Genomic DNA, 72,089 nt, shown 5'->3' with positions numbered 1-72,089 from the left:
TATATTGAATAAAATGAAAGCCGAACATGTCTTACATAAATAAATTCCCGTCTAATTTTTCCTACAAAATTAGGCTGACTAAAACAATCAACTTAACGGAGGGTGCTCAGGTGGATCAAAATTAAAAACTTAGGGTATCAAGTCTGATAACTTGAAAACCTGTGGTACTAAAATTGAAAAAGAAGTATACTTTAGGTATGAGAATTGAAATAATCCCTGAAGTTTATAAATAATTTGATTAGGATAATTTTATTTTTCATACCCAAAGCATACCTCCTTTTCAATTTTAGTACCCCAGGTTTCCAAGTCATCAGACCTGGTAGCCAAAATTTTCAATTTTTATCCATCTGAGTAACTTCTATTAGGTTGACCGTTAAAACAAACAGTCAACCCAATTTCAGAGGAAAATTAGGCGGGATTTTGTCTATATGAGGTGCATATTTGGCTGCTATTTTATACAACGCATCAAAAATTTCTATTTTAATTCAATTTTAAATTTAAGACAATAATGTAAAAAAGAAAAACCAATTTCTATTAAAAAGTGAGAGAATGGATCTAATGAAACTAACTGTATTTTAGCTCGCGCATACAAAGAATCATTCTATCCTTTCGTCCCTCGCTGCCTTAAGGCATGCCTTTATCCCTGCTCCTAAGCCTTTACTCCACCACGAACAGCGGAGTAAGCTCTCACGGCGGTCGTTCTTTCTTAAAAAAGCATTTTTTTCCCTTTTTATGGCTATTCAAAGCATCGAGAAAATGCTAATTCAAATCATTATGGAAATATCAATTAAAATGAAATAAAAATGCATGCTAAATGTGAAATAATATAAAGATAATTGTCTAGTAATAATTTAAGAAAACTATCAAAGTCTTACGTTCAATCACCACTAGTATTGTTCGCGAAAAATAGATAGAGCAAAATTAAATAAGTCACTCAAAGAGTATCAATGTACTTTTGAATCAAATAAAATTGCATATATATATACTTTGATATATTATACAGTTGTTTGTGCACGAAATATAAAAAATACATTTGAAGTATTGTTTTTGGTTGAGAGAATTTTGTTTATAAATAAACTTTCTATTTCACTAGTCACAAGAAAATCAAAACAAATATTTGTTAAAATAATTAAAAGAAAAGTATGGAAAACTATAGCATAACCCTCGATAATAGAGTATGACAATATTTGCATTGTGGCCCAGCAAAAAGAAAAAAAAAAGTACCTTTTTTGGTAAAATTGGTAATTTTTGATAGAATTTGGATTGAAATGTATTTTTTTTAAATTATTGTCCTCAATTATGAAATTAAAATCGAAAAGAATTAAAATAATTTTTTTTTTTTGTGTTGAGTAAATTGGAAGCCTAACATGTCTTTATATAGACAAATTCCCACCTAATTTTTCCTTCAAAATTGGGTTGACTATTAGTTTTAACAGTTAAATTAACGGAGGGTACTCAAATGAAAGAAAATAAAAAATTTTGAGTACTAAATCTGATAATTTAAAAACTTAGAGTACTAAATCTGATAATTATGTCTATGTACCATTTTGCTAAAGCTCTCACGTCCAATGTGCAATTTATGCATCAAATAAATAAACATGTTACAAAATCTAAGAATATATTTCTCAAAAGTATTATTTTTCTTCTTGTAAATATATTTTCAGAAAGGTATTTTATCCGTACGAAATATTAAATCCTTCTTGAAAAATTATTTAGATGAAAATATTAATTTTTTCTATGCAAATTTATTTATAGGGACTAAATTGTTTTCAAAATATAAATGTGAGGAATCAAATTAATTTACAGCAAAACCTTCATAAATTAATAACGTCAGGACCACATAATTTTATTAACTTAAAGATATATTAATTAATCGCTTGATTAATAATTTATTAATTTAAAGATTTTATGTTCATGTACAATGTGACTAATTAAATATAATACGTTCCCCTAAAAAAACCAAAATTGATCGTATTATCTAGTTAAAAACTTAATGCAAGTTCATGTAATGTAAGAAAATCACCTACTACATAAAAAACATCAAACATTTTTAATTGAATTAGTCAACAAATCAGAATCAACCAACCATAATTAGTTGGTCCAAATAAAAATCAACCAACCATGACTTCACGTCTAACAAGTATTCAAAAATCTTGTTGAGGATGAAATTGAAGATGATACAATAGCTTTGTAACTAATTACGAGGAATGAAGCATTCATAGCGTAACAACTTTTCACAATTTTTGGTTGCAATATGAGAATGCAATACCGAAGCTTTTAAATGCAGTAAGCAATGTTAGAAATGGAAAAATGAAATACAACTAGATTTATATTTTAAGAAGAAGCAAACAATAATAAAATCATATTGTACTAAGTTATTCTAGTTATATTTATAATTTTATAAAATTATTAATTTATAATATTAAATGGACTATAAATTTATATAAGGGTCTTTCGCAGAATTATTATTTTATTAATTTATGAAAATTAATAATTTAGAACTTGAATTCAAATTGAGGTTGAAAAATTAGTATTTTAAAAAAATTATTAATTTATCGAGTATTAATTTATAATGATTATACGTGGATGTGGTAAAACTTTTGCAATGAAAATTAGAGAAATTTGACGTCAAAAGTTAGAGAAAATTCGTTGAGTTGGGCTTACCAGCATTAAGTTTCTTATGAGAGAATCTGTGTAATAATCGGGTTCTTTTGCCTGCAATGCCAACAGCATCTCAACCATAGTTTTCGTCTTCCCCTCCGCCACCACGTCACCGCCACCTTCCCCGTCGCCGCCGTAACTCTTGAACCTTCTCTTACACCCTTCAACCAGCTCCTGCATAAAAGCATCCCTCTTTCTCTGCACCTCCACCAGCCCTTTCTCCACGCCGCCCACTCCCAACCACCTAATCACCGGCAAGAAGTCCCCCATATTCGACGTGTTCACCCGAAAACTATCCTCAACAATTTCCCTAAATCGCTGCGCTTCCTCCACCTCCCCCACGTTCTCTCCGTAGTACCTTTTCCCGGCTATCATTCTCATCATCACGTTCATCGTCAGCTCGAAGAACACCGCCTTCATGTCAACCATACGCCGCTGCTCCGCAGCCCGATTCAGGGTCCGGACCGTTGACTTGACCTCCTCCACACGAATGCCGTGAAGCATCTGGAGCCTGTGCGTGGACAAAATCTCGATTGATGAAATCTTACGCAGGTTTCGCCAGTGATCACTGTAAGAAGCCCAGACCAAGGAAGTGTAGTTGTTGCCCAGATGTTTTCCAGCAAGCAAGTGCGGACGGTTGGCGAAGATGACATCATTTCTGGTCAAACACTCCTCGGCGGCGGAGGGGGAGGAGACGACGAGAACGCTGCGGCCGCCGAACTGGAGGAGGACGACGGGACCGTAGCGGTCGGAGATCTTGGCCAAGGAACGATAGAGGGGTTTCTTGAGGAGATAAAGGTGGCCAACAAAGGGTAGCTTCAGAGCGGGGGCGGGTGGAAGATTCCTAAGTTTGTGGAAGAAATGCTGAGTGAAGACGTAAAGGGCAAAGATGACGGGAAGATACACAAACCATGGAGCAGCCATTGTTGAGGAGAAATGTGGTTCAACTGTTTTGGCGTGAGGATCAGGTAAAGTTTTATAATGATTATATAATTAATCGGCCCAATAAATGTTTAGTTGACTTAATGGGATCTCATCACTTAATCAATGTACAACGTAGGGAAAACAAATAACATGGAGCTAGGTAAAAGAATAACAATTAATGTTTGTTGGCTAGATTAACTATTATGACGTGTGAATCTTTCGTATTACGAAAAGACATTTAAATAATTTTTAATATAATAAATTAAACTAATTAAAAGAATAAAATTTTAAATAATATTTAATAGTCCTAATATCTCTAGAACTGCATACAATAATAAAGTCACGCCCCAAAAGTATATTTTTGCTCTATTATGGACCTAATCGAAATTTTAAAAATAATTTTCAAAATGAAAACCTGATAACCATAGCAAGCCTCAATTATATGACTGATCCTCGACGTGGATCATTTAAAACCAAGGTCTTGGACAAATATTTTATAATTACTACCAAATGCATAACCATACGTCATAGTCATGTCTAGTCTAAGGACTTCATGCTTGGTGCATAAACAAATTAGACAAATATCGAATGAAAAATGCCTTAATGTTATAAATGTGAAATAAAAAGATTATTTTTACAAGGATATTACATTGTACTTCCTAGTTTATATCCTATCAACTAGTTGGCACACCGAACACTAACCTAACAGGAATTAAGATCCTATCAACTAGTTGCACACCGAACACTATCCTAACAGAATTTAAGAGTGTGATAGTTTTTATTGTTGGTTCAATATTTTACAATTTTTTTTCTTTTAGGAAAATTATTAAAAACAAAAAAGAATTTGGAGGAACATACCTCCCAATGGCCTCCAAACCATTTGAGGAGGAAATATGGATATGGGCAGTACGTGGGCGCAGAAAGGTGTGTTTCTGAAATGGGGTCAAAAGTCCATTTCACGTGCCCTTCTCGTCAGCCCAACGCCTTAGCTACACTACTTGTCGCAGGAAGTCTACTGGCCAGGAGTTGTAGGGTTTAGACAAATGGTGTAGACGCTGATGTAGCACCTGCGGATTCTCCGTTCGACGTCCGTGTTGGATAGTGCCGACCCTCCAGCTGCCTTAGTTATTCACCCAGCCGCCAACCTAGCCATAATTGCAGCCCAACCTTCTTATGACAATCAGGAGGTAATAAACGTTAGGCATTGTTTGCAACGGCAATATTCGTTGCATTGATAGAACATTCAATCACAACTATTTACGGTAGCACCATTTTGTCACAAAAACAAAAATACAAGGAAACCGCTTTTGCGACGAATACTTCCTTATAACTCAATTTGTTCATTTATAATATCACACAAAAGTACAGTAAAACCTCTATTAATAATAACCTTGGGAGCATGAAATTTTATTAATTTAGAAAGATATTAATTTATCAATAAATTAATATTTTATTAATTAAAAGAGAGACTTTTTAAATTCATCAAATTTAGTACATATGTATTGAAAATAAATGAATTCATATATGTTTCATTCACTATATTCATGCATCAATCAATTCTTTGGAACTAATTAAATATATTTATGTATAATATTAATTTATTGTATACAATTAACTATTATATTCATAGACGCATGTATCAATTCATTGAAATTACTTAAACATACATGTTTACATTAATTCGCTGCACTTAACTAACTATTATAGCCAATTAAATATATTCATACATGATGAATAAAATATATACTATATAAATCTCAATATAAAAATAAAATAATTCATAACACCCAACCATGTCTTCTCATCTAAAAGGCGTCGCAATATCATCCATGAATGATCAAATGCGCAAAGCATTACAGACTTCATATTTTAGCAAATTATTATATATTTATAATTATAATATTTATGAATTATTAATTTAGAGTTTTAATGGGACCTAATATTTATAAAGGAATTTTCTGAAAAATTATTATTTTATTATCTTATCGAATTTGATGATTTTTTACAAAGGCCCAAGTCGGGACCGGAGGATTTTATTATTTTAGAGAGTTTATTAATTTTTACTATATATATATATATAAATGAATATATAAAAACAGAAGTTCTAAACCGCCACTCTTCCGTATCATACTTCATGGTAGTTCTAACAAGAAATCAATTGTCTCACGCAGTGACCATGGGTAAGTATATTCCACAACATTGCACAGTTGCTCTAAATCTGGGAAAGAAGCTTGGCTGCCACAGGCCGAGATTTGCAGTACGCCAACAATGGCTCCGCTTTCGGCATTGATAATCCCAAACCTTCAGTCATGTCAATCAATTGAATAAGAGATCCCAATCCGAACCCCACCATCCGTACGGCCAATGCCTCCCCGGGACATCCCCTCCTTCCTGAGCCAAACGGCATCAGTTTGAACCCATCCCGGTTCCCTTCCACCCCTTCAAATCTCCCTGGATTGAATTCTCTAGCGTTCTCCCAATTCTTGGGATCGTTGTGTATAGCCCACGCATTCACCAGCAGCATAGTGCCTGCTGGAACCCGGTAGCCTCCAACAGTGCATTGCTCTGAGGACTCATGAGGGATCAGCAACGGGCCTGCAGGATACAAACGTAACGTTTCGTTCACAATGCAGCGTAGGTATGGGAGCTCGGCGATGTCTGTTTCGTCTATCAAACGGTCGTGTCCGATGTGATTGTCGATCTCGAGCTGTGCCTTCTTGAGGACATGTGGATGGTTGAGCAGAAGAGATAGCGCCCATTCCATTGTTCCGGCTGACGTATCTGTGCCAGCTATTAGCAAAACCTATGGCATTTATAATTTGAGAAACTGAGTTCTGAACAGCTTGTACTTGAAAAAATAAATTTGAAGTTTCGGAGTCTTGGTAACAAATTATTTGAATAATTTTAAATTTAAAAGATCGTAAATCCTTTCATTCTAAATTTAAACTATAAGTTATTGAATATCGATCAATTACAAATTCTTCTAATACAGCATTGTTCGAAATTTCCCAAATTCTCCCGTCAAATCCAAATTCATAGATTCAAGATTAGCATTAGGTCCCAGTGGATCCTTGACCTACAACAGATTGGATTTTCTGTTTTATTTAATATTGGCATGCATATAAACGAAATTATTTTTTAGATGAAACATAAGGTAAATTATAAAGAGCACTTTTACGATTAATTTGGCATAATTGTAAATATCTATTATTATTTGAAAAATAACTAATACCCCTTAATTTTAGCAATCTTCCAACAACTAGTCTGATCTGTTAATCTTTATTAGTTTTTCTTTATCTATTTCTACGATAAACTGATCAAAATACCTTTGTAAAGTATAAATTATAATTTTGAATATTTTTTTAGATTTTCTAATTTTTTTCTTAACTAAGTGAACAAGTTTTTCTTTTACGATTTTTCAATTTTTTCCATCCACCTCGACCATTTTATTTAAGAATTTTTTCTTTTACCCCTCTTATATATATTTTTGGAGAACATCTAATTATACATAAAGTTCATTTAAATCAAATGTTGTAATGATTTCTCAATAAATTTAGTGACAGTGAGAAAAGGGCAAGTGAACATCAGACCTCCTAAAAAGTCAATTATTTGAACTTCATATGTGATTTCTTTGACCAATCAATGATTTCCCATTCTTGCTACCCAATCACTCTCTTTTTCTTTTTTCTTCCTATAGACCACATTGTCCATAAATGATAAGAAACAGCCACCTTGGGTAAGATTAGGTTGAATTATGTGGACATAGCTTAAAATTAGATTTAATTGTATAATTTTTGTAAAATCATAGTTACCCTTTTTGATGTGCTATTAGTATACTAAATTTTAAAAATTATTATGTAAAATTTCGTCATTAAATAATAATTATACTGATTGTAAATACAATTACGATTTTAAGAATATACTTGTAATTATATAAATAAGAGAAAATCACTAAAAACTGCAATCTTAGTCATGGTTAAAAACAAAATAGTCGTAGTAAATAGTAATTGACCACAGCCATATAACGATTGTTCGCCGTGGTATCAGCTAGGGTGGCTAAACATTTGTCATGGCTAAAAGCCATGGAAAATAACTTTTTCTTGGTAGAAAATTTATATTTTTGCATCAATCCTATTTAACCGTGGTCAATAAAAATTATTTACCATGGTTCGTAATCCATACCTATTAAAATTATAGCAATAATTATTTTTTTTAATGACAGTATTTAATTATATAATTAAATTTAATTTTAAAAAATGTAGATATAATATATCTAAAAATTTTCGTCAGCAACTTGTTATTGAAAACAAAATCTTATTAATTTCTAAGGTTTATAATAGATTAATTATAGTTCGTAGACAGAATTCTTTAATTTTGTACATGATAAAATCTAATTTGATATAAATAACTCAGGAATGTTAGGATCAACATTCATTTGGTTCAACCAATCAGCAGCCAATGTTTTAAAATACAGTTCGGATCAGTCCATCGGATTGGTTGAACCATCATCTGCTCCATAAATGGTCTGGTTCAGTTCATATAGTATCGTCTATGTTTAATAGTTATGGACTAAAAAATCGTAATAAATACCTATTATTGGCCATAATTAAATAATTTTAATGCACAAATTTAATTTATCCACACTGATCATGTGGTCCATTAATGGTCTAGTCCAATCCACAAAACACAACTAGCCTTACACTAGAGAGAAATTTATTATTGCCTACGTTTTTTATAGTTATGGAATTAAAATTTCGGTAATAACTATTATTAATCATTGTAAAATAATACTGATGCAAAATCTTGGTTTATCCACCTTGAAAAAATGTTTTTGACATGGCTAAGTTGTAGTCACACTCGTAAGAGCCACGACCAACAACAGTTCTGTGGCTGTGGTCATTGGTTGTTTACTACAACTATTTATTTTTTACTGTGACAATTAACCATAGTTAAATGTTATATTTCTTCTAGTATCAAAATTATTGTGTTTTCTTTAAAATTGCTTGAACCTTCGATTGAATCAATGACCTAATTGATCTGATCCCAAATCAAGTGACCGACCGATTTATGGACTTTTTTTTTAAATATTTAAAAATTAATACAATTTGAAATTGAACCCATGATATTTTGTATGAAAATTGTGACGAATACCAATAGACCAACACCCACATTAAAATAATTATTTTAATTATATATTAATAAATGAACAAACTCATTAAGCCCATAATCTATTTAAGTGTTATCTCCAATATTAAATCATAATAAATAAAATAAGATTTATAAATTATTTTAAGAATAGGGGATGCTCACTATTTATTGGTAATAAAATTTAATTATGATGATAATATGTAGTTTGTTTTTTAAGCAATTCTTCTACTTTTATTCTTGACCTAAAAACTTTATTATCTTGATTTTACTATCAGATTTTAAGATACTTTTAATTCCTAAAATTAACTAAAAAATTTAATTTAATGTTTTTGTATGTTTTATTATTTTAATATACTTTATATATTAATTTCACTACAAAGAAAAAGTTTTATTGGGACTGCTGACATTTATCCTAAAACTCGTCCCTAACTAAGACGGTTTTGGAACGACTTCAGACGGAACGCCGTGCTCTAGTACTCACTGGTTCGATCATGGTTCACCCGATGATTGAACTAGTGACTGTAGACCCGATCAATTTTTCAATTCGATCAATGGTTTGGGTTTTCAAACATTAATAGCAACACGACTCTCATTCTAAGAGAAGTTCAACGTTCTAATAGAAGTTTTCTCTAAGTGTCTATCCAGAAATTCTAATTCAGATCAGGTTTGGTTGAATTTGAATCAATTATACAACAAGTGTAGTATTTTGTGACTGATATACAATTTCGAAAAAATAACTAATCACTTAGCAAATATATCATACTTGCTTTTTAATTAGTTTGATTCAATCAAACTTGATTTAGGTAAGAATTTTCGGTACAGATCCTTCAATTAAGGGAGATCAAATCTAGGTTTTGTTTGCCTCAATGTTTTGTGTTATTTACCCTTCTTCATTAATTACTTTTGGAATTAAAGTAAATCAAAACCATGTTTTTCATGAAGAAAACATTTTGTTACTTTTAATCCCATCACAATTATTTTCATTTAATTAACCTACTTACCTATTATTTTTAATTTCCAATTTAATCTTAAAAATGAGGCCAGGTTTCATCATAATCAATTTATAAGAATTAATTATTTCATAATCAATTATTCATCCGACCAAACTAAGCCTAAACCCAAAAATTACACTTTATCTGGGTAAAGAATTTTTAGTAAAGAAAGTGAAAAGAACCCCAAAACTGATTAAGAGTGTCTTAGGCTAAATTTATATAAAAGATTTTATACGGTAAATTACATTTTTGGTCCCGTAAGTAGATTTGTTTTCAATTTTAGTCCCACACTCAAGCCAATTCGCACATTTACGTGTGGAACTAAAATTGGAAACATGTCTACTTATGATACCGAAATTGAAAACAAGTACACTTATGAGATAAAAAATATAATTTACCTTTATTTTGATTGTATTGACTAACGGAGAGAACAGTTGATGTTGTCAATTAGACGAAAATTCCTCAATACTCCTCAAATTAAAAAAAAAAACCCCACATATGGGACTCAATGTGCTAATTAGCCTGAGTGTAGGACCAAAATTAAAAACAGATCCATTTATGGGACCAAAAAAATATAATTTACCCGTTTTTATACATCTTGTAAAATATTTTATACAATGAATAAGATATTAAATATTGTTTCATTAATAATTTTTTGAGTTTTTGAATAAAATGAGATTATAGCATTTACAAATATTAATAACTATATATTAATAATAAATAAAAAAATTGAATAAAATTTGTTAACTTAAAAAGTTCCTTCTCTATCCAAATTAATTTGTAAACTTTTGAAATCTTATTTTCAAAACTTTACCAAAGATGAAAAGGGCAAAAATAGAAAGCGTGAATCAGTGGAGTCGAGCAACTTACCAGCATTAAGCTTCTTATGATCGCATCTGTGTAATACTCGGGTTCTTTTGCCTGCAATCTCAACAGCATCTCAATCATGGTTTTCGTCTTCCCTTCCGCCACCACGTCCCCGTCGCCGCCGCCGCCGCCGTAACTCTTCAACCTTCTCTTACACCCTTCAACCAGTTCCTGCATAAAAGCATCCCTCTTCCTCTGCAGCTCCACCAGCCCTTTCTCCACGCCGCCCACTTCCAACCACCGAATCACCGGCAAGAAGTCCCCCATATTCGACGTGCCCAGCCGCAAAGTATCCTTAACAATTTCCTTAAACTGCCGGGCCTCCTCCACCTCCTCCACGTTCTCGCCGTAGTAACTTTTCCCGGCGATCATTCTCATGATCACGTTCATCGTCAGCTCGAAAAAAGCCGTCTTCATGTCAACCACCCGCCGCTGCTCCGAAGCCCGATTCAGGGCCCGGATCGTGGACTTCACCTCGTCCACACGAATCCAATGAAGCATCTGGAGCCTGTGCGTGGACAAAATCTCGATTGATGAAATCTTACGCAGGTTTCGCCAGTGATCTCCGTAAGAGGTCCAGGCCAAGGAAGTGTAGTTGTAGCCCAGATGCTTCCCTGCGAGCAAGTGCGGGCGGTTGGCGAATATGACATCATTTTTCGTCAAGCACTCCTCGGCGGCGGAGGGGGAGGAGACAACCAGGACGCGGCGGGAGCCGAACTGGAGGAGGACTACAGGACCGTAGCGGCCGGAGATCTTGGCCAAGGAACGATAGAGGGGTTTCTTGAGGAGGTAAAGGTGGCCGATAAAGGGCAGATTTAGAAAGGGAGCGGGTGGCAGATTTCTAAGTTTGTGGAAGAAATGCTGAGTGAAGATGTAAAGGGCAAATATGAGTGGAATATACAGAAACCATGGAGCAGCCATTGTTGAGGAGAAATTAGGTATGGTTTTTGGGGTGAGATTGTGTTATAGTGTTTGTATATTGATTGCAGTTGGCCCAACATATAAATGCTGCTGCTTTGGTTTAAAATATATGTATATAGGTGACTACCGAGACGTGTTTGGTGGAAATTCTTTGACAAATTGGTAATATTTGTGGAAATAGGAAGGTTCTTCTTTTTTATTTTTAAGTATACTATTATAAAAGAAAAACTCTTTGATCCTATCAATTTTAGATAGTCAAATTTACTCATCATTCCATTTTTTCCCTTTGAAAATATTTGGTCAAATTAGTAATTTCAATATTTTTTAATAATTTTGAAATTATTTATTTTCCTTTTAACTACTCACTACCCCACATTTCTCTCTTACCTTACTTCTCCATTTATAATTTATTCTTTTGATAATTTTGTATCTTATTATCTCACGCCAAGGTTCTTTTTATTTTTTATTTTGGGTAAATGTAAGTTTCATTAATAAAACAAGATCGTACAGTACAACAGTGCTCAACTGGTGGTTTCTCCCTCGACAGGCCAAGGGATACGCCATAATCTATTAACGCACATAAACTAACAGAACGAGATAAATTAACACTGATAATCCTCTGTCTAATATCTTCCACAATAATGGTGGCTATTATATTCGGTGGTCGTTCCGTATGCTCAAAGTGTCTCAAATTTCGTTCCCTCCAAATGTGGTAAATGCAAGCAGCCAGGAGTGCACGATAAGCCAAGTTAATCATATGTTTTCCTCTCCATTTCCTTGCAGCCCACTTAACGTTCCGTGACCACTCTTTATTAGGCCATTCAAACCGAACAATCCGCCGAATCGCTGTCAGGCAGCATCTGGCATAATAGCATCGAAAGAATAGATGAGTATGTGTCTCCATTGCACCCTCATCACATAATATACAGGTGCCTAAGTATGATAGCCATGGTTTATCAGTTGTGGATAATTTTCCCAAAATCGCAAGCCATAAGATGAAATTATGCTTGGGGATCTTCAGAGAACCCGAGAGTAGTGAAAACCAACCTAACTTGAGTCCCGGTGGGTCCAATAGCCTGTAAAGAGATGCAACTGTAGGTCGTCCCGTCTCAAATCGCCAAATAATGTGATCTATCTCGCCATGAATTATTGGCAATGCATCCAAAATCTCCAAGCACTCAATGTCCATAACGAGAGGCCAATGTCATATTGCCCCTCTATAATAACACTGCTAAGCTTGTCCGTCATCTGAAGCCCAAACATACATGGACCTTGTGGGAATCTTTCAATAAGGGGACCAAGGTGATGTCATGGATCATGCCACAGATAAAATGAATTCCCATCACCAATCTGATAGTCTACCATCGATCAAAGCAAGGGGCATAGACGAAGGAGTTTCCTCCAGCCCCACGAACCACCATTGTCAATGACCGTCCATATATATTTATCACGTAGCCGCCCGTTATATAACCATTCTACCCACTTTGATGTTCTATCACATCGAATAACACCACACAGCTTCTTGCTCATCAAGGCATGGTTTAAAGTAGCGATATCCCGTAGGCCTTGACCTTGCTCCGACGCCGGCCTACAGACATCTCTCCATGCTACTTTGGCATATCCACTGGTTCCTGTGCCCTTCCACAGAAAAGCTCTCAGACGCTTCTCAATCTCCCTTATAACACCTCTAGGTAGGATGAATGCAAAAGCCCAATATATACTTAACGCCATAAGGACAGATTTAATAATCTATACCCTCCCAGCATACGATAATCTCATTCCTTCCCAACCTTTAATGCGTCGATCAATTTTCAATAATAAAGGCTGGCAGTCTGTTAACGATAATCTAGAGGAAAGTAGAGGAAGTCTCAAGTACCTCATCGGAAGATGCCCTTCCTGGAATCCGAGCATATCTAACAGCTGCTCCCGTATCGCTTGTGCAGATCGAGAGATGATAAGATGACTTTTATGCACATTAAGCCGAAGACCTGACCAGGAGGCGAATAGGTCCAACCTCTGCTTAAAGACCCCTTTAGAGTCCATATCAGCTTTGCAGAACAGCAACAGATCATCTGCAAATCCAAGCTGAAATAATCGAGAAGGCTCACATTTCCAATGAAAAAAAAATTCATGTCCTGATCAATCATCTGCAGAAGAATCAAATGAAGAACCTCCATTACGAGCACGAACAGATATGGTGATAAAGGGTCCCCCTGCCGTAGCCCTCTCGATCCAGTAAAAAAACCATGAGGTTTTCCATTCAGCCCGCCGGAAAACGAGGGTGTCGTGACACACTCCTCTATCCACCTAATGAACGTAGTCGGAAATCCAAACAGGTTTAACACTGCAAGTAGAAAATCCCATTCTACCGTGTCATAAGCTTTTCGGATATCCACTTTCAGTGCACATCTACGAGGTAGGCGCGCCTGATTATAGTCTGTAAATAGTTCTTGTGCTAACAGTATATTGTCTCCAATACTACGACTAGGAATAAAGGCAGCCTGACAAGGGCTTATCAACTTATCCAACACCCTACTCAACTTTTGCACAATAAGTTTGGCAATAATCTTATATAAAACATTACAACACGAAATAGAGCGAAAATCTGTGATCATCATAGGGGTATGTACCTTAGGGATAAGTGCCAAAAGTGTGGTGTTGATTTGCTTCAGTAGTTTTCCCGTGTTAAAGAACTCCAAGATTGCCTTCGTAACCTCTGGACCCACGATTGACTAAGCAGCTTTATAAAACCCCGATGAGAACCCATCCGGTCCAGGTGCTTTATCTTCAGCAATGTCAAACACTGCCTGTTTGACGTCAACTGCAGTGACTGGTGTAAGGAGCTGAAGCCCTTCCTCCTCATTGAGGACATGTCTAGCCCATGGCCTCAAATACCGGATTTCTATCACCTGCCTCCGTCTTTCTCCGCCTAATAAAGCCTGATAGAAGGAGACAAACTCATGAATAACCGCTTCTGGCTCTGAGTAGGTGGTCCCGTGTTCATCATTTATTTGCAAGATTCTCCGAGTGGCACGTCGCTGAGCTATCTTGCAAAAGAAGACTCGTGAGCATTGATCCCCATCCTTCATCCATTGCATCTTTGCTTGCTGCTGTAACATGATTTGTTCCATTTTTACCGCCTTGGCGTATACCAAACGGCAACAGTATTCCAGGAGTAGAAAGAGGTAGTTTTGTCTATCCGAGCTAACCAAGATCTGTGTTTCCTCAAGGAATCCTTTAGCCAGTCATACATTCTCCGTAAGATCTCCTTTATTGCGCCTTTGCTATCGGAATACTGGTTTTAAAGCTTTTAGTTTTTGCATAATCGCGTACATAGGCACTCCAATAATGTCGTGTTTCCATGCATTTTTCACACTAGGAATAAAATCTGGTGAAAGAGTAAGGTAATTATCAAATCTGAACATACCTCCCAGTTGTTATTGTCGATCCCCACAAAGCACCAGTGGTGAATGATCCGAGGTGCGTGGGGTGAGGCTTGAATAGTATGAGTTAGGGAAACACTCAAGCCATATGTCATTTATGAGCATACGATCCAAACGCTTCCATAAACTTCGTGAATTCGAACTTCGGTTACGCCACGTGTATCATTCACCCTGCATGGGCATTTGTAGCAATCCCGTATCCTGTATGCATGCATTAAATTCATCCATTGCCGAGATATCACCAAAATTAACACACACCTCATTGAGGTCACGAACAGCATTAAAATCTCCTCCTACTATCCACGGGTCATCCACACATTGACCTGCAAGCACCCCCAGTGATCGCCCTAACTCACGCTGCTCAGCAATTTCAGTGGCACCATACATAACACTAATAATCACATCCGTATGCAGTGCTCTAATAGTTACACGACAGTGTACAAATTGATCACCTAACTCAATCACATTAACATCAGGAATAGTGTCATCCCATGCAATTCATATACGATTTCCAACCGACACAGGATCAACAAACCACTTCCATTGAGGCAGTAGGAAAGATTGTATACGAGCAATATTAGTAATTTGTAGACGCATTTCAAGAAGGCCAATAAATTGTAACCTGAACTCAACTACTACGTCTTTTAGTGCCAGCTGATGGTCCCTTTTGTTCAGACCATGCACGTTCCACACAACAGCGTTTAACATGATCACCCCTGGCGGGGCTGCTTATTTTAGGACCCCGAATGGTATCATCTGCATCATTAAGGGAGTTAAATGCACCAAAAGTGTTAAAGATGACTAACTCCTTACCCTTGTACCTTCCTTTGTTGATTCCTTGTGCGACAGGGGTACTCGGAGTCTCAGATACGATAGGCTGCTGATTAATATCTCCACATGAGTTATTCTTGTCTTCCTCCACAACCTTACTCGATTCAGCTATGGGTGGCTGCACTCGTGCCTTCTGTCCATAAACATTGACTGGCGGTTTCGGTACTTTCATGGAAGGGCAATCCTTCGTGGCATGTCCGAGGCTCATGCAAGTGGTGCATTTAAGGGGCAGCCACTCGTATTCTACGTCAACCTTGCATGCAATTTCTCCACCTTCTTCTGTTGATGACATAATAACCAAATGCTTCGGGAGTTTGGCATTGATGTCAAGCATGACATATACACGAGCGAAATCTAGTCTCGTGCATGCGCGTGTGATCACATCCGGATAAAGAGGTCGTCCAATGCCACTTGCCACTGTACTCAAGCCATCATTATTCCACAATTCAACTGGCAAGTGTCGAAGTTTAACCCAAATTGGGACTTGGGTATGTTTCAGCTTACGTAGGACCATACCCGGCTCCAATTTCTGCAGCACGATTGGTTGTCTTTGGAACAACCATGGTCCGCCCTCTATAACTTCTTCCATTGCCACTATAGTTTTGAATCGGAAGAAGAAAAATCCATTTGTTGTGGCCGTGACTTCTGCTAACAATGGCCAAATAGATTTGGAGTAGTCCTTTACGTGATGAAAATACGGTCTTTTGCCCAAAAAATAACCCACTACTGTCGCATTCCAGCGACGTGAACCATCTCGAACCACATCCAACGTGGGTCCTACAATAATTTCACCATTTTGCATCATAGGTGGCACATAAGTCAATATTTTTCGAGACGAATTATGAAAGACATTGACAATTTTATCGTGACAATTCATGAAGTTCGAACAAGGCTGTAGTGGCATATTACCAACGAAGATTTCGGTGGACGAAAATGTCGGTAATTGTGATGTGGCATCTGCAGTCACGTGCACTGGCGCAACATCAACAGAAACAACGTCGGCAGTATGCAGTTCCGACAGCATCATCGGTGGGTGAGCAGATGTAACCTGTAGCGAAGGTTGCTGATTTTCTGTCATCAATGGACGATTCAGAGCCGTGGGAGTTTGGGCAACCATGGCAGCTTCATCTCGCGCCACTAGCGGCGCCATAGAAACCCTAAGATTGAAATCTACAACAGCCCTATTTTCAGAGATCTGCAGCGACAGCGCCAAGCAAGGAGGATGCTCCGCCGCCTGTTCAGCCGTCAAGCGCACCAAACGGCGAAACAACAGCTCCTGCGAATTTCTGTCGCCTTCTCCATATTTCGCTGTTCAACGCTGGTGGAGATCGTTCAGTGCACGAACAGATTCTTTATAGAGATTTGGTGGAAATCGCGTGCAATAACAATTAGTTATTTATAAAAATGAAAAAGCAAGGGATGGTGTCCCGGATAAAGGATCTCCAATCATATTTTCGTGTTATATATTGGTATCATTAATACTAAATTGACATGTGTACTTATACAAATTAGAAATGAAATGAAATGAAATTACAATTTAAAAGGCTACATACACGTGGATGAGACATCTTTCTCGAAAATGAAAGTTTGATAGAAGCTTAAGTTTAACCAAACTATGATTCAATAGGAATTTTGTACTAGTTTAGTAAAGTAGTGATTGTCATATGGTTAGGTCAAACAAATACATGCAAAGAACTTTTGTGGTGCTCTAATTCATACATCTTTGAAGACTTATGGGTGGGAAGTATGACAACTTTAACCTCACATAGTAACATGAGATAATGAGATGGGGCCAACCTTAAAAGACACGAGTGATCCACAATCAAATCATTGCATTGATGGGTTGGTGTTTGGTTCCAAATCATCCATACACGTTAGTCTCGCATTTCCGTCACACACATAAAACGTGAAAATTGCAATTTTGATTTCAAAATATAAAACGATTTGTATATTAATTTCATATTTTTTTGAAATAATTAATATTAATTTTATATTTAGTAAAATATAGCAATTTTTTTAATGTAGGGGTAACTTTGCAACAATTTCTTAAAGTGTAGAATTAATATTAATTATTTCAAAAAGTATAGCAGTAATATTGTCAATCATTCTATAGTTTAGGATCAAAATAATAATTTTCAATGTATGTAAAAAAAAATTGTTTGTTTTTCTTTTTGATTCACAGTAGATGTTTTCATCTTTCATCAGAAATAAAATTAATCATATTTAAAATGAGTGCGAAAGAGTTAAATCCTTTCTTGATAATTGTGACTTGTAATTTTGGACCATGCTCATTGATAAAAATCCTGTATAGCAAAGTTCACAATGCTACTATTATGTATTTGTGACAATTTTAGTTCTTTCCAACTAATTTGATCGAAAAACTCCACATTATTAGTCATATCATGACCTAAATTGGGACTTTCAGTAAATTTGATGATGTGATTGTCCAAATTGTTATTGTTAATTACAATTTTGATCTCATATCTTTAAGGTTGCATTTGAATTGAAAGATTTGAAATCATGGATTTCAAATTCTTTAAATATGTTTAGATAAGTCTAAATTTAAAGGATTGCAAATAATTCTATTTTAATTTTAAACTATATTTTGATTAATATGGATGGATTTTAAATTCATAATATAAAGTCATTTGAAATTCTTTCTCCAAATTTTTCTCTCAAAATCCAAATCCATCAATCCAAACACACCCTAAAAGGTTGACAATTTTGGTCCTCTGACTTTGAATATCGAGATTTTAGTCCTCTATCTTTCAAAATAGTAGCGATTCGCGTTCTTAAACCCAATTATGACTGTTTTGACGAGGAGCACGGGTCTTATACCAGAGCTTGAGGATGTTGTTACTGCATTTTTAAAATATTTTGAGTCTAAACATGCATATATGGAGAACGAGTAGATCAAGCGCCCGTATCAGAAGTGCGAAAATAAAAATTTTCAAACAATGGAACGAGGCAAACTTTGATTTGTATATGAAAGGATTTAGAACGGAGTATTATAATTGGACTTCCCATGACGAGAAGAGAGTGCACGAGTACTTTGATGTCATCACCACAACACATGTGATGCATACAACAAATGCACATATCGAATAAATAAATACGAGCAAAAAATATGATGCTCGACCCACTTAAAGTGGAAAGTTGTGAAACAAATGCTAGATGATGAAAACGTACAAATGAGTGAAGAAGATAATCTTATTGCTTGACTTTTGTGTACAATAGAGAGATTGATACGCATTTAAAGTTCTAAGTACGAATTACAAGGCTTAAAGAGTGTAAAACATATGCATGTGGGATGGTGTTCCTCTGACCATGTCTTTCTAGTCTTGTCCTTCTGGTCATGTGAATGTGATTTTGTGTATGTGACCGTGTCAAAGTGTTTCTCCCGTATGGGTACCTCTCTATTTATAGGCAATAATAAATTTGTTGGAGAATGTCACAAATTTGGTGAAATCATGACCTCAAAGCTATTGGATAATACTGATCCTCGCTCAGATTTGAAATAGAGTCCTCCAGTAGTTGACTGATCCTCCTCGAATTTGAGGAGTAGCTGGAGGATACCCCCTAGACTCGGGGAGGCTGTTGGAGTTTGTTGCAATCTTCTAGGGTATAAGGCTGAGTACCCCTCGGATTGTCAGGGAGGTGGTTGAGGAGCTTTTTTACAGCTGGTCTCCAAGTTTGTTAGGGTTTATAGTCCTTGTCACTTGAAGTGCCACATGTTCTTGGGGGCTTGCCAGTCCTCTATTTTATGGGGAACGTTTATTTGGGCCTCCTTATGGGCCTATAAGGCCTCTTGGATCAGGGCCCTCTCTAGTTGGGCTGGTTGGACTTCTATTCTCTAGGGGATGTGTGCCTGGGCCTCTTTTCCGTCTTCTTTTTAGGCTGCTTGGGTATCTTTGGGTCAGCCTATTGCATACCATTAGCCCCCCTACTCTAATAAGTGAAAATTTCGACACTTATAGGAGTAGACATCTTTAGAGGCAATGACCAAAGATGAAGCCATTTTGTCTTTTTGTTATTTCCGACCAAGAATGTTAGCAGAATAAGCATGCTTAAAAAAAAAAAAAAAAAAAGCATACTCCGTGCTTGTATGGAACATGGCTTTGATTAAGGTGCCTCCATGGAGGAAGGCTTAACAGAGGCCTTTTGTGCCTACTCCGATGTAGGGCTCTACTTTTATGCAAGAAATGCTGACAATAAAGATGTGTATATATTACGAATAGGTCTTGCACAGAGCAAGATTATTGTTCCTCCTCGGTTGAGGGCTTATTTGAGGAAGCCTACTTGAAGTTTGACTTAGAGACCTTGCTGGAGGAAGAATAAGGTGTCCGTCAGAAGTAGGGCTTAGATGCCTCCGCGGAGGAGGGCTTAGGTTCCTACACGGGACAGAGCTTACAACTCACCCAAAGAAGGACATAAGTATCTATCTGAAGGAGGGCTTTTGTGCCTGTGTGGAAAATAGGTCTTTTTATAAAAGGATGCTTGCCTAGGGGCAAGGCTTTATTATGAAGAGGGTGGGACGGATGCCTGCTTGGGGGCAAGGTTTTATTCATAAAAGACCTCTAGGTGGAGTAGGGTCTCGTCCTCTTGTTCCTTGTGTTTTTCACCAAAGACTTCATTCTTGCACTCCCTAGCCTCCTCCAAATTAATGTATTGTTCAGTTCATGCTAGGAGATTGTAAAAATTGAGAAGGTGCTTCTTAGTTAAGGACTTGAATATGTCCCCATCTTGTAATCTTTGCAGGGGAAAAAAAAGAACATGTTAGTGTACCAAATGAAGCAGTAAGGACCTTTAGAGCCGCTAACTAAAAACGTTGGAGATACTTTTTTGGTAATTCTCCTTCTTTCTATTGTAAGGAAAAAAGGCTCATGATTTTCTTTTGACGTTGTTTATTGTTGGAAAATTGATAGAGAAAGATAAAGCGAAACTCTCCGAATGACCGGGTGGATCCCGGGGGCAATTGGTTGAATCATTATTGGGCCGACCATGTGAAGGTTTTTATGAATACTCGATACTTAACCCCAGTGGTATAACGATGGAGAAGGGAAATATTCTCGAAGCAGGATAGGTGCTTATGCGGATTCATGTTCTGTCATACTCCGACAGATTGGGCTCCTTCCAGTCGGGGGCGGGGGGTTCATCTGCCAGGATTTCTTCACTGAAGGTAGTGCCCTCCTCCTCCTCCAAGGGGACCCCAAAGACACGCCCTTGCAGGTCTAAAAGTTTCTTCTTAAGCTTATCAATTTGTGCCCTCCAGTCCTTAGGGGCACCTTCTTATAAGGGAGGGTGCTCTTGCCTTCTCCCCAAGGGAACATCCTGTCTCATAATTTCCTAAACATTAAAAATTAGATTAGTAGGGACATTAGCATTAAGTAATGATAATGTTGGGGTTGCTGAAGTTGGGCCTTGAATAGAGGTAGTAACATCCGTTGGAGGTTTTCCAGCATGAGAGGGACCATCCTTCTAGGGGAGGTATCCTAGGAGGTGTTGACTCCTTCTATTGTTATCACTTCTTAGTTCTTTATTCCCACAGACAATGGCCAACATATACGTATTGAATAAATAATGAAAGCAAAAATATTTTGCTCGACCTACTTAAAGTGGGAAGTGATGAAATAAGTGATAGATGATGAAAACGTACACATGACTGAAGAAATGAGTATTATTCATTGATTTTGTTCGCAATAGAGAGATCGATACAGAATTAAAATGCTATGTATGAAATTACAAATACTCCTTTAAGCTAGCATGTTAGCAAAAAGGGTAAAAAAAAAATATAGTAGGTGGGCTTAAAGTGTGTAAAACATATACATGTGTGAAGGTGTCCCTCTAAGCACATCCTTTTGGTCGTGTCCTCTGATCATTTGAATGTGAATGTGTATATGTTATCATGTCAATTTGTTTCTACTGTTGGGAGACCTCTTTATTTATAGGTAACAATAAGGTTATTGGAGAAGGTCATGAACTTGGGGGGAACATGGCCTCAAAGTTATTGGATAATGCTGATCTTCCTTCGGATTTGAGGAGTAGCCGGAGGACACCCCCCAGATTCGGGGAGGGTGTTGGAGTCTGTTGCAATCATTTGGGGGTTAAGGCTGAGTCCCCCTCGGATTTTCAGAAAGGTGGTTCAGGAGCTTTTTCTTAGCTGGACTCCAAGTCTGTTAGGGTTATAGTCCTCTCTAGGGGCGCCATATATCCTTGAGGGCCTACTGATCCTCTATTTTTTGAGGGACGTCTGTCTGCGCTTCCTTGTGGGCTTATGAGGCCTCTTGGATTGGGCTAGTTGGACTTCTATTTTTGGAGGGACACCTGCTTGGGAATTCTGGACTTTCTCCCGAACTGAGCCTCCTAGGGAGCACCAGCCTTTTATTTTTTTCTCTTTTTGGGCTGTTTGGACCTTTTTTTGCTAGTCTATTTTTATGCATATCAACATGAATATTATTTCTTTGATACCTTTAAACAAAAAGTGTTTATTTTGAGGAGTGCCGTATTTGAAAATAAATTTGTCATTAAATAGAAGTGGTAAAGTCAGGGATCTTGAAGATGTTCAAGACCCACAAATTGTCCAATCCTCAAGGTGAAAGACCCTATCATTTCCAATGATGCGCATCTTTTTAGGAAATTTCTTGGAATTTCGAAGCCACCTAAAAAGTACTATGGCTATCATTAAGGAATAGCGAAGAGGAACCTCATGTGGATAAGTGGTTGGGGAAATTTCATCATACTAGCGCTGCAACGTTTGCAAAGACAATGTCCGTCGCAATGATAGAAAATTCCATCACAACTATCTGTGTTAGCTCAATTTTGTCATAAAACCAAAACGATAATGAAACCACTTATGGGACGAATATTTCCTCAGTAGTCATTGCCATTGTTCGTCATTTAATTGCAATTATTTCTGTCACAATATCCAATTTCTTTTTTTCTTTTATGAGAATGAAAGATATTTTGACGAATTTTTGTTTTGCTGCAAAATATTTCGATGGGTCCTCATTTCCGTCACAAAATTTTGATTTGACTTTCCAGATTCCATCAGTATGTCCATTGTAAATTCTAATGTATTGACATATTTTCTTTGTTATCCATCACAAAATTTCATTGCAATATTTAATTTTTTTGGTGTGTGGATGTGGTGTTTTATCCCAAACATCAATTTTCTATCAAGAAAAATAGAAGCAACCCCTTATAATATTGCAAATGAGTAAATTATCCCCTTTGAAAAAAGAAATAGCAATTTACCCTCCTTTATTTTTTAAAATATAGAAACTTATCCCCTATATTTTTTAAAATGAAGCAATTTATTTCCCCGTATTTGCTCCTTTTAAAAAACACAAGGAGGTAAATTGTTATTTTTTTTCATAGGGAGTAATTTACTCATTTGCAACACCATGGAGTGTAAATTGCATTAAACCCCTTTTTTAGTGGATCTTATATCAAATATTATTTTAATTAAACTTATTATATTTTTAGACTATATGCAATACATGCAATATTGCTCCTATATTTTACAGTATTTTTATAAGTGGATATAGAAATACCGAAGTAAACTTAGAATGATAAATTAATTGTCTTGGCAGCTGTTTGTTTTAACAACAAATCAATTGTCTCACTCTTTGGTATATTCCTCAACAATCCACCACAGTTGGTCTAAATCTGGGAAAGAAGCTTCGCTGCCACAGGCCGAGCTCTGCAGTACGCCGTCAATGGCTCTGCTTTGGGCATCGACAATCCCAAGCCTTCAGTCATGTCAATTAATTCTTTCCCAACTCTTCCCCAATCGAAACACTGAATCATAGATGCCAGTCCGAACCCCACCATCCGCACTGCCCAATCGAAGAACTGAATCATAGATCCCAGTCCGAACCCCACCATCCGCACGGCCAATGCCTCCCCGGGACAACCCCTCCTTCCTGAGCCAAACGGTATCAGTTTGAAGCCGTCCCGATTCCCTTCTAGCCCTTCAAATCTTTCTGGCTTGAATTCTCTAGCATCCTCCCAGTTCTTGGGATCGTTGTGTATAGCCCACACGTTCATTAGCAGCATAGTGCCTGCTGGAACGCGGTATCCGCCAACTGTGCATTGCTCTGAGGACTCGTGAGGGACCAATAACGGTCCTAAAGGATATAGACGGAACGTCTCATTCAAGATGCAGCGTAAGTATGGGAGCTCGGCAATGTCCGATTCATCTATCAAACGGTCGTGCCCGATGTGATTGTCGATTTCGAGCTGTGCCTTCTTGAGGACATGTGGATGGTTGAGCAGAAGAGAGAGTGCCCATTCCATCGTTCCGGCTGATGTATCTGTGCCGGCTATTAATAAAACCTGTAGCATTTACAATGTGAGAAACCAAAGTTTGAATGTCAAGTATTGCAGTTTTGGAGCTTTCTACTATTGGCTACCTATAAATTAGGCAATTTCTCTTGGATGAAATTCATTTTAATTTTCTAAATTCATTTTAAGGTCAAATTTCAATTTTCAGTTGCAATTTGGTTCCATGTATATAAATTTTAAAATGTATAATTATTTTCAATTGAAAGTATTTATAGTTGGGCAATTATTTAAATTACATGCACCTCCTTAAGGTTCGACATAATAACAAACACCTCCTTATTGTTTAGGATATTACAAACACTCTCTTAATTTTAATGTCCGTCTATAACAACGTGCTTATTCCATTAGCCTTCAATTAGTTTTCATCTATTTTTTGTGGTGATCTGACCAAAATGCCTTTTGAATTATAATTTATAATTTTATATATTTTTTAAAAAAAATTTAAAAATACTTCTATTGGCTAATTTTCATATGATTATTTCCTTTACCCACCCTCAATGTTTTTTACATTTTTGCAAATGTTTTTTTTGAAAATGACAAAAAATCCAATAAGAGTAAAGTTGTTGACCACCTTCCTCACTAATGATAAAAATCATCCTACTATGTTAAAATTATCAATATCAAATATATTTTTCTCACTAACAATTTAAAATTTTTAAATCAAATGATCATTTAATATAGTATCATATTCTGGTCAAACAAAAAGTCGCGAGCCCGAATCTTATTACCACTCATTTGTAAATTAAATAATTCAAGTGCATAGTTTGCACATGAAATACGTGCTAAAATATTAATTTTAAGTTATTCACCTCATATAATCCAAGTAAATATTATCTTCCGCTAAATTGATTAAGAGGGTGCTGTCTAATTTTATTTAAAAGATTCGACGGACTTATATATTTTATAAAATATATTTAAAAAATTCAAAATATTGTGATAATATATTAGTACTATGTATGTATTTATAAGAATATAAAAGTAATTTTCTACATACAAATCATATAATAAATGCATATATCTTATCAATCTATAAAATTCTCAATACCACTGTAAATATCTGTTTTTTTTAATCTTAATTTTACTATTCAGAATTTGACAAGACTATGATGACAAAATTCCTTCTTTAGAAAAATTAGACTTCGGAGTGTTGGGAAGTGTTAATATGTATGATATGTTTTCATTTTAAAATATATTTATATAATAAATAGGGTTAAAGGTAAAATTTGTCCCCTAACTTTGGCTATTTCTCATTTTAGTTCTTTAACTTTTGAGATTTCATTTTAGTTCCGTAACTTTCCAAAAATGCTAATTTTGGTCCTCTGACAGAATCTGACCAGATCTTGGCTAAAGTCTGGACCATTTTACCCCTCAACTACTTTCACGTACGGATTTTAGTCCAATTTCACTATTCTCTCCTAGAATGGTATCAGAACCTAGACTTATTGAATAAATATATGTTTACATTGCATTTTTGATATTATTTATCCATTAATGGAGGAGATTCTTTGAGAGAAAATAGAATCGAATGAAAGTTCGAGTTACGATGAAAATAAAAAATATTTTCAGATTTTGAAAATACAAACAAGAGAATTTCTCATGAAAATTCTTGGCAAGTGCTACAATGGTCCCAAGAGGATTGATCCAATACTTTTCACACCAGAATAAGAGCAAGAATGGTTGAGAAATTTTTAAGTTCGACAAGTACTACTAGGGAATGCAGTGAGATATCTATGGTCCACTGAAGTCCATGGTAGAATCCCAGCCAGGAGAAGTGGAATTGGTAAATTCCTACATAATTTCAATTCTAAAAATTATGACTAAAGAAACTGACTGGAAAGAACTCGAGCCGGATACATAAAAAATCTCCCAAGATCTGAGGGAGATCCAAAAGACAGTTTAAAACTATGGACATAAGTTAATTCACATATCTATGAAAATAGAATCTTTGAACCAGAAAGTGGACGAAGTTCTTAAGATCCTTTTCGATTTACACATGGACCTTACAGATCTAAATGCAGAAATTGTAGATCCAAAGAGGAACCAAATGGAGAACCCTGAGACATCAAAATCCAGATAAGAACGAATTAGGGACACCCTTAGAACAGTACCTCTTCTACACCAGAAGAGGAAGGGTACCCGATATTCCAAAGTCTAAGTCCAGAAAAGATCTGATTATTGCATCTATCATACCCATAAAATAACGGTGGTAATGTGAGCAGATCTATTAGATCTACAAAAGTTGGCGGAATCCTTTTCCCAACTTGGGATTATGGATTTAGCCGATATCCAAACAAATGAGATCACTCTAGCGCTACCACCGCCGGAGGAAAATACATGTTCTAATGATCCTACACATGATCAATAGATGAGAGAAAGTGCGGATTTCCACACTAATGCCACTCTAACGTTTGTGGGAACCAGGCTAAAGGAAAATCGAAGAAGAAACTCAAAGAGAGTGCTGGAAAATACACTTTGGGCAAAGACCATGCTCCAGCCCTTACATCCATACGGTGCTATACTTAACCAAAATATTATCGATTTTCAAAATACCGAGAAGTTGATAGACGAATCAGTTGCAGCCATCAAGATAACAGCAACTACTCTAGAGCTCGACAAAGAAAACTTCATAAAACTTGTTGAGTTGAGTTTGGAGGGATCCGTGAAGATCAGATGACATAATACCCTAAACGATACCAAAGCCAGCATCCTTGACGGAGATTCGAAAGGTGCGATAGCGGACCAGCTAGGAAGGCTTATCAAGATACACTTCATCGGAAATTGATACTTTGAGGAAAGTAGAGTAGAAAAGGCTAGAGAATATACGCAAGCTCTTTTCAGTCTTGAACTAAGGAGCATTTGCGTAGTAGATGAATACATCTAGTGGTTTCGCAAGTATTTCTTTCAGTGTGCAGTAGCAACGGAAGTAGCAGTTGCAATGTTCTTTGCAAAGATATGCAGTCCATGGAGGGAAATGTTGATCCAGGCATACAAAGTACCTGTAGGACAGCTAGATTCAGTAGCACAAAGAATGTCTTTCCTTAAAGACAAACTAAAGGATTGGTTTTATCAAATATCCATCTGAAAGAACATGAAAAGACTGAGAGGTAAAATCAAACGAACACCTCTATGTTGTGATAACAATGATTTTTCGATCTATTATGGGAGAATCAAGCGAGCCAAGGAAAAGTAGGAAGCAAAATAGTAACTCCTACCCCAGAAGTTCTAGGAGAACCTTTTCCCGACGAAGATCATGATGGTCCAAGTCAAAAGCCAGATCGTACAAATCTGGACAGAAAACAGGACCAACAGAGCTTCATCCCAAAGATCTAGATGAATGTATGCAAGAACCACCGGAAGAACCCCTACAAGAAGAACTTTCAGATGGCCCCATACCCGAGCCAATGAAAGTTTCAAAGACTGTAATTGTTGGACCTGCGGAGCAATAGGGCATATATCTCCTGACTGTCCGCAGAAACGTGGTGAATTACAAAAATTTGAAATCACAGAAGACATCTTGGGTGCACTCTATAATGGAGATTTGGTACCCATCTACCAATTCGAAAACCTTTTATCAGACGAAAATGTCTATGAGGAGGAAATAGAGTCTGATTCAGATGGATCTTCGACCAAGTCAGATAGGCTTCAAACCTCCAAAAGTTTGTCAGGATTCTTTTTCAAGATGACGGTGTCCAGCAAATCTATGGAAATAATCATGCGACAAGATTCCAACCTCAGCCCATACAATAGATTTAGGATTAGAGGAATTGGGAAGGTCCTAAACCAAATAGGATTAAACCAAAGAAAGCATAACATAATCTACAAAGTGAGTTCAAATGAGTTTTCTATATCTATGGAACTTACTAGTAATGTGATGGAGATGCAATTAATTCCTAAGGAAGAAATTCTTGAATAATTAAGTAAACTTAGAGAAGTAGTAGTTGTTACTATGAAATGGATACACACGGGAACTATTGAAGTAGTAATAAAAGCAACTTTTAAGGAAGAAATTGATTCAAAAATACATTTATCAATAATGGATAGAAGACCTCAATAACTTAAGAGATGGTTGTCTTGGAACAGTGATAGGTAATTTGTATGTCGGTAAACTAATGTTTGACATTCATCCTAGGATTGCATACAACTTAGCAGACCAAGATTTCAATAGAGTCTTAACCCTTCATCAAGATTTTAAAAGAAAAGATCTAATGAAAGAAGAAAATAGACCATATTCTATAACTTATGGAATAGCTTATGCCCTTTCCAATACACATCATTCAGATTTATTTCTTAGGAAAGAGTATATTGAGATTCCTAGAATTTTTAAGGAATTTGCCAAGGTAATCAGATCCTATTAGAATACCTAGAATAGGTAGTGCTGATATCCTCATAAAAGATCACCCAGTTTTAGATAGAACACTTAGCTCTAGAACTGAGTTTAGTAATTGAATGTCCTTTTTGGAAGATAGCATTACAGGCTACAGAGGAAAGGAGAAAGAGTTATTAAAAACTTTAACTCCTCAAGAGATTAGGGTAGATAACGTAAAACTTAGATGCCCTAAAGGATGAAAGGAAATACAAGTAAGATTTGACATCACTAAGAAATAAATTATTTTCCTTGTGATGACTTATATCCTTAGCAACAACCTGTTGTTGGAAAATATGAAGGCATATTAGAAATAGCAGGCTATTAAATTCTAGTTGCAGGTGTTGCAGGACGAGAAAATGGGTGTATAACTTTGGGGTTAAGTTTCCTCGAAGATCATAAACCATGGAGAATAAAAGGTAACAAAATGAAATTCAGTCTTGATGGGGTTACTATAAAGATTGAGTGACAAGTCCCCTTTCTATATATATTTCTGTTGGTATGTTATATGATCAATATAAGACAGTATATTTCGCAGCTTATATTGATTCAGAATCAGGAATTCGCACGACAAAACCTAGAGTTTTCCCCAAAGAAGCAAAGGAAATCCTGCCCGTTATTACAGGAAGGGATTTGTCACCAAAAATCCTAATACTCAATAAGGGAATACGAGAAACCAAGATCATGATCGGAGGAGCATTCAGATCACCCTGGTTTAGTATAAAAATACCTCCTATTTATTTTCATGATACAAGTGCTGATATCTTGCTAGGAAATAATTTTATCCAAACATTTGCAAGATATATGTAGGATAATCAAAAGAATCTGTTAATCTTTACTACTAACTGTGGTAGTGAGATACAAGTGTTGCAAAGAGAAAAGGCATTTAACAGGATAGTGCCAATAAATTTTTGCCGTAAATGTGGTGATTTTGATGCCAGATTAACTGATCCAAAAATGCGGGATAAGAGAAATTTGGTAAGGTCCTTTCGTCTTTCAGGCAACAGGGACTCATAGACAGCGATAACTTCTATAAGAAATCCGAAGAGGAAATCATGAACCTTAAAGAAGCACTACTGGAAATGAAATTGCTAGATATCAGTGAGGAAAGTAGGTTTTTTCTTGACTCGTCAAGAGGCTCATCCAGAGGAACTTCAGTGAAAATCCTCTAGCATGGTGGGATAGGAACAAGATCGAAACTACTCTAAAGCTCAAAGAAGAATGCAAGTACGAGTATGTTCGATACAAACCTATTCAGATGAACATGGAAGATAAGAAAGATATACCGATGATTATCAAAGTGCATATCAATCTTGGACTCATCGAGCCTAAGATCTCTACATACAACAGCCTTGGACTTCTAGTAAAAAACCATGGTGAGATTAAGAAAGGTAAGCCCAGGTTGGTAATTAACTATCAAGATATAAACAAAATATTAGAATTTGATGGTTATTACATAACTAGTAGAGAACACTTAATTGATTGGATTAAAGGAGCAAAAATATTTTCTAAATTCGATTGCAAATCTGGTTTTTATCAGATTAAGATGGAGAGTAAATCAAAAAAATTTACTGCATTCTCCATACCATAGGGACAATATATCTGGAATATGCTTCCAATAGTTTAGCTAATGCACCCCAGATATTTCAAAAAAAAATGAATAATCTTTTTAAAGATTACTTCGAATTCATGTTTGTCTATATTGACGACATACTGATTGTATCTAAAAATATAAAAGAACATATTAAATATTTTGAAATATTTTTTGATGTATGCCATAGAGAAAGTTTAGTACTTTCTGAAAAGAAAGCTATTATTGTTGTCAATAAGATTGAATTTTTAGGAATTTTTATTGACGAAACATGGATTGAGTTACATGACCAAATTGTGGAGAAAATCCACAATTTTCCAGACGTACTCAAGGACAAGAAGCATTTGCAGAGCTTTTTGGGAGTTCTTAATTTTGCAAGTATCTTCATTGAGGATCTTGCAGGATACAGGAAGGATTTCCGACCACTTTTGAAAGAAACCAAAAGTTCAAAGTAGAAATGAGAAGAAATCCACACGAAAAGGGTTCGTGAGCTAAAACAGGTTTGCAGTAACCTGCCAAAACTTGCTATACCACAAGACAGGGATGAATTCGTAGTCTACACAGACGCCAATGACTACAGATGGGCAGCAGTACTCATGAAGAATACAATTACAGGAGAAGAACCTTTAGATATACAAGAGGGTTGTTTTCAGAACAACAAGCCAAAAGTTTGGCATATTAACGAGAAAGAATTTTTTGCGGTTTGGAAGGATTTTAAGAAATGGCCTTTATTTTTACTTGTTAAAGAATTTTATTTTAAAAGTTGATAATACTAATTCCAAGGCTTTCTTAAAAAATAAATTAGAATAAAAAATAGAGAAAACTCGTATTATTAGATGGTAAGCTAAATGCCGATATTCTTGTTAGAATATTATCATTATAAAATCTCATAAAAATATTCTTGCAGATTTTCTGACGAGAGATGGAGGCATCTAAAGCAAACTCCATTATGTTGAGACTCGGGCACCTCGGGAAAAATCTCGAGGAGCTTGACAGGAAGTTCGAACAGCTAGCGGTAAATGCCCAAGTTGCCGGACAAGTCCAAAGAGCTAATCTAGACACTGTCTAGGTCGCAATAGGTGTACCTTATTAGCATCCACCTCGTTGTGGAATGACTTACGAGAATCAAAGGCATGACCGACAGGGATGACTCACGAGTTGAGGGAGCATGACCCAAAATATGCCTTTAGAGTACATGACTCTAGACTTGTAGCATCGGATTCAAGTATCGATTGCACAAGGCCATCATCAGATTCTGGTGAAATGACAATAATTAAATCACAGGAAGTGCAAACTCCTGTAGGTTCAAGTCAACCCAGCACCTTTGGGGTTAAAAAGGGAGAGATTAGTCTTAGGCCAAAGATAGGCACCTCTAAGGCTAATACTAACGAATTGATATCTTTTTCTGCTTAGCAGGAATATCAGTGCATGTGGGAAAAAAATAATTTTCTACAAAAGAGTGAACCCAGTCAAGACCATTATCGAAACATTGAGAAAATATAACAGGGTCTGGATATTGAAGGGTCGAAACCAGAAGATATCTGAGAATGGTATGATTTTGGAGCTCTTTCTGCAGTTCATACTATCTCACCAAGTTTTTCGGAGATTTTCCGGAGTGGTTAAGTGGGGCAGTCTTTGATTCATGGTCAGAAAATAAAATTTGTATCAGTTGCTCCAGAAACAGCAGGAAAAGGGTCTCATCCAGCATTTCATTTCATGAAGTTGAAGAGGACAGATATGGTGGCTTTCAATAAAATCAAAGCTGCCTCAGGAGAAGCTCCTCTGGTATCAACCATCAGTGAAAATAGTATCTCTATCACAAGAGCTTGGGGATTATGGGTCTGTCTCACTAAGATGCACAAAGTTAAATATCCATTCAAAATCTTCTCCAACAATGTGAATGGATCGTTCCTGTTAAATTCCATAACTGGAAAAAGCACTGAATTTGCTGAAAGCTTATTTGAGAAAAAGAGAATGTTAATCTGGGAGAATAAGCTGCCGGCGATCGAAGCTACCAGGATGAAGACGTGCAACATGTTGCATGTTAGGCAATGACATAATCATTTGTGCCCTTGCTGTGAAAATCAAGAGAAGCCTCTGTTCGGGACAAAAATTCGAGTCACACAAACTAAATCCTTACCAGACCAGGACAAGGAAAAAAGAAAAATTTTGACAATAAGAAATAAAAATTAAAAAATATAAAAAAAATTAGGATAAGACTGTCGGCAGAAAACGACAAAAGCCAACAGTCAGCAAAGCAGGAAAGTCAGCTGGAAATCATGTGACCGACAAGCCATTATGACCAACAGCTGGAAGGGACGAGGCAATGACGAATGCAGTGACGTCCTTCAAAAGAGATAAGATGATGACGAATGCAATGACATCATCACAAATCAAGATGTCCGAATTTAAAGTCCATGAACGCCTATAAATAAAGATGCAATGAAGCAGAAAGGAAACATTAGGAAACTTCTCCTACTCTTCAAAGCATAATATTTCGAATTCTGAGCCTTTGTATTTTTCAATTTTCTTAGTTTATGGGGGTTTCCCCAACAAGCCAAGTCCTCTATCTTATGAGAGGCTAAACAGTTGTCTCATCTAACGGAGGAATAATAACTATGTAATATTCCCTATATTTTTTCAATAAATAAAAGTTTCTGTTCCACTTGTTTATCCAAAAATATTATTAAGTCTCTGTTTCGAAACACCTTTTACGCTCTAAGATAGAAAGCAAAATAAAGTTGTACTGTTTTGTTACAAAAATAGCCAAGTACCTGCGAACTATCAGCTGCGGTTGTGTGGTTGGAAGAATTCCGTAAAATTGAGGAAATGAAATCCCCAGAAGCAAGGCGGTCAAACCAAGGTATGAAATTATGAATGATTAATTTTATTTCAAAAGCATGATGGGCCAATTTAGGGCATGTGTATGGACTATATTCAGTTTTCTTAAGAAGGGCAAAATGGTCACTAATTTGGCTAAAAGACCAAAATGAAGCAGTTTTAAAAGATATGGCACCAAATTAAGAAATCGAAAAAGAAGGGGACCAAATTGAGAAATCTCTAAAGTTACGGGACCAAAATTGATTTGAATCCTAATAAATATTGTCTTTTATGAGTTTTTAATTAGCAGTTTCATCAAAAATTAGATGCAGGGTGTTAATATAGTTAATTATTTATTATATATGAATTTATCAATAAAATAAATAAAGCAGTCAACAAAAGATCAAAATCTCTATTATTTCAAACGATGAGAAGGCAAAGTTTAAAAGCGTGGTTAGTGGAGTCCAGCGACTTACCAGCATTAAGCTTCTTATGAGCGCATCAGTGTAATAATCGGGTTCTTTTGCCTGCAGTGCCAACAGCATCTCAATCATAGTTTTCGTCTGCCCTTCCGCCACCACTTCGCCGCCATCGCCGCCGTAACTCTTGAACCTTCTCTTACACCCTTCAACCAGCTCCTGCATAAAAGCTTCTCTCTTTCTCTGCAGCTCCACCAGCGCTTTCTCCACCCCGCCCACTCCCAACCACCTAATCACCGGCAAGAAGTCCCCCATATGCGACGTGTCCAGCCGAAAAGTATCCTTAACAATTTCCCTGAACAGCCGCGCCTCCTCCGCATCGTCCACGTTCTCGCCGTAGTACCTTTTCCCGGCGATCATTCTCATCATCGCGTTCATCGTCAGCTCGAAAAACACCGTCTTCATGTCAACCACCCGCCGCTGTTCCGAAGCCCGATTCAGGGCCCGTATCGTGGACTTCACCTCGTCCACACGAATCCAATGAAGCATTTGTAGCCTATTCGAGGAAAAGATCTCAATTGATGAAATCTTACGCAGGTTTCGCCAGTGATCTCCGTAAGAAGTCCAAGCCAAGGAAGTGTAGTTGTTGCCCAGATGCTTCCCAGTGAGCAAGTGCGGGCGGTTGGCGAATACGACATCATTTTTTGTCAAGCACTCCTCGGCGGCTGAGGGGGAGGAGACAACAAGGACGCGGCGGGAGCCGAACTGGAGGAGAACTACGGGACCGTATTGGCCGGAGATCTTGGCCAAGGAACGATAGTGGGGTTTCTTGAGGAGGTAAAGGTGGCCGATAAAGGGCAGCTTTAGAAAGGGAGCGGGTGGCAGATTTCTAAGTTTGTGGAAGAAATGCTGAGTGAAGATGTAAAGGGCAAATATGAGTGGAATGTACAAAAACCATGCAGCAGCCATTACTGATGTGGAGAACTGTGGTATGATTTTTGGGGTGAGATTGGGGGTTATAACGTTTGGATATAGATTGCTGTTGGCCCAATAAATGCTGCTTTAGCAAAACTTAGGGCCAACAACTATTGTATAGCTTTAATTATTGACTATGACTATTAATTTTTAATTATGATAATTATCTATAATTAAATATTATATTTATTGTAATGAATACGACAACATTCTACCATAACCATTAGACGGCAATAATTTATGGGTATTGGAAATGTTCGTTGATCACTTTGACATACTTAGGTTCAAGCAAACTATTATTCAGTAGAATTTTGTATTGGTTTAGAGGGTGTTTGGGTTAGGGTGAAAAATAAAGGAGTAAGAGAAATGGAAGTCAAAATGGATGTAATAAGAGGTAATCTTATGTTTGGTTAAGAGGGAGGCATGGAGGTGAAGTAAAACTCGATGGAAAAGTGGAAGTATAAAGCCAAAAAGACAAAAACTACAGTTTTTATTTTTATTTACTCTATTACCCATATATATATAATTTCTCTCTTATTCTTTTCTCCTTCTCACTAATAATACTGTACAAAATTTTCAAAGAGAAAATAATATAATCGCTAAGAAAACTACTGTATTGAGTCAACAATCAGGTAAATAATCTTGTTAATAATTTTTATTCATTTATTTAAACTAAAAAAGCTTAGAATAAATGAACAATACTCACTTTTTTAATAAAAAATATTCTTATTCTTATTTGATAAATATATTTATTAATAAGATTTTTAAATTTTGATATATTAAAATTATATTAGTATATATTAATTTATTTATTTTTTTAATATAGAGTGAAGAGGAAGGTAATTCAATAAAATTATGGGTTGGAAGTGTGACAACTTTAACCTCACATAGTAACACGAGCTAATGAGATGGGGCCAACCTTAAAAGACACGAGTGATCCACAATCAAATCATTGTATTGGTGGGTCGGTATTTGTGTCGCTTTCCGTCACACACACATAAAACGTGAAAATTGCAATTTTGATTTCAAAATATAAAATAATTTGTAATTTTAATTTCATATTTTTTTGAAATATTAATTTTATATTTAGTAAAATGTCGCAATTATTTTAATGTAGAAGTAACTTTGCAACGATTTCTTAAAGTGTAGAATTAATATTGATTATTTCAAAAAGTATAATAATAATATTGTCAACAATTCTATAGTTTAGGATCAAAATAATAATTTTCACCCAATGTATGTAAAAAAAAAAAAAATTGTTTGTTTTTCTTTTTAATTCACAGTAGGTGTTTTCATCTTTCATCAGAAATAAAATTAATCATATTTAAAATGAGTGCGAAAGAGTTAAATCCTGTCTTGATAATTGTGACTTGTAATTTTGGACCATACTCATTGATAAAAATCCGGGATGGCAAAGTTCACAATGCTACTACTATGTATTGATGCGTATGACACAAAATGCTTTGTGAAATAATTGTATAGTAGAAAATTGTAATTTACTTTATAGAGGGCTAATGATACGTAGGAAAAAATGCAATTTTAATTCTGTAAGTTAGAGTATAATAATTTTGATACGGTTCAAATTAAAATTCGTAATGTTGTCTTATAAATATAAATATTGTGGCAATTAACTCCACACTATGAGTCATTCATCACCTAAATTGGGACTTTAAGTGAATTTGATGATGTGATAGTCCAAATTGTGATTTTTTATTGCAATTTTGGTCTTGTATCTATAAGGTTGCATTTGGATTGAAAATTTTGAAATCATGGATGGATTTAAAGGATTGCAAATAATTCCATTTTAATTTTGAACTATATTTTGATTAATATGGATTTAAAGGATTTTAAATTCATAATATAGAGTCATTTAAAATTGGAAAAAATATTTTTTTAGTTCGTTAAGTATGTCCAATTTTAGTTTTCATCCTATAAGTAAGCCTATCTTTATTAACTTCAGTAACTTGCAAAATTGATTAGATTTAGTCCATTTTAGGGTTTTCTACTTTTTTTTTGGCCAAAATTTTAAATTTACCTGGAATTTGTCAATATGTAAATCAGTTGGTCCAATTTCTGGCCAATTAACCACATGTCATGCCACATGGGAGAGTACGTGGCTTGTATGTTGACTAGGCAAACCCTTCTCTCTACAAAACTAATTTCATTTAAAAAATTCAAAAAAAATTAAAAATATTGATTAGGAAAAAAATGAGCTTATTACCTTGTAATCTTGACAGAATGGAACCTCCTTTCTGGATTTTGATTAGTCCAAGAAGTCTTAACCATTACTTTTTTTTCGCAGTAGCAAAAAAGTGGTCCTTCTATGGAAGAAGACATTGGAGCAGAGAGATAAGCGAGAGAAATGGGTTTGTTCAAGCTTGGAGAGAAGAAAATATATTTTGTTGGTTAGGAAAAGTGTTTTGGAGGGAAAAGTCACCTTTCTGCCCTCCAAAAGAGGACCAACTTGTGTTCTACCTCATGATTTTAGTCACAAAAGATTATAAATCAACAAAAACGTATCTAGATGTCCAGCCATGTCACTTTTTCGACGCAAATTATAAATTCAATCCACCGGAGGACTAAATCTAATCAATTTTACAAGTTATTGGAGTTAATAAAAAATATGCATACTTATAGAATTAAAACTAAAATTAGACATACTTAACGGATTAAAAAAATATTTTTCCCTTTTCTTTCTCCAAATCTCTCTCAAAATTTAAATTCATCAATCCAAACACACCCTAAAAGGTTGACAATTTGTTCCTCTGACTTTGAATATCGAGATTTTAGTCCTCTATCTTTCAAAATAGTAGGGATTTGCGTTCTTAAACCCAATTATGACTGTTTTGATGAGGAGGATAGGTCTTATACCAGAGCTTGAGGATATTGTTACTGCATTTGTAAAATGTGTCGAGTCTCAACATCATATATGGACGACAAGAAGATCAAGCGTCCGTATCAGAAGTGCAAGAATAAAAATTTTCAAACAATGGAACGAGGCAAATTTTGATTTGTATATGAAAAGATTTAGACCGGAGTATTATAGTTGGACTTTCCATGGCAAGGAGAGAGTGCAAGAGTACTTTGATGCAGTCACCGCAACACATGTGATGCATGCAACAAATGCACATATCGAATAAATAATACGAGCAAAAAATATGGTGCTCGACCCACTTAAAGTGGGAAGTGGCTAAACAAATGCTAGATGATGAAAACGTATAAATGAGTGAAGAAGAGAATGTTATTACTTGACTTTGTGTACAATAGAGAGATTGATACAGATTCAAAACTCTAAGTACGAAATTAAAAGGCTTAAAGAGTGTAAACATGTACATGTGTGAAGGTGTTCCTCTGACCACGTCTTTCTGGTCCTATCCTTCTGGTCATGTGAATGTGATTTTGTGTATGTGACCGTGTCAATGTGTTTCTCCCATAAGGGGACCTCTCTATTTATAGGTAACAATAAGGTTGTTGGAGAAGGTCACAAATTTGGAAAAATCATGACCTCAAAGCTATTGGATAATACTGATCCTCGCTCGGATTTGAATTAGAGTCCTCCAGTAGTTGATTGATCCTCCTCAAATTAGAGGAGTAGCTAGAGGATACCCGCTAGACTCGGGGAGGTTGTTGGAGTCTGTTGCGATCTTATGGGGTATAAGGCTGAGTCCCTCTCGGATTGTCAGGGAGGTGGTTGAGGAGTCTTCTTACAGATGGTCTCCAAGTCTGTTAAGGTGTATTGTCCTTCTCTCTTCTGGTGCCACATGTTCTTGGGGCCTTGCTAGTCCTCTATTTTTTGGGGAATGTATGTTTGGGCCTCCTTATGGGCTTATGAAGCCTCTTGGATTAGGGCCCTCTCTGGTTAGGCCTGTTAGACTTTAATTTTCTGAGGGATGTGTGCCTGGGCCTCTTGAGCCTTCTCCAAAACTGCGCCCTCATCTTCGTCTTCTTTCTAGGCTGTTTGGGTATCTTTGGGTCAGCCTAGCATATCATTAGAGTGGACATCTTTAGAGGCAAAGCCTAAAGATGAAGCCATTTTATCTTTTTTATGAATTTTGGCAAAGAATGTTAGCAATATAAGCATGCTTCGGGAAAAAAAAGAGCATACTCCGTGCCTATATGGAGCAGGGTTTTTATGAAGGTGCCTCCACGAAGTAAGGCTTAACGGAGGCCTTTTGTGCCTACTCTGGTGTAGGGCTCTACTTTTATGCAAGAAAATGCGACAATGAAGATGTGTATATATTACGAATAGGTCTTGCACAAGCAAGATTATTGTTTCTCCTCGACAGAGCTTATTTGAGGAAGCATACTTGAAGTATGATTTAGGGACCTTGCTGGAGGAAGAATAAGGTGTCCGCTAGAAGTAGGGCTTGGATGCCTCCGCGGAGAAGGGCTTAGGTTCCTACACGGGATAGAGCTTACAACTCACCCAGAGAAGGAATAAGTATCTGTTCGAAGGAGGGTTTTTGTGCCTGTGCGGAAAACATGTCTTTTTATAAAAGCATGCTTGCTTGGGAGCAGGGTTTTATTATGAAGAGGGTGAGATAGATGCCTACTTGGTGGCAGGGTTTTATTCATACAAGACCTCTAGGTGGAGTAGGGTCTCATCCTCCTGTTCCTTGTGTTTTTCACCGAAGACTTCATTCTTGTACTCCCTAGCCTCCTCCAAATTAATGTATTGTTCAGTTCGTGCTAGGAGATTGTAAAAATTGAGAAGGTGCTTCTTAGTTAAGGACTTGAAGATATCCCCATCTTGTAATCCTTGTGGGGAAAAAAAAAAAATAGGTTAGTGTATCAAATGAAGTAGTAAGGACCTTCAGAGCCGCTAAGTAAAAACATTGGAGATACTTCCTTGGTCATTCTCCTTCTTTTTATTGTAAGAAAAAAAGGCTCATGATTTTCTTTTGACCTTGTTTATAGTTGGAAAATTGATAGAGAAAGATAAAGCGAAACTCTCCGAATGACCGGGTGAATCTCGGTGGCAATTGGTTGAACTATTATTGGACTGACCATGTGAAGGTTTTATGAATACTCGATACTTAACCCCAGTGGTATAACGATGGAGAAGGGAAATATTCTCGAAGCAGGATAGGTGCTTATGCGGATCCGCGAACTCCTGCAGATTAGGCTCCTTCCAGTTGAGGGGGGGTTCGTCTGCCAGGATTCTTCGCTGAAGGTAGTTCCCTCCTCCTCCTCCAAGGGGACCCCAAAAGACATGCCTTTGCAGGACTAGAACTTTCTTCTTAAGCTTATCAATTTGTGCGCTCAAGTCCTTAGGGGCACCTCTTATAGAGGAGGGTGCTCTTGCCTTCTCCCCAAGGGAACATCCTGTCTCACAATTCTCTACACATTAAAAATTAGATTAGTAGGGACATTAGCATTAAGTAATGATAACATTTGGGTCGCTGAAGTTGGGCCTTGAATAGAGGTAGTAACATCCATTGGAGGTCTTCCAACGTGAGATGGACCATCCTTCTAGGGGAGTTATCCTAGGAGGTGTTGACTCCTATATTGTTTTCACTTCTTAGTTCTTTATTCCCATAGACAATGCCAACTAATGTGTTCACTAAATGTATGTATCGAATAAACAATAAAAGCAAAAATATGGTGCTCGACCCACTTAAAGTGGAAAGTGGTGAAATAAGTCATAGATGGTGAAAACGAATAAAAAAGTGAAGAAATGAGTGTTATTCATTGATTTTGTAAACAATAGAGAGATTGATGTAGAATTAAACTGCTATGTACGAAATTACGATACTCCTTTAAGCTAGCATGTTAGCAAAAAGGGCAAAAAAAAAAAAATATAGTAGGTGGGCTTAAAGTGTGTCAAACATATACATGTGTGAAGGTGTCCCTCTAAGCACATCCTTCTGGCCGAGTCCTCTTATCATTTGAATGTGAATGTGTGTATATTCTCGTGTCAATTTGTTTCTCCTGCTGAGGGACCTCATTATTTATAGGCAACAACAAAGCTATTGGAGAAGGTCACGAACTTGGGGAGAACATGGCCTCAAAGTTATTTGATCATGCTGATCTTCCCTCGGATTTGAGGAGTAGCCGGAGGATAACCCCCTAGATTCGGGGAGGGTGTTGGAGTCTATTGCGATCTTCTAGGGGATAAGGTAAAGTCCCTCTCGGATTTTCTCAGAGAGGTGGTTTAGGAGCCTTTTCTCAGCTGGACTCCATGTCTGTCAGGGTTTATACTCCTCTCTAGGGGCGCCATATGTCTTTGAGGGCTTACTAATCCTCTATTTTTTTAGGGACGTCTGTCTGGGCCTTTTTGTGGACCTATGAGGCCTATTGGATCAGGGCCCTTGGCTTGGGCTAGTTAGACTTCTATTTTTTGGGGGACATCTACTTGGGCATCCTGGGCTTTCTCCCAAACTGAGCCTCTTAGGGAGCACCATGCGCATTACATTTTTTTCTTCTTTTTGGACTGTTTGGGCCTCTTTTTGCCAATCTATTTTTATGCATATCAATATGAATATTATTTCTATGATCCATCTAAACAAAAAGTGTTTATTTTGAGGAGTGTCGCATTTGAAAATAAATTTTCCATTAAATAGGAGTGGTAAAGTCAGGGATCTTGAAGATGTTCAAGACCCACAAATTGTCCAATCCTCAAGGTGAAGGACCGTATCATTTCCAATGATGCGCATCCTTTTAGGAGATTTGTTAGAATTTCGAAGCCACCTAAAATGTACTATGGCTTTCTATTAAGAAATAGCAAAGAGGAACCTCATGTGGATAAGTGGTCGGGGAAATTTCATCATACCAGCCCTTCGTGCTTATTTGAAAGTGAATGCATGTGAAATTTCATTTTCTAACTAATGCACATCTTCCTTAATAGCAACTGCACTTCTACGCCATGGATGCTCAGTAGGGATCCTCGTACATGGTGAATAACCAAATTCCAATTGAAATAAATCTTTAGGATAAATCAATACAATTTAGGCGCTGCAATGTTTGCAAAGACAATGTCCATCGCAATGATAGAAAATTCCATCACAGCTATTTGCATTAGTGCAATTTTGTCTCAAAAACAAAATGATAGTGAAACCACTTATGCGACGAATATTTCCTCAATAGTCATTGCCATTGTTCGTCATTTAATTGTAGTCATTTCTGTCACAATATCCAATTTCTTTTTTCCTTTTATGAGAACGACATATATTTTGATGAAATTTTGTTTTGTTGCAAAATATTTCGATGGTCCTCATTTTCGCTGCAAAATTTTGATTTGATTTTCCAGATTCCATCAGTATGTCCATTGTAAATTCTATGGTATTAACATATATTCTTTTTTATCCATCACAAAATTTCATTGCAATATTTATTTTTTTGGTGTGTGGTGTGTTGGAAAATAAAATACTGTGCCGTGGAAAAACCATTGTCTTGAAAGCGAAATTTCGGTACTACTGTGATGCAAATAGTATAAACCGATTGCTCCCCAAAGTTAACACAGCTATTACTTTGTTACACACGCACTCGTGGAAGAAAGCTTGGAACAACGAACAAAAATAACACTCAGAAGTGAAAGAAGATAAAGGAGCTAGAAGAGAAGAAGAGGCTCTCAATTTTGGTGTGTAAAATGAAATGAACTTAAGTCCTATTTATAGAGTCATACATTAGTTGTTGGGAAAAATGGGACTCTACCCATCCACAAAAAATCCAACGGATTTACTTTGAATTTAAGAGCAAAAAATGGATTTAGGAGTCTTAGGTGATTAGGAGTCCAAAACCATTGGATTTGTTTGTTAAATAAGCAAAAAATAAGGCTAAGAAGGCAATTGACCTGGCAACTCTTGGTCATTCCCAACAATCCCCCACAAATGACTAATGTAGAAGAAGAATATGATTTTTGAGTGAAGGAATAGATATACTTAAGCATTAATATCTTTCGATCGAATTAATGAGTAGTGAAGTGAGGCAATCAATTTGGCTAACGAGAGTGATATGACTTTTGAACTTTCGATAGCTCAAATTGAGACCCCCCACAATCACGTATGAATTCCTTAGTGTTCGTTGTTTCGCGATAAAATTCTGAACGCTATTAATAGCCATGCGCTTATACCTTGGGTTTTAATGAGTGCTCTAGAGAGAACTTTTATTTTTCTTTCATAGAAGGCGGCCTACCTCCACACTCATCCAGATAGCTTCATCAAGTCCATAGATCACTCAACAACTAAGCTATGAGGTTATCTTCCTGAACAAAGTCAGAGTTATCCATCAAGTCCTTATTAGGACCATCCAAATACAGAGCTATGGATTTATATGGTCAATACCATATTTCATCAATCAAGGGATTTTAACCCCATTGTTCTCGAAGACTCAAAGATAATTCTCTTGGTTAGTCCTTTCGTGAGAGGATCTGCCAAGTTCCTCTTGGACCTCACATAATCCAAGGAGATTATCTCATTCTTTAGGAGCTCTTGTACTGCTTCATGTCTGATATGAATATGTCTTATTTTGCCATTGTAAGCATAGTTCTTGGCAATTCCAATAGCAGCTTGGGAGTCACAATGTAGAGACACTGGCACAGTTGACCCCCACAAGGGCACATCTCCCAATAAATTTCTTAGTCACTTTGCTTCTTGACCTGCTAATTCAATAGCTATAAATTCAGATTCCATAGTAGAGCGAGCTATACAAGTTTGTTTTGCAGATTTCCAAGAAATAGCTCCCCACCCAAAGTAAAGATGAATAACTAGTTGAGCTTACTTCATCATTATCGGTAACCCAATTTACATCACAAAATTCTTCTAACACTGGTGGAAATTTATTAAAGTGCAAACTCAAGTTTATAGTCCCCTTTAGATATCTTGACAAGTGAGATAGTGCATTCCAATGTTCATTATTGGGATTATGGGTATACCGACTTAGTCTACTCACAATATAAACTATATCAGGTCTGGTGTAGTTCATGAGAAACATGACACTCCCTATGATTTTTGCATACTCAGCTTGTGACATACTATCACCTTTATTCTTTTTGAGACATATACTCAGGTCATAGGGTGTTTTGATTGGTATTTCATCTTGACCACCGAACTTGTCCAAAAATTTCTTTATGTAGTGAGACTGACAAAGAGAGAACCCATTTTCTGTTTTTCTAATTTTAATGCCTAGGATTACATCAGCTTCTCCTAGATCTTTCATGTCAAATTGTGCTGACAAGAATCTTTTGGTTTCATCAGTTATTTCTATGCTCCTGCCAAAAATCAGCATATCATCGACATACAGGCATATAATTCTGTCCCAAACAATTTTGAGTATACGCATGTATCTGATACATTTGTTTTGTATCCATTAGTTTTTAAAGTATGATCAGATTTCTCATACCATTGCTTGGGTGCTTGTTTTAATCCATATAGTGATTTTCTCCATATATATTTCTTTCTTCAAGTCTTCATTTAGGAAGGCTGTTTTTACATCCATTTGATGGATCATTAAGCTAAGAATAGCTGATAGTGCAACTAGAGTTCTAATGGTTGCAATCTTTGTCACAGGTGAATATGTGTCAAAATAGTCTATGTCTTTCTTTTGTGTATAACCCACGACTACTAATCGTGCCTTAAATTTGTCTATTGATCCATCTGGTTTCAATTTTTTCTTGAAGACCCATTTGCATTTTATAGGCTTACTTCCTATACGCAAATCTACTAAAATCCCAAGTATGATTTAACATTATAGAATCTAGTTCATTTTTCATGGCTTCCTTCCAGAAACTAGAGTTTATGGAGGTTATTGCTTCCGTATATATCTTAGGATCATCTTCGACTAAAAACATTGAAACAAAGTCTTCATTTATCTTTCCTTGGTCTTCCGTTAGGAAAGCAGTTAGAAAGTCTGGTCCAAAACTATGTCCAGTTTTTTATCTTTTACTTCTTCTAAGTTCATTCACAATAGAATTAGAGGAAGTTAACAAAAGTTTATTGCTTGACGAGGCTATGTCCGTTCTACAAGTTTTAATTAATGAAAAAACTAGTTCAAAAAATTCAGCAGCTCTTGATTCACAAAGAGAGTTATCATTTAAACACATGAATCTATATGCGGCACTATTTTGGGCATATCCAATAAACACACAGTCAAAGGTTTTAGGTCCTATGTTTGTTTTCTTAAATTCTGGATATGCTACTTTAGCTAGACAACCCCACACCTTAAGAAATTTAAAGTTAGGAGCAAACCCTTTCCATAATTCATAAGGAGTTTTATTCAATTTTTTATATAGGACTCTATTAACGATATAGCATGCAGATAAAGCTGCTTCCCCCCACATATTATCAGGCATACTTGAGCTTAAAAGCATAGCATTCATCATTTCTTTTTGAGTTCTATTTTTTCGTTCGATTATGCCATTTTATTGAGGTGTATATGGAGCAGACATTTCATGGATTATTTCATTAATCTCACAAAATTCTTTTAAGAATTTAGTATTGTGTTCTCCACCTCTATCAGATCTAAGTCTTTTAATCTTCTTATCTAATTGATTTTCAACTTCAGCCTTAAATTTCAAAAACATTTCAACAGCCTCATCTTTTGATTTTAATAGATAAATCCTAGTGTATCTAGAAAAATCATCAACGAAGGAGATATAATATTTTTTACCACCCTTGCTTAATGTGTTTCTGAAATCAAGTAGATCCGAGTGGATTAATTCTTAGTAATTCAGTACTTCTAGATGTGATGGGTTTAAAAGGTTTCTTTACGTATTTTGCCTCTACACAGACTCCACATTTAGAGCATCCATTTGTGTCAGAAATATTTATAAGATTCATAGTTTGTCAACCTTTTAATAGAGGAATAGTTTACATGTCCTAATCTACCATGCCAAATATCAACAGATTCCATCAAATAAGCAAAACTGAAAGAAATTTTATTAATGGTAGTGAAAACAGTGTTCAGAACAAATAAACGATCACATAAGTATCCCTTTCCTATAAAGTCATTATTCCTAGTGATTATAACCTTATCAGATTCTAACACAATTTTCAAGCCAGTTTTATTCAATAAACTATCAAAAACTAGATTTCTACGTAAGGAAGGCACATATAGTACGTCATTCAAAGCAAGTGTTTTGCCAGAAGTAAGTTTAAGGAAGATTTTTCCTTTACCCAAGACCCCGGCGGTTGTAGAGTTTCCCATGAAAACACACTCGGCGTCTGTTGCGTCACTAAGTTCATGGAATAGTACTTTGTTGGAGCAGAAATGCCTGGATGCGCCAATGTCTGGTATCCAGTCTTCTTTGTTCTCTACCAAGTTGGCTTCTACAACTACCGCAGCGATGATCTCATCATTTTTAGCTAAGTTGACTTGTGGAGGATTTAGTGGTTGGTTTTTGGTTTGTCTTTTGTTTTTTTGGGTGAATTGTAAGTTTTCATTCATCCGTAATATTTACAAGGTACTCCGGGCATACCCGGAGAGATACAAAAGACCCACACTAAAGTTTAAAGAGCAATTAAACCGTGCGGGAAAAGTGACAAGAGGACCCTATAGACAGTGATCTTCACGGAAATAATAAGGCCCTCGGGATTGGGTACTGCACCCTCAAAAATGAATTCGTTACGATGCCGCCAAAGGGTGTAGACTGTGCATGACAAAGCGAGGTGTCGTGCTTTGTTATGAACGGAGGATCCGGTTTTCTCCTTCTTGAGCCATTTCACCGCACTGTGCAAGGTGGACATACGTCGGTTGATCCAAAGCCATACTCGGATATGTGACCAAACGTAGGTGCTAAACAGGCACTCAAAGAAAAGGTGTTTGGCCGATTCTTTGGTGTTGATGCAAAGTGAACATAAGTCCTCCTCATGGAGGAACTCGAGTCTGTACCGTGTAGCCAATCTGTTGCGCAGACCAAGCCACATGATGAACGAGTACTTCGGCGGGATGAAAGCCTTCCAAATAGCTGCTTTCCAAGGCTGCCTCGCAAGTTTTGGCCTGAAGTACTCATAGGCTTTCGACGTCTGGAGTCCCTTTAGGGTGGACCATCTCGTCATCTGCTCAATCGCTGCCTCTGAAGACCCAAATTCGGTGATCATCCTGTTGCGGATTTCGGCAAGCCGTTGAAGGAGTGGAGAATCCCCCTTCTTCGGTTGCCAGTCCCAGATTGATGCATCTCTGAGGTAGACACCGTTGACCCACTGTACCCACAACGTGTCTGCCTTGCGGTGAATGTTCCATAATACACGAGCAAGTAGAGCCACGTTCCAGGACTGTATGTGCCGAATACCGAGTCCCCCTTCTTCCTTGGGATGGCAGATTTCCTCCCAAGCGACTGGCGCCCTCCTAGAATTCCATAGGAAATTCCTACAAAGACGGTGAATTTTCTCGATGACCACCGCTGGAAGGGGAAAAACTTGGAGCCAGAAACACTCCACGCCCTGAATAACCGAACGGACGAGTTCCAGTCGGCCTGCGTAAGATAATGATTTCGACTTCCACTTCGAAATGCATTTGGCAATTTGGTCCACAAGCGGTGAGTAGTTGTTGACTGAAAGTCGTTGTGCCGCTAATGGTTTGTCTTTTGTTGATCCTTTCTTTGGTAGCACTAGTACGCTTTGTGTCCTAGTTTCACACAGCAGTAGCACGATATTTTGTGCTTTTGGATCTTGTCGTCAGGTCCTTTGAATGTCTTTTTGTTGATTGTTCTTCTGAAAAAAAAATTATTTATTCTGGTGAAACCTGTTTTTAGATCCAGCAGATTCAACAAGGTTAGCTTTAACTGAAAGAGAAGAGAGAGAAGTTTCCTTATCTTTTAGGCGATTTGCTTCTTCCGTTCTGATATGGCTGATTAGTTTTTGAAGTGTTAGATCCCTTTTCTTGTGCTTCAAGTGGTTGCGATATTCACTCCAAGTAGGAGGGAATTTTTCCAGTAGTACGTTGGCTTGTAAAATTTCACACATTTTCATGCCCTCGCTCAGCACTTCAGTCACTAGGTTCTCGTACTCATGGATTTGGTCCATTATAGGCTTCTCATCGACCATTTGAAATTGAAGCCATTTGCCGACGACGTACTTTTTTCTTCCAGCGTTATCACCTCCGTATCTTGCCTCCATTATAGTCCAGATTTCTTTGGCACTCTTATAGTTGATAAATAAATCGAACAGAGAATTATTCATATGATTAAGAAGGTGACCTCTCACCGTTTTATTGTCTCTATCGTATTTTAGTTTGGTCTCATGCTCAGATTTTGTAGTCGTCCCTTCTGTGGGGATTGCCGCTGCAGTAATGGCAAGAGTGGAGATTTCTACTGGAGTTTTCGGTGGATTCTGGAACAGCACATAGTCTACGTTCAATTGTTCAAAAAATATGAGCAATTTTTGTGACCATCGTTTATAGTTGGTCCCATCAAGTGGCTCTAGTTTGGAGAGGTTAGGCAGTGTTTTAGCAATTGGAACAGCCATTATAACAATATTTTGCTTTCAACTGTTGGAAAATGAAAGACTGTGCCGTGGAAAAACCACTATCTTGAAAGCGAAATTTTGGTACTACCGTGGTGCAGATAGTATAAATCGATCGCTCCCCAAGGTTAACACAGCTATTACTTTCTTACAAGCGCACTCGTGGAAAAAAGTTTGGAACAACGAACAAAAATAACACTCAGAAGTAAAAGAAGAGAAAGGAGCTAAAAGAGAAGAAGAGGCTCTCAATTTTGGTGTGTAAAATGAAATGAACTTAAATCCTATTTATAGAGCCACACATTAGTTGTTGGAAAAAATGAGACTCTATCCTATCCACAAAAAATCCAACGGATATATTTTGAATTTAAGAGCAAAAAATGGATTTATGAGTCTTAAGTGATTAGGAGTCCAAAACCATTAGATTATTTGTTAAATAAGCAAAAAACAAGGCTAAGAGGGCAATTGATTTGGCGACTATTAGTCATTCCCAACATGGTGTTCTATCCCAAACATCATTTTTCTATTGAGAAAAATAGAAGCAATCCTTTTATAATATTGTAAATAAGTAAATTAGCCCCTTTGAATCAAGAAATAGCAATTTACCCTCCTTTATTTTTTAAAATATAGCAACTTATCCCCTATATTTTTTGAAATGAAACAATTTACTTTCCTATATTTGCTCCTTTTAAAAAACACAAGTAAATTGTTATTTTTTTTTTCATAAGAGATAATTTACTTATTTTCAATATCCACAGAAGATAAATTGCATTAAACCCCTTTTTTAGTGGATCTTATATTAATTATTATTTTAATTAAACTTATAATATTTTTCAACTATCTGCAATACATGCAATATTGCTCCTATATTTTACAGTATATTTAGAATGATAAATCAATTGTCTTGGCAGCTGTTTGTTTTAACAACAAATCAATTGTCTCACTCTTTGGTATATTCCTCAACAATCCACCACAGTTGGTCTAAATCTGGGAAAGAAGCTTCGCTGCCACAGGCCGAACTCTGCAGTACGCCATCAATGGCTCTGCTTTGGGCATTGACAATCCCAAGAAGAACTGAATCATAGATCCCAGTCCGAACCCCACCATCCGCACGGCCAATGCCTCCCCAGGACAACCCCTCCTTCCTGAGCCAAAAGGCATCAGTTTGAAGCCATCCCGGTTCCCTTCTAGCCCTTCAAATCTCTCTGGCTTGAATTCTCTAGCATCCTCCCAGTTCTTGGGATCGTTGTGTATAGCCCACACGTTCACTAGCAACATAGTGCCTGCTGGAACACGGTATCCGCCAACTGTGCATTGCTCTGAGGACTCATGAGGGACCAACAACGGTCCTGCAGGATATAGACGTAACGTCTCATTCAAGATGCAGCGTAAGTATGGGAGCTCGGCAATGTCCGATTCATCTATCAAACGGTCGTGCCCGATGTGATTGTCGATTTCGAGCTGTGCCTTCTTGAGGACATGTGGATGGTTGAGCAAAAGAGAGAGTGCCCATTCCATCGTTCCGGCTGATGTATCTGTGCCGGCTATTAACAAAACCTGCAGCATTTACAACGTGAGAAACCAAATTTTGAATGTCAAGTATTGCTGTTTTGGAGCTTTCTACTATTGGCTACTTATAAATTAGGCAAATCGATCCCTATAAAATGTTTCTCTCGGATGAAATTCATTTTAATCCTCAACATTTGACCTCAAATTTCATTTTTTATCGTAATTTGGTTCTATGTATATAAATTTTAAAATGTATAATTATTTTCAACAAAGTATTTATAGTTAGGCAATTATTTAAAGCGTAAATTACGTACACTTTCTTGAGGTTCGACATAATAACAAACACCTCCTTATTGTTTAGGATATTACAAACACTCCCTTTGTTTTAATGTCCGTCTATAACAACGTGATTATTCCATTAGCCGTCAATTAGTTTTCATCTATTTTTTGTAGTGATCTGACCAAAATATCATTTGAATTATAACTTATAATTTTATATATTTTTTTAAAAAAATTAAAATACTTCTACTGGCTAATTTTCATATAAATTATTTGCTTTATCCATCCTTAATGTTTTTTATATTTTTGCAAATGTCTTTTTAAAAATGACAAAAAATCTAGTAAAGTAGTTGACCACTTTCTTCACTAATGATAAAAATCATCCAACTATGTTAAAATTATTAATATCGAATTCTCACTGACAATTGACAATTTTTAAAGTAAATGATCATTTAACATGATATCAGATTCTGATCAAACCAAAAGTCGCTAGCCCAAATCTTACTATCACTCATTTATAAATTAAATATTTCACGTGCATAGTTTGCACATGAAAGACGGGCTAAAATATTAATATTAAGTTATTCACCTCATATAATCTAAGTAAATATTATCTTCCGCTAAAGAGAGTGCGGTCTAATTATATTTAAAAGATTCGATGCACTTATATATTTTATAAAATATATTTCAAAAATTCAAAATATTGGGATAATATATTAGTAGTATGTACGTATTTATAAGGATATGAAAATAATTTTCTACATACAAATCATATAATAAATGTATATATCCTATCAATCTATAAAATTCTAAATACCTCTCTTTTAAAATTAATTTTACTATTCAGAATTTGACAAGACAACGATAATAAAATTCCTTCTTTAGAAAAATTAGACTTCGGAGTGTTGGGAACTGTTAATATGTTTTCATTTTAAAAAATATTTATATAATAAATATTGTCTTTTATGAGTTTTTATTAGCAGTTTCCTAGAAAATTAGATGCAGGATGTTAATATAGTTAATTATTTATTATATATAAATATATCAGTGAAATAAATAAAGTAGTCAACAAAAGATCAAAAAATCTCTATTATGTCAAACGATGAGAAGGCAAAAAATAAAAGCGTGATTAGTGGAGTCTAGCGACTTACCAGCATTAAGCTTCTTATGAGCGCATCTGTGTGATAATCGGGTTCTTTTGCCTGCAGTGCCAACAGCATCTCAATCATAGTTTTCGTCTGCCCTTCCGCCACCACTTCACCGCCATCGCCCCCGTAACTCTTGAACCTTCTCTTACACCCTTCAACCAGCTCCTGCATAAAAGCTTCTCTCTTTCTCTGCAGTTACACCCTTCAACCAGCTCCTGCATAAAAGCTTCTCTCTTTCTCTGCAGCTCCACCAGCGCTTTCTCCACGCCGCCCACTCCCAACCACCTAATCACCGGCAAGAAGTCCCCCATATTCGACGTGCCCAGCCGAAAAGTATCCCTAACAATTTCCCTAAACAGCCGCGCCTCCTCCACATCGTCCACGTTCTCGCCGTAGTACCTTTTCCCGGCGATCATTCTCATCACCGCGTTCATCGTCAGCTCGAAAAACACCGTCTTCATGTCAACCACCCGCCGCTGTTCCGAAGCCCGATTCAGGGCCCGGATCGTGGACTTCACCTCGTCCACACGAATCCGATGAAGCATTTGCAGCCTATTCGTGGACAAGATCTCAATTGATGAAATCTTACGCAGGTTTCGCCAGTGATCTCCGTAAGAAGTCCAGGCCAAGGAAGTGTAGTTGTTGCCCAGATGCTTCCCGGCGAGCAGGTGCGGGCGGTTGGCGAAAACGACATCATTTTTTGTCAAGCACTCCTCGGCGGCTGAGGGGGAGGAGACGACAAGGACGCGGCGGGAGCCGAACTGGAGGAGAACTACGGGACCATATCGGCCGGAGATCTTGGCCAAGGAACGATAGAGGGGTTTCTTGATGAGGTAAAGGTGGCCGATAAAGGGCAGATTTAGAAAGGGAGCGGGTGGCAGATTTCTAAGTTTGTGGAAGAAATGCTGAGTGAAGATGTAAAGGGCAAATATGAGTGGAATATACAGAAACCATGGAGCAGCCATTGTTGTGGAGAAATTAGGTATGATTTTTGGGGTAAGATTGTGTTATAGTGTTTGGATATCGATTGCAGTTGGCCCAATATAATAAATGCTGCTGCTTTGGTTTAAAATATATGTATATATGTGACTACGGTGACATGTTTGGTGGAAATTCTTTGACAAATTGGAAGGTTCTTCTTTTTTATTTTTAGCGTATACTGTTATAAAAGAAAAACTCTTTGATCCTATCAATTTTAAATTGTCAAATTTACTCTTCATTCCATTTTTTCTGTTTGAAAATATTGGTCAGATTAGTAATTTTGATATTTTTTAATAATTTTATAATTTATTTTTTTTTTAACTACCCACTACCCCACATTTCTCTCTTACCTTACTTCTTCATTTATAATTTATTCTCTTGATAATTTTTTTTCTTATAATCTCACCCCAAGGTTCTTTTTATTTGCTCGTGGGAATCGTGTGCAATCACAATTAGTTATTTATAAAAATGAAAAAGCAAGGGATGATGTCCCGGATAAAGGATCTCCAATCATATTTTCGTGTTATATATTGGTATCATTAATACTTAATTGACATGTGTACTTATAGAAATTAGAAATGAAATTACAATTTAAAAGGCTACATAGACGTGGATGAGACATCATTCTCGAAAATCAAAGTTTGATAGAAGCTTAAGTTTAACCAAACTATGATTCAATAAGAATTTTGTACTAGTTTAGTAAAGTAGTAATAGTCATATGGTTAGGTCAAACAAATACCTGAAAAGAGCTTTTGTGGTGCTCTAATTCAAACATCTTTGAAGACTTATGGGGGGGGAAGTATGACAACTTTAAGCATGAGCTAGTTAGTTGGGTTAGGCAGCAGAAGAGACACAAATATTACCAATTTGTGGGGTCAACCTCAAAAGACCACAAGTGATCCATAATCAAATCTTTCCATTGCTGGGTCAGTGTTTGTTTCCCATTCAAGTCTGGGGATACCAATTCTACCTCATATTTCGAGGTCTCGATCTAGATTCTTTTTTAATGAAGCGGGTTTGGTATTTATATTATCGGATTTGGGATGAGTCTGAGTTTTAAAATATTGAACCCGGCTCAGTCCAGAACGGGTTATGAATTTGGTACTGGACTCGACTCGAACTGCCCATTCTATTTTTAATATTTTTTATTATTTAATACAAATAACACATGTATTGTTTGTATTATATTTACCTAAATTTACAATAATATTTAGTATTATTTATAAAAAAATTAGTTGAATGTGTTGTTTGTATTATATAATTCACTTTAGATAAAATTATATTAATTTAAATTGGATATTACTTATTAAAAAGTTAGGCGAATGTTTTGTTTATATTATATAATTTCTTGTATAAGGAAAATTATGTTGAAGTACCTAAATCTAAAATGATATTAGTTATTGAAATAATACAAAATTACTTGATTGTATTCGTTGTATTATATAATTCATTTTAGATCAACATCTATGTTAAATTACTAAATTATAAATGATATTACTTAATAAAAAAATAAAAAATTAGTTAAGCGTATACTTTGTCTTATACAATTAATTTGATATTAAAAATTATATTAAAGTACTTAAATTTAAACTAATACTACTTATTGAAAAATAAAATATCAGTTAAATGTATTCTTTATATTATATAATTCATTTTAGATTAAAAAAACTATGTTAAATAACTAAATTTAAATTGATATTATTTAATTAAAAATAAAAATTTAAATTGGGCAAAAAGGGACGAATTTGGCGGGGCAGGGTGGGGTATGGGTCTGGGGTTTATGAAGCGGGCCATTGCCATCATTATTCAAGTCCAATGTTACACGTTTGTTTTGCACTCGTGGAAAAATTATAATTTACATCTCATAACTTATTTTATTTGTGATTTTAATTCCACTATTTTACGACTCAACAAATTTAATAAGAGATCGAACGAAAAAATTATCCTCGACAAAAAAATACACCTACGTCTAATTATTGTTTAATGAGAGAAATTTTTAGTGAAGGATATGTCTTGTCAATTAATAATAACTTGTATTAAAAATTATATTTTGCACATTTATACTGGAGTTGAAAATTTTAGGATGTAGTGAGGTGTATACACTTATGGTGTATTTTGGTTGCAAAAATTACTTTTGTTCCCTTAATAATAATTTGATATTTTTAATATATATATATATATATGTCTACATGAGTAATATAATTTTATCTATATTATTATAAAATAAATTTTTTTATCATACCAATTTTTGAATATCCAAATTTAAATTCATTTCTACAGTATGGAATATATGATGTAATGTAAAATTAGAATATAATATCCCAATTGAATAATAATGAAAAAAAGATAAACATTTATACGTGCAATATTATGTATTATTTAGAAATTAGAAGAAAAAACTGTAACTAATCTATACTAATGTAAAAAAGAAAACTCAGTCGTTGTACCAACTTTTAAATATTCAATTTTATTCATTGATTTGTTTTTTTCCTTCAATAAAATTTGGTCATAATAGTATCCTTTCAAACTTCCTCAAACAACTGTCCCATAATTAATAACCAACTTTTCAATAAAAATATTAATTATTTATAAATTTAAATATTCTTGCACACATAGTGAGTGTGATATGTACAGCTAGCATTATAAAATAGAAACGGGGAATCTCTTCATTCTTCATTTCTCGAACTGCTAATACAAATTATGCTGAGGAGTCGGGCTTAATTCGCTCAACAGATAGAAATACTACCAACCTAATCAGTTAGTTTCTGTCGATCTACTGACAAGACAATACTCACTTCATATTCAATTTGAGCAAGTCTAAAAGACCATCCATCTTAGTCAATACATCAGCATTGTACAAATCAAATGACATTCCACCTCAAACCACATACCAATTGTATCCGACTAGATAAAAATTACAGATAATTACTTGCTTAATCTTAGCCTTTTTTCCTGAAATTGTTTGTTTACAATAAAGACAGTCAAATGTAGCTTTCTTCGTTTGTGTATTCATTTTCAGTTTTCACATTTTGAAACAATAATTAAAGCTAAATATACGTATTTTTATTGAAAATATTTTTCATTCATTCTCATCTCAATCATTGCTTTTTTATATACTTATATATAATATTTGTTCAATCATTAACCCTATAAACTAATAATATTTCAATTATAAATTCATAAAAAAATAATTCTTAATTTTATAAAAATAAAAAATATATTTGAATTTGAAACCACTAACAATAAAAAAAAACTATATATATTAATTTGGCACCCATAACAATGTCTCAACTCAATCAAATATATTCTCATTTTCGTACGAAAATTTATAAAAAAATTAAAAACACACATTTCTCATTAAAATTAAAATTAAAATAGAAAACAAAAACAAACAATTGTCTCAATTTAAAACAATTTTGAAGAACATTTATCTTCTTTTTCCACAATCCAATTTTATTATTTTTATAAATGCCGAAACGTGCACGTTCCTGGAAGATGTTAACTGATAATGAAACACGACTTAGGAATCACGTCCCACAGACTTTTCTTTGGCGTGGATTCATGACCCCAGTGGAAGCCCTGTCTGTAAGTCGTGCTTTACGTTCTGGACACGCGTGTACTATTGGGACAAGATTTCAACTGTCAGTCATGACGCATTACATAAACGATACGTCTTCTAGATGGATCAGATGCCCAGAAATTGAAGTCCAACTAAAATCGCATAAAATATTATAGATTGATAGAAAGAAACGCGACTCTTTTGTATGCTTTGTCAATAAAAGTGGCTCTGACTTCTGTTCCTCTTTCTTCGCAGCTTTCCTTTGCACAATTTGTTAAGTTTCATATATTGGGGTTGACTGATAAGTTGGACGTAATTGTAAATGTGTGGGTATTTATTTTATTTTATATAAATATTTATAATTTAATTATCCTTAGTTATCCATTAAATCGATATAATTTATTTATTAATTTTGATTATATTAATTTGAATTATTTTAATTTATTTGTTTTTAATTACTTGTTGAATGGATGTAATTAGTCTAAAAAACAAAAGATGTTGGGGAAATTTTAATCTCGTATAAACTGATGAAATTTAATTAAATGACTAAAAAATACACTTATTATTTTTTGTAGAGGTAGCAATAAATAAATAATTATGCTAGAAATGCAATTATATTTGTTACATAAAATAATATTTTTTATCTTATAAGTTAAGATTCTTTTCATTTTTTGTCCCGAAACTAATGCATTTTTCTGCTTAGTCATTAATAAAACTTTACCGTCTTATTCTCAAAATAGGAAAAACGTAGCATCGATTATAATTAGGGACAATTACATTTACCTCGTCTACTTTATGATTTATACAAATTATCTTTATTTTCTATATAATTACATAAACTACCTCTAACAACTAAAAATTGGACTAGTTTGTGCAATGATGTTGATGTCTTTGGGGTTCATATGTAATTATCCAAAAAACAAGGCGGTTTGTACAACGATGCTGACTTTTTTTATGGAAGTATGTGCAATTTTTGAAAAAGGCATGGGTGGTTTGTGTAAATGGACCATAAGTCAAGGATATCTATGTAATTAACCCTTATAATTATTGCATTTTATTTTCTTACATAACACTTTTTACCGTTACACTTTTATCTCACATCCAATCTAAAAAAAATAAAAAAGAACTGATCTCAAACAATTCATTTCATTTTAACGCTTTTTTTTTTTTTGAAAAAATGCAAGCAAGCCACCTGTAATATTGTAAATGGACAATTATCACTCTATGAAAAAAAATAATAATAATAATGTATCTTCTTGTATTTTTTAAATGCAACAATTTACCCTCTTGTGTTTTTTTAAAATGAAAGAAGCAATTTACCTTCTTATTTTTTCTTAAAAGTACAGACCGTAAATTACTATATTTTTATTATAGAAAAATAATTTACTCATTTACATTATCACATTGCATAAATTGCATTAACCCTTTTTCTTTCATTGAAATAAGATGCGAGGAAATTACAAGAAATAGCAATGTTGATGACTTCAAGTCCCTTTCCAAGATCCCGTCCTGAAGCAAAATTCAACCAAGTGAAAGGTTATTGAGTGCGTGGAAAGATCAGATTAAACATTGACTACAAAGGCGAGCTGGTCCGTGGAACCTTCTATATGCTGCAGGTCTTTATTTTTATGGAAAAATGCTGCTCTGCTTGATATTGGAACATTAGGGGAAAAAAAATATTATTGGCTACAACTTTCATAGTTATGAACTAGAAATTATATTGAATAATTTTTATTGAACACGGTTAAATAAAATCGATACAAAAGTATACATTATGTTTGGTTTTATATTTAGGCATTTTCAGAGGCAAGATTAAAAACATACAATGTTTGTTTTTGTGATTTTTACACCTCATCTGTATGTTTTTGTTTTTTTGTTTTTTCAACTTTCTATATGTGATATATATATACACTTATAGCCATCCTCGCAGATATTAAGGACAACAACCATTTCATGGCTGCCGTCAAGACTATTTGCTATGACTATTTTGTTTTTAACCATAACAATTAGTCATTGTTAAATGTAGCATTTTTTGTGATGGAAGTATTTTAAAAGGGAAAAATTTCAGAGACCCCCCCTATGATAATAGGAATGTTTAAAAAACCCCCTATAAAAATTAAATATTGAATGCCCCCTGTGTGATATAAAATAAAGTAAAAAAAATTCCTCCGTACAGAATTGGGCCACACGCACTTTGACTGCGAATTTGCTACAAAAATACCTTTTTTTTTGTTATATATTTTTGCCCTTCTCTCACATCTATATCTATAATATAATATTATATATATTTATTAATAATAAAATATAATTTTATGTAATAATATTCATTAATAATAAAATATTATTTTATATAATAATTATTTAATCATTTATATAATAAAATATAATTATAATTAAATTAATTAAAAATTATATATTAAAATAACGCAAACGTCGCCGCCGCTGTTGAAGAGGAGGGCGCAGTGCCCCCCTCACCCTTGGGCGACAGCTGTTGCCCAACGCAGCGAGGGCGACCGCCTCGCCCTCCACTTCTGGGCGACCGCCGTTGTGTAGAAGGACGGTGGGACGAGGGAAGGGGAGGGGGGATGCGGGGGGCAGGGGTGGAGGCCAAGCAGGTGGGGGTGGGGAGGAAGCAGACATGCGAGGAAAGAAGATTGGGGGGTAGGTTGGGAGTTATAATTATTATTTTGATTTTTTTTATAAATTATAATTATATATTATAATTATATATTATAAATATATTTTAATAGTTATAACTTATATATATTATAAATTAAAATAATTATATATAATAGAGTCAGTTTGAGCGATTGATTAGAAGGGGTATTTTAGTCATTGTTTGTTAAAAAAATAGGTTCAAGTCGACCAAGGGGAGGTGTGATTATTTATTCATAACATAGGGATGATTTTTTATATAAAAATTTCATAGAGAGATTTTTTATATTTTGATGTATCACATAGGATCAAAATAAATTTAACGCGTTTTAAAAGTTTCAAATGTTTGAATATCTCTCTTTGTCTTCATGGAAAGAGTCTTCTTGCTCAAGTAGAATAGACTCCTCATGAAATGCTTCGCAGATTGGGGGCAAACGTCAAGAATTTCGCAGGTAAAAGTGGCCAATGTCATTTAGGAATTAGATAAAAGCTTTCACTGAAGAGATGCGTGAAGAAGAATTCGTATGAAGCCGACTCGATCAGAGGTGAGCATGCTGTCTAAATAACTAGGAAGTTGGTGGCACGCAGAAAGCAAATACTCATGACTTCTAGGTATGGAGGGTTTACAAGTGTCATCACCAAACAACTCGTCAAAAAGATGGAACGAGCTCATCATTGGACTCCTTGCATGTTAGCAGCCGTGAACATCCAACAAGGAGACAGAAAATTCTCTTATGGCGGCATGGAAGAAATTCGTGGAAAGGCACCATAGCTCGAGAAAAGCTTCGGAGACATTCTTGTTGCTGACACACATGAAAGAGATGTGTGAACGATTGCAAAAGTCTTGGCTTCGTGATGGATGCTTGCATGATGGCCTAACGCTTCATCCATGGATGAGATCTTGTTGCTGACACACGTGGAAAGAAAGGTTTGAACAGCCACTAAAGTCTTGGCTTCACAAGGGAGATGGTCTAGCACATCTTCTATGGAGGAAGTTCTCGCTGCTGGCGCATGTGAAAACAGATGTGTAAACTGTAAAAGTATCACAGCGAAAGCATAAAGAATAAAGAAGAAATTTCTGGTAAAGGTTTGAAATTTGTAGAGCTTTGCATTGCAGTTTCAAGTTCTGAGTTTCTGTGTTCTTGTTGTTCTTTTGAAGAAGATAACAGACTCCCCTCTTTATACAACGTTCTCAAATAACCGCTAATAACTAACTCACATTTCCACTTATAAAAACGTGAAGTGGAGAAGTAATAACAGTATACAAATGCGACTATAAGTAAATTGAAGTAATGAACTCGCGTTTAGTAAATGCGAGAAGCTTGATCCGTGACTTATAGTTTCTTCTTCTTCATTAAAACAGCTTCAGCCAGCTACTGCATCTGTAATGATTAGCTTTTACACTCCCTCCTCAAGTTGAGCTCGTTAAAACATTCACTAAGCTCAACTTGGAAATTAAGGACATGAATTTGGGTCCAGGCAGTATTTTTGTCAAAAGATCAGCTGGCTGTTCATTTGAAGCTATGTGCTTAGGGGAAATGAAACCTTCCTTGTATTTGTCACGTACCAAGTGACAATCTATTTCAATATGCTTTGTTCTCTCATGGAAATCTAGATTTGCCATTATATAGAGTGCAACTTGATTCTCACAATAGAACGGAATGGGTGTAGGAATTTTGATTCTTAAATCCTTGAGAAGACTGAAGATCCACATCAATTCACAAGTGGTTGAACCCATTCTTTAGTATTCAGCCTCTGCTGTAGACCTAGACACTGTAGTTTGCTTCTTGGTTTTCCAGGATTTAAACTCTTCCCTAGGAATATGCAGTATCCAGTGAGAGATCTTCGTGTTTCTTTCCAAGTAGCCCAATCTGCATCACAAAAGATTTCCAAATCAAAGTTGTTTCCAGAGTTAAAATGCAGTCCTCTGTAAACTGTTCCCTTCAAGTATTTCACTAAGTGTAGGGCAACATTCCAGTGATCTGTGCAAGGGTATTGCATATATTGACTGATTTGTTGGGTAGCATGGCATATATCAGGCCTAGTGAAGCCTAGATATAGCAATCTACCTAATAATTTTCTGTAAGGTTCTGGATTTGCTAACTGTTGCACTGCTGCTACTCTGAGTTGTAGTCCAGCTGGTAATGGGGTATTGACAGCCTTGGCTTGAGTGAGTCCAGCATCAGCTATGATTTCTTTCACATATTTGCTTTGTGTTGTGATCATACCTGCATCAGATCTGCCTATTTCCAAACCAAGAAAGAACCTGGCTTTCCTAGATTCTTTATGGTAAACAGATTATGTAATTTTTCTTTAAAGGCAGCAATAGGATATGGACCTGCAAGAAGTACATCGTCTACATATACAAGAAGGCAGAAGAAACTAGCATTAGTCATTATAGTAAACAAGCAATGATCAACCTTTGATTGTAGAAAACCAATTCTCTCCAATTGTTTTGTAAGTTTTAAGTTCCATTGTCTAGAGGCTTGGTTAAGCCCATAAAGTGATCTTTTTAATTTGTGAACATGTCGTTTTGGAACTTGATATCCTTCAGGTGGATACATATATATCTCTTCATCTATGAAACCATGCAAAAAGGCATTATTTATGTCTAATTGATGCAAGTACCAGTGTTACGCACAACAGTCAAAAAGGCTCTAATTGTAACGGCTTTAGCTACTGGGGAAAACTGTCCATATAATCTACTCCCTCAATTTAATTATAACCCTTGGCAAAAAGTCTAGCTTTGTGCCTATCTATGCTACCATCTGGTTTCAATTTCAGCTTATAAATCCATTTGCTTCCTATGGCCCCTTTTCCCTTTGGCAGCTCAGTAACACCCCATGTTTCATTGTCCTCTAATACCTTTATTTCAGTTTGCATAGCATCTATCCATTTCTTTTCTTTGACAGCTTCACTATAGTTCCTAGGTTCCTGAGGTAAGCTATTTGTGGCACACATGCAGCTGTCCATATCATTCAGTAAAGTGAAATTAAGAAGATCATTTTCTTCTTTTTTGCAGGAACACACATAGTCTTGAAACTTTGTAGGTTTAATAATCTATCTATTTGATCTTCTCAGACTTATATTATCAGTCTTTTGTTCCTGTTCTTGGATATTATTATCAGAGGAATTGTCATTAACAAGCTTAGGATCTGGTTCTAAGTAATCACTTTCATTCTCCAAATTTTCAATGTCAAATTCTGTGTTTATTGGAGGTGTATAACAAGTAATAGAGTCTGTAATTTTATCAGCTAAAGGGAAAACATCTTCCTTAAAAACCACATCTCTTAAAACAAAATTAATTTTCTTATCAATGCCATAAACTTTATAACCCCTTTGGTTAAGGGCATAACCCAAAAAAACACACTTAACAGCTCTTGAATCAAACTTAGACTTATGGGGCATGTTATTAGTGGCAAAGCACAAGCATCCAAAAACTCTAAATGAGGAATAATCAACAGGCTTGTTGAACAGTATTTCATAGGGAGTTTTCATTTTTAATACAGGTGTTGGAAGTCTGTTTAAAATGTAAGTGGATGTTAAAATAACTTCAGTACAAAATATTTTTGGTAAATTGGATTGGAACATTAGTGATCTAGCTACTTGTAACAAGTATTTGTGTTTTCTTTCTACAATGTCATTTTGTTGAGGTGTATATGTGCAAGTAGCTTGATGAATAATACCTTCTTCCTTAAAGAATTTTTGACATTGTTCACTTAAAAATTCCAATCCATTATCAGTTCTTATTCTTTTAATCCTCTTATCAAACTGTGTCCAAATCATTTTATGGAATTCTTTTAACATGTAGAAAGTTTGTGACTTTTGTTGCATAAGATAGGTCCAAGTGCATCTACTGTGGTCATCCACAATAGTTAACATGTAAACACATTTGGTTATAGAATATTCATTGTAATGACCCCACAAATCAATATGCATAAGATCAAAACAAGCATCAGAATGAGAATTGCTTGAAGTAAATGGCAGCCTTTGCTGCTTTGCCTTTGGGCAAATTTCACAAGAAGAGTTATAATTCTTGTTATTTTTCAATAGTCCTGTGCTGATCAAAACATCATGAGATAAATGTCCTAATCTTTTATGCCAGGTTTCAGGAGATATAAAGGATGCAGCAAGTCCAACACCAGTGTAGATACACAACGTTTCTTGTATGAATTTCTTGTCAAAGGATTCAACCTTGAGTGTATATAAATTTCCTACTAGGGATGCTATGGCAATGACCTTTTTAATCTTGTGGTCCTTCACAATACAGTGAAATTTTGAGAATTTAAATCTTATTGAGGAGTTATTACACAGTCTACTAACAGATAAAAGATTGAACTTTAAATCTGGAACTAGTAGAACATTTTCAAGCAACAATTTACTATTCAATCTAACATTTCCAGTGCATCTAACTACATGCTTTGTACCATCAGCCAAATGTATATAGGTATTTTGATTATGAACCTTAGTATGATCAAATAATAACTCATTGTTATACATGTGGGGTGTGGAACCACTGTCAATAATCCATGCATTTGAATTCTCAGTTTCAGATTTAATGAGTTCAAGGCACTTACCTGAGAATTCATAATTCTCATCATGTGTTCCTGGAAATGTTTGTGATTTCAGTCCCTCAACAAGCCTCTGAAATTCTGATTTCACCAACTCTGCCACTGTTTTTTCATCCATTGCACTGTTGGCCTTTTCACTTTCAGATTTCACCGTAGCAGCAATTTTGTTTGTAATCACAATGTTCCCTTTCTTTTGATCCAAGAATGCTTTATACCATTTTGGATATCCAAGGATTTCAAAACATCATTCCTTCAAATGTCCAGATTTTCCACAATGTTTACATACCTAAGATTTCTTGTCTACAAGATTTTTCTTCTTTTGGAAATTCCTTGTGAAATCAGGCTTCTTGAAGGCTTGCATTGCCAAATTTGGTGTCATGTATGTTTGTTTTGACTTTGTTTTTCCACCCTGGGAACCATTGAATAAGCCTTGTTGCTATCTGGTAAAGGTGCCATCAACAAGATTTGGCTTCTAACATGGTCATACATCTCATTCAATCCCATGAGGAATTGCATGAGCTGATCATTTTCTTTGATTTCTATATTTTCTTTTTCTGCTCCACATGTGCATCCACATGTGCGTTTAGCCTTTCGAGTGATACAAGCCAATTCGTCTCAAAGTTTTTTTTAATCTTGAAAAATAGGCTGATACACTCATGGAACCTTGTGAGATGGAGCCTAATTCTTTCTTGAGTTGATACTCCGTAGGCCCGTTGCTTTGGCCAAATCTGTTTTCTAATTCTACCCACAGTTCTCTTGAAGTTTTGGTATACATGAAGCTCTCTGCCACTTCTCTTGTGATGGAATTCAGAATCCATGATGCGACCATGGAATCTGTTCTTATCCACTGTTCAAAATCTTTTGCCTTATTGTTAGGTTTCTATATGTCTCCATTGATGAAACCAAGTCTCATCTTTACCTTTAATCCCAGTTTTATCGATCAACTCCAAATTAGGAAGTTTGATCCATCAAACATCGTAGTTACCAGGCTTATACCTGGGTTGTCTCCTGGCTGTAGCTTTAAAATCTCCGGATCTTCAGCCATTGTTGTTCTGTATTAGATTCTTGATTTCAAGAATTTTGTTGTATTGGGTAATTTCTCAGATAAATCAGAGACCATCAAAAGATGGCTCTGATACCATGTAAAAATATCACAGCGAAAGCATAAAGAATAAAGAAGAAATTTCTGGTAAAGGTTTCGAATTTGTAGAGCTTTGCATTGCAGTTTCAAGTTCTGAGTTTCAGTGTTCTTGTTGTTCTTTTGAAGAAGATAACAGATTCCGCTCTTTATACAACGTTCTCAAATAACCGCTAATAACTAACTCGCATTTCCACTTATAAAAACATGAAATGGAGAAGTAATAACATTGTACAAATGCGACTATAAGTAAACTGAAGTAATGAACTTGCGTTTAGTAATATAAATGCGAGAAGCTTGATCCGCGACTTATAGCTTCTTCTTCTTCATTAAAACAGCTTCAGCCAGCTACTGCATCTGTAATGATCTGCTTTTTCATAAACGACTATAAAACTCTAGGAGGATGCTAGCGTAATGGCTAAGCACGTCTTCCGTGAAAAGAGACCTCGACGAATTTGGGTTGTTGAATCCTCCATCAACCCCCTCAATGATGAAGTGATGACTTGAAAGTGCTAATTCAATGTCGATTTCAATGTCATGAAGAGAAGGTTCGTCCACCAAAGCCTTGGATTGGTATGAAGCATTGAAGAGAGTCAGTGCTTCTCTCGTCGTCCCTTCAGAACACCGATGCATGTGGATGGATTTGTACAAAGAAAAAACCTTGGACAAAATTGATCGGCTTATAGACTTCGACATTGTCTTTGCCACTTCAAACAATATTGCGTTGGAATGGCACGTTGAAATCCTCAAAGTATCAAACAAACAAATTTACTCCAAAAAATTAGAAGTCGAGATCACATAGACATGTACATGTGCATGAGTGTGCCTAAAAATATTGATGAGAGTGAAGGCTGCTTCTCATTTGCCAAATTCACAACATATGCCTGAAAAAGAAAATTCTCAGCAAATGCCTTCTTTTATAGCTTGTGGTGATGGGTGCTTAATGGAAATTTCCGTCACTCTTAATTGCTTGAGAAAGAAAGAAAGATGAAGATGGAATGTTGATCTTTGAATTTCCTTGATCACCGATGAAAGATGGAAATTTATGCAGCTGCTGCAACATTTTGTTTATGACAAAAGCAAGAATCAAGTGCAACTGGAGTAATGATCAGGACTCATGTAAATAAATAAAAACTTCAAGACACGTCTTCGACAACGATGTGCATGTTCTTCGCCTAGTCTTAAAGTGGGGGCATCTATTGACATCAAAATATTTTAGAATAAATTACCAATTAAAGTGCAAATAAATTGACTAATAATTGAGTTTCAAATTAAAATTTATTATAAATTTGGACTTTATCTTCCAAACGATGAATTCGAATAAGTATCCATCCTGAATTTGGATTTATGTATTTTGGTGGACTGATCCAAGATAAATATGAGTTATTTTTTTATTTTGAATTAGATAATTGAATCAAAGCATATTCAAGTACGACACAATAATTAATGAATCCATATCCAAATCCATTATATACAAGCCCAAGAAAATGAACCCAAACTGTCTAATGCCCTACTCACGCATATAGAAAGAGGCCTTCACCTCTAACAAGTGATTACAGAAAAATATAAACACAACTCACAATAAATACAAAGGGACTTAAGTTCAAAAGTTCTCTACCAAAATGAAATACTGCAACCGCAAAGGTTCTACGTTTTTTTCTGTGTTAAATCTTCAAGCCTTGGCATAGTTTGCTCCATAAATTAAAAAAAAATTACGATCCACATCCAAGAACAAGCTTCAAGCCCTTAGATTCATATTCAAAGCGAAGAATCAAAATTAGAGATTGTATCTATTTTTTTTAAAATTAATAAAATTGATTTGTCCACTTTTTTTTTGGTCTCGTAATTACTTTTGCAGATACAAAATTTTGTGTGAACAAGGATAAAAGAGTATATATATATATTTGAATGAGAAAGCTTTTTCATTATTTTTTTTGTATGAAAAGACGAGATAAAATTAAATATATTCAGATTAATTCTATAATGGGTTTTTGTAGGATAAGTCACTAATGAAAATGTATTTGAATTATCATGTTTTTATGATAACTTTTACACTAAGAAACTTGATTTTGTAATTTCCAACAGTTGGTGTAGGTCCAATTTAAGCATTTCGCGATAAAGGGTCCTACAACTTTTTGTAATAAAATTTGAATTTTCATTCAATTTTTTTTTCCCTAATCTCAGTAAATTTTATAAATTTTAATTAACAAATAAATTTATTTATTGAAAGAAAATAAACGTTATAGGTACTAAGTTTAATGCTTCAAACTGCATGAAATGTACTTGTAATTATACCAAATCTCAAAAAAAGGCTATACAATTATCACTTTTATTAATTTTATTATTTGTAATCATCCTATACCATTATATTGAAAAGATGTGTTGTAGATACAAAGTAGCGGTTTCGACACTGTTGCATCAATTTTATCTAATCTCGAAAATGCCCTTCAACTAATAAGATAATTAATTTGGTCAATTTTCAAGTTTTATAATAAGTTAGTTGTACAATTAATATATTTTATTTTATGTTAATATATTTTAAAATATAAAAAATTATTGTTAGTTATATATATATATATATATTTATAAATAACGTGTCATGATGGCTAGTACAATACAATGACGTCCCACAAACATTTTTTGTTTCAATTCAATAACAAAGTAACTGACGATAGATATTAAGGCTGTGATTGGTACTTTGGAATTGAATGGAAATGAAATGAGCATTTTTAAGTTCATTTCGACATTTTGATTGGTATATTCTAAGTTTGGAAATACTTATTTCCATCATAATTTTTATTCTCTTAAATAAGGGATTAGCCATTTTCCAACATTCAGGGAATTAAAAGTTTTTTATTTTTCTTTTTGATGATATATTAAGTTAATATTCAATTTTAAGTATTATTAAATTTGAGTATTTTTTGTATCTATTATAAAGAAATAATTATGTATGTACGGTAAGAAAAAAGTAATATTACTTTGATATTTAATTATTTTAAAAAAAATTAACTTAGTATTGAATAAATAACGATAGATACACTGATTAAATACATTAGTCCATTTGATTGTTCGAATAATATTTTTATATTCTGGCAGAAAAATATTATCTATATGTTTAACGAGTCAATAAATTCTTTATTACATAAATAATATATATATATATATTTAATAATATATGAGATGTTTTATAAAATGCTTAAAACCTAATTTTAAAAACACTATTGTTATATAACTGAACTCAACATACCTAATAAAATGCGAATAAATATTTTTTTTAAAAAAATTACAAAAGAGCAAATTTGTCATAAAAATAATTTTAATTGACTAATCATTATTTTTTAATTACCAATTATGTTAATGGAATCAACAAATGAACTAAGAAATGACAATTCTAATACCTTCTAATTATACCAATCATAGGAATGTTATTCGAATGCAACTACTTTCCCGTCTTTACTCCATTCCTAAATTCATTCTATTCCTACATACCGATCATGCTGGTTAATATTATTCATTTGTATTTTCACAGAAGGATTGTTTGTAATTTTTCCTTGATATAAATGTTGGACACAGACGAGAAAAAAATAACATTATACATTGACTCATTTTTATTTTGATAAAAAGTAATTTATTATATTATTCAGTATATTTATATATAATGACTAATTCAATATATTGATATACCAAATCAACGAGTACATCAAAAAAAAAAAAAAGAAATTATCATAAAAATAGACTAAATATTTATATTTGTTGAATTTGAACCCACAACTTTACCATTCAAGCTACTAATTTTTATAATTCATGTAGCTGAAATACCTATATTAATTTTGATTTTTTTTTCCTTTTAGATTAACACTTTATCCTTTTTTTTGTTATTAATATTTTGTAAAGATAACTATATCCTTTCCTACTACTCATTGTTATCATTTAAATTGTTATAATAGTATAGTTTATTTAATCATAGGACTTATTGTGCTGTAAATAAATGGATATATAGAAAAATTAAGTTAGATTAAAGGGTAATTTATCATTATAAAATATTCATAAAAACTTATTATTAACGATATACATTTATTTTATTTTTACGTAAAAACTCAATTATCAATTTAATATTTATGAAAAAAATTGAGTATCTAATCATTTGCAAAAATTCATGTATCAGTTTAACAATAACATTAAAACTCGACTACTTTTTCTTTATATATAGGGATAATTACACTCCTCTCCCCTGAAATTTAGTGTAAGACTCCCTGTAGTTTGAAAAATCACATTTAGCACCCTTGAGATTTGCTTTCGTTTAGCAAATGAGTCGCTCCGTTAGTCAAATTTACTGAATTCGCTGATATTAATAAAGAAATCCAAAAAAATCTAAATTAACCCCTAATTAACTTATTATTGACTTATTGCAGGTCATATAAATCTTTTTACGACTAAATTATCCCCATACGCTTTCATGCGCTAAAGCATTTGATATGTATGTTTTCATCGTTATAATGGTAATTTAAATCGAAAAAATCATTTGACTTCCAATAAGTCAGTAATGAGTCAATCGATGGCAATTATCAATTTTCATTCAGTTATTTTTGTTAATATCAATAAATTTAGTAAATTTTCACTAACAGATGGACTTATTAGATGAAACCAAACCTCAAGAGTGCTAAATGTAATTTTTCAAACTAGAGGTTTAAGTGTAATCACACAAAACCTCAAGGAAATGAAGTGTAATTATTACTTATATATACATTGTATGTATATGCCAGGTTGGACTGGACATAAATTTATGGTACCACTATTGCCTGCCCATTTATAACTTAATTGCAATGAGACCATTTCTCGAAAAGCAAAATTTTGTTTCCTCTCGAAAACGTTTTGAAATTAAACTCACTCCATAATTATGAAATTTTCTATTTGAAATTATATCCCTTTGACAAAAAAATACATAAAATTATAATTTTAGGCATTCGTTCAACATTTCAAATAAATTATTAACAATGTGATTGATTTTTCATTTATCAATGGCCATTTTTCATCCAATAACAATAATTCAATAATAATATTGTACTATAATTACACATTTTCGGCTTTATATATATATATGATATGATCCCCTTACAAGTATAATAATATTACTATGATATTTTTGTTAATAAATTATACGGAATGCAAAATGATGATTGATATAGTTGTCAATTGTTGAAATATAAATATTTGATATTGATAATTGCAATCGACTTATTCAAAAATAATAATATTTGATTGTTTTCACTTTGAAAAAAAATAAAAATAAAAGCTTTGTCTTAAATAGTTTTATAATCTAAAAATTTATTTTCTTAATTAATTTTGTTTTGATTTTCCTAAATTCATGTTTGAATTTTCGTTTTGATTATATTTTGTACGTTGGTTTTGAATATATATGAGGGTAAATCACGACGAGCTCTCCTTATGTTTGTCACAATTACAAATATTTCTAACTCAATACTTGTTTGATTTTAATGGTCCTCCAATATTAGCTTAATCCATTAAATTTTCATTTATTTTTTATGATGAACTAATCGAAATGCCCTTACGGACTATAAATTATAGTTTTACTTAGCTTTTGAATTTATTCAAAAAAGTTTTATGGACTAAGTGGATAATTTTTTTACGTTTTTTTTTTAAATTTTTCATCCACCTCGTCTGATTTTTTTATAATTTTTTATTTTTGATAAAATAAAAATATATAGGAAGGGAAAAATATGACAATTTCAGACTTTCCTCCAACAATTATATAATTTCTTCTAATATTAAAGAGATGTTGATAACTTTTAAATAATAAAAGAGTATTCGTAGTTATATAAAATCTCAAATTGGTTGAAATTTACTTTTTATATAGTTTGGAATTTATTTCAGTAAGTTAGATCCTGAATTTATTTCATGCTTAAACGTTATATTAGGATTCTATTATTAAAATCGAAAACATTTGGCAACTAAATGCATATATAAATGATGCATGCACTGATGCTTACATACAAGTGATACGATTGCTTTTATCTTTCACCAAGGTTAGAAATCAAATTTAAATGAGGAAAGTGTGATAAATGTTTAGGTGAATTACAATAAGTTGTTTTTAAATTTGGTATAATTACACATATTTTTTATTATTTGAGAAATTATAAAAAAAATTTTGATTTATCTGGTTATACGGGTTTTTCACAAATCTTAATGTATTATTGTTACGAGCTTTAAATTGAAGAAATCCACTATTTTCTTAATAGTAATAGGTTGGGCATAGCTCAGAAGAGTATATCGAATTAATTTGGGAAAAACCTCAGTATATGAAAACATTGCTTGCTAGATTAATTTGTGAATTCTGCATTCATTGGATCAATTATGTGGACCAATAAACTCAGCATCTTTCTCACTCTTAAAGCTTCTCCAACACGTTTGTTTGACTTATTTTCGTTAACAATTGCATTTCATAGTTAATCTATGACCTAGTTCACGATCGTCTAGATAATCATAGCTTGGTTATAGTTTTGGTAATTACTTCTTTTAAATCCTCATGAATCAATATATATTATACTATTTGATAACTAGTACACTTGCTAGTGGCATACATACATATTTCGGCAATCATTAGTCACACCGATCATGACAGGATATCTTCTACGAGTCAGTTTAGTAAACTTGACAACCCATTAATTTGTCAAGCATCCGTTAAAATGCATAGACGTCTTACGTCTGTCGTTAATGAAACGGGAGACTCATTATATGAATGCATCACTTAGTGCAAGTCTCTATAAAACACACACTATGTTTGGTTTTATTTTTAACTTGTTTTGATGTGTTTTGTGGAGATAGAGAGAGAAAAATAAAGATAAATAAGTATGTATTAGAGATAGTGTGTATGTCTGGATTTGTTTTTGGAGATAATATAAAATAAGTATGATATGTTTAATGTTGTTTAGTAGGAGAGAAAAACTACTATTCATTGTCAAATCATGTCTCTTTTATATATATTTATATATGTATGAGTATGTATATAATTTTTTTAGTCGTAGGGTCTATAATTAGTGTAGACTTATTTTGACAAGAAACAAATGAGACTGTGTCAAAACACCACCAAAACTTCCAAAACAAATCAAAGCAAATATTGTCCATATTTTGGACCATCTCGGAGATGAAGCAAAATTAAAACCAAACATTATGCTTAATTTTCATTCTTTAGGGTTCTCGACTTGAAAAATTTGAAACCAAACCCCAGAAGTTAGTTCCATAGGTCACCATCAAATATGCAACCCAGCTTCATTGAATTATTTGGAATGTGGGATTTGTCAATAAAGTACAGTAATAATGTATAAACATAACATAACAAAAATTGCCAAAAAATAAAGTATATTCATGATATTTAACATTACATCAAATAAGATCGTTTATTCTAAATTACAAACAATCAACTAATTGACTTTTTGGTCACCTACATAACAACTGAGGGTAAGTGAAAAGTCTGCTTTTGTTGGTTCAGTCCCTTTGCCGGTAGAAACAAAAGACTCATGTTTATCATCCTCATCTTCAGACAAACAACTGATGTTTATCACCCTCTCCTAATTTCAGGCGCATCAAAAAGCCGTCTCTAAATCCGTTTACACAACAAATTTAGACAATAGTCATCTCTGAAACTGTTACAAATCTGTGTATAATTTCGTCTCTATATGCGTGTCTCCCCAGCATCATACATCCATTTGACTCCCCGTATGAGACCAAATAGTAGGACCAGTTAGTATCAAGTAACATTGCTATTTAAATTATATAAGTTTGGAGTAGAATCAAAGTTCAGACATCATTTCAGGGTAAGGGTATGAGCTATATTAGGAAATAACTACAGAAGAAGTCTGGGTTCAAATCCAGATTCCCCAACCCCCACACCGTTTTCCGAAAAGAAAAGATCAAAGCAACGCAATCAATTTCTCCATCTTCGTACGTGGCTTACATTTTGCCACGAGCAGGTGAGCCTTGGGCATTGTAAGCCCCGGACCTTCGCTCATATCCACCATCCTTGGATCAACTCTCGTCCACTCAAAGCATTGAATGAGCGATGCCAAGGCCAAGCCAACGACGTGCATTGCCAAATTCTCTCCCGGGCATCGTCTCCTTCCATAGCCAAATGGCATCAAGACAAATCCGTCTCTTTGCCCTTCAAGGTTGATAAACCTTTCGGGCTTGAACGTTTCCGGCTCGTCCCACAATTCAGGATCATTTTGTATGGCCCATAAGTTGAGTAGCAGCATCGTCCCTCCAGGGACTCGGTATCCCCCAACCATGCACTCACTTGACGACTCATGTGGAACGAGCATGGGGGCGGGCGGGTACATACGAAGCGTTTCGTTTATGATTCCATGGAAATAGGGTAGATGAGGAAGGTCGGAGTCGTCGACTAGTCTGGAATACCCAATTCTATCGTCAATTTCATTTTGTGCCTGGAATAGAGCCTCTGGATTGTTCAGAAGAAGCGACATTGCCCACTCCATTGTTGCTACTGAAGTGTCTGTCCCTGCTGATAACATCACCTACA

The 72,089-nt window shown here is 35.0% G+C and overlaps 4 protein-coding genes across 6 annotated transcripts in view; all 4 read right to left on the bottom strand.

The window, feature by feature from the left end:
* The window catches only part of LOC105155574 (isoflavone 3'-hydroxylase-like), a 5,506-nt gene extending 1,876 nt beyond the window's left edge, over positions 1-3,630 (bottom strand). The window contains exon 1 of the mRNA XM_011071464.2: positions 2,665-3,630. Coding sequence (XP_011069766.1) covers positions 2,665-3,585 — 921 coding nt within the window. The 5' untranslated portion in view covers positions 3,586-3,630. The remainder of the gene's footprint in view (positions 1-2,664) is intronic.
* LOC110011245 (isoflavone 2'-hydroxylase-like) lies at positions 5,685-11,603 on the bottom strand. The gene is made up of 2 exons (XM_011071463.2): positions 10,596-11,603; positions 5,685-6,388 (listed from the first exon to the last, which is right to left on the bottom strand). Exons 1-2 carry the CDS (start codon positions 11,511-11,513, stop codon positions 5,798-5,800), a joined length of 1,509 nt encoding a protein of 502 aa, XP_011069765.1. The 5' UTR covers positions 11,514-11,603; the 3' UTR covers positions 5,685-5,797.
* Positions 23,346-51,745, bottom strand: LOC105155572 (cytochrome P450 81E8-like). Of its 3 annotated transcripts, XM_020691924.1 has the most exons (4): positions 50,841-51,745; positions 50,635-50,790; positions 48,800-49,252; positions 23,387-23,617 (listed from the first exon to the last, which is right to left on the bottom strand). In XM_020691924.1, exons 1-4 carry the CDS (start codon positions 51,594-51,596, stop codon positions 23,450-23,452), a joined length of 1,533 nt encoding a protein of 510 aa, XP_020547583.1. In that variant the 5' UTR covers positions 51,597-51,745; the 3' UTR covers positions 23,387-23,449. The 3 variants fall into 3 exon arrangements, with proteins under 3 accessions (XP_020547582.1, XP_020547583.1, XP_020547584.1); XM_020691925.1 differs by lacking the exon at positions 23,387-23,617 and having other exon boundaries at positions 48,488-49,252; XM_020691923.1 differs by lacking the exons at positions 48,800-49,252; positions 50,635-50,790; positions 50,841-51,745 and adding an exon at positions 33,384-34,362 and having other exon boundaries at positions 23,346-24,124.
* Positions 71,295-72,089, bottom strand: part of LOC105155571 (isoflavone 2'-hydroxylase-like) — a 3,162-nt gene continuing 2,367 nt past the window's right edge. The window contains exon 2 of the mRNA XM_011071461.2: positions 71,295-72,084. Within this exon, the coding sequence (XP_011069763.1) occupies positions 71,464-72,084 (621 nt within the window). The 3' untranslated portion in view covers positions 71,295-71,463. The remainder of the gene's footprint in view (positions 72,085-72,089) is intronic.

Source organism: Sesamum indicum, linkage group LG2 (assembly GCF_000512975.1).
Source record: "Sesamum indicum cultivar Zhongzhi No. 13 linkage group LG2, S_indicum_v1.0, whole genome shotgun sequence".
Classification (NCBI taxonomy): Eukaryota; Viridiplantae; Streptophyta; class Magnoliopsida; order Lamiales; family Pedaliaceae; genus Sesamum; species Sesamum indicum.
This window is presented reverse-complemented; position numbering and strand designations above follow the sequence as displayed.

Coding starts and splice junctions, on each gene's coding strand:
- LOC105155572 (XM_020691923.1), bottom strand. CDS start 34,295: ATGGCTGCTGCATGGTTTTTGTACATTCCACTCATATTTGCCCTTTAC. Junction 24,125..33,383: donor TCATAAGAAGCTTAATGCTG/GTAAGTCGCTGG, acceptor TAAATGCTACAG/GTTTTATTAATAGCCGGCAC.
- LOC110011245 (XM_011071463.2), bottom strand. CDS start 11,513: ATGGCTGCTCCATGGTTTCTGTATATTCCACTCATATTTGCCCTTTAC. Junction 6,389..10,595: donor TCATAAGAAGCTTAATGCTG/GTAAGTTGCTCG, acceptor TAAATGCCATAG/GTTTTGCTAATAGCTGGCAC.